Here is a 72,089-nt window from a genome sequence, read left to right as displayed (position 1 = left end):
TGGTGCCTGGAATATTTTAGATACTTATCTGTTTACTCAATGAATGAACAAAAATATTTTTTTAAAAAGTTTGAGGAAGACCAAATTAGAACCAGAAACTCAGATTTGGGAGGACGCCCATGCATTTCCTCATTTCACAAGGGGAACTGAAGCCCAGAGGAGGGAAGCCACTCAGCTAAGGATTTAGAGCTTGTGAAGTGGCAGCAAGCCTCAGACTCAATTCCACTAAGTCAATTCTGTGGCCACCTCCAAGTCCAGTTCTCTGTGGCAGCTGTTGCAACGTCTACGGCTTGGGTAACCTTCCTCTTCTTTGGTCTCCCCACCCAGGAGGTAGATTTCAGCTTCAGCAAATAAGCCAACTAAAATCTGTGGAGCTGCCATAAAATCAACTTGTGAAAGGAGAAATGCTTGTGACCATCTGTTTGGAAAATTGCCTTTGTATGTAACTGGAAGGCATGATTGTGTGTGTGTAAGAAGCATGAGCCCCTCTATGCCCATATTTTACATTTCCCTTCATTCTTTGTATTGCTTTCAAGTCAAAGGGAAACTAAAAGAGAACCTCTTGCCCTCAGCTGCATATATGAAAATGAACAAAGTTGTGGCAGTTGTGTGTTTTCAATAATGGATCCGTGTTGCCTCCCTTTGTCGGAAATGAAGGGAGATGCCTGGCTGCCAGATTGAAGGGAAGAGGCAGTGGGTGGGGGTGGGGGATCCTAATTTAGTGGTTTTACCTTTCCCACATCGCACAACTATCTATTTAAGCATAACCAACTGATAGAAGAATCAATTCTGAGCCTAACCATCTCACTTTATTAAAGCGTTTTTTAAAAAAATATTTTCCATCACCACAGCTTGATAAAGAAAAATATTCACAGAGCCGAGTATGTTTTGAAGAGAATATCTGTAAAATTGGGTCAGCAGATAAGTTACACGTCGGCAAGCAAGATGATATACTGCCCTGGTCTGGTCGGAGCTTCACACCAGCAGGGAGTAGCTTTGTTTCCATATAGTGCACTTCAACTTGTGCCTTTGGACGGCGATCCTTCCACACTGCCCAGGCCCCAGAGCGGGTGAGGGGTGCCAGGGCTTCTTCACGGCGTGAACCTACTCCACCTTGGGGCTGAGACAACCTGCGGTCCCAGGAGTGGCCAGTAGAGGCCGCTGTGGCCCCAAGAACGAGCGGAATTGCACCAACTGGCGGTGGGGGCATCTTCTAGGAATAATGGTCACACACACCGACTGTTCTCGAATTCTAGTGCAGAATTTTAAAAACACTTATGAATTAACAATGATGAAAGACTGAGCAGATGAAACGCAGGTCCCAGATCCCCTGGGGATGTTTTTTAACTGTTTTTCTAATTCATTTTCCCCTCTCTAGGACTGGGTCTCATTTCTATCTCTCCAGATGCAGCCTTTATATATGGTGAAGAAAATTCTCCAAAAATGAAGTGTTGCAGCTGCAGCCTATAGTATTTATCCCCAAATACTTTAGCAAAACAGGATATTACTCTGTATTCTCCATTAACAAGTACTGGTGGCAGGTGCCAAGCACCTAGTGGGCTGCAGTAATAGGGCTGCGGGATAAAATCCGGACGTCCAGATAAGTAATGAATTTCAGATGAACAATGAGTAGTTGGTTACTATAAGCAATGATGTGTTGTTTCCTGGAAATTCCAATTTAACTGGATGTCCTGCATTTTGATTTGCAAACTCTGGCCATCCTACCCAAGGGGTGACTCTGGTTAGGTAGCAGTGAGCTGCCCTGAGGGAACTAAGACTCCGGTGCTCAGGGCTGAAACCGAGCACAGACAGTTCTAATGCCATGTTGGTGGCAGTAAGTACCATATGTTCAGGCAGAGAACAAATGGGCTCTCCGACCTGCCTAGTGATAAGAGGTCTCAGAGGAAGGGATTTGTTCACTGAGAAGCGGCACTTAGAGGTAATGTTCTACTTTTCTGTTTTTGGTTATCACCCTCCACCTGACACCTGCACAGGCACACAAACTTCAGAGGACTTGATTTCCAAACTCACTGAATTCAAGCAATGGTAACCTGTGTCTTGGCCTTGGGAGACCCTGCACACACATGCTGTATTGATAAAGGCCTTGTCCCTGGTGTGGTCACCATAGGACCCACAGTGGGAATGGGGCTGCAGGGGGAAACAGCAGTAGATTTAACTCTGGGCAGCCAGAGAAGGAGGTGAAAGCAGCAAGGGCCATTTTAAATATGGGACTCCTGAAGTCCCTGAGGTCCAACACATAAATGTTCATTTCCTCTGACTCTTCACAAAGCTTTCCCATCTGGTTGGAGATCTCCAGGAATCAGTGGGGATGTTCAGCCCTGGAATTTCCATTTTCTGGTTTGGTAAATAAACCAGATTTCCTGAGGAGTCCCCAATCTCTGGTCCCTTCATATGGGTCTACTTGGATCTCCAGGAAGTGCAGAAGAAATCCTTGCGGGGGGGGGGATCTGGAAGAGCCCACACAGAATGAGGTTGACCCCATTCTGCTACCTGAGGGCTGGATGACCTTGTGTAAACCAGTTCCCCTCTCTGGGCCTGTTTGCTCAGGAGAATGCGTACCCTCAGTGAGTGGGTACTGAACATGCTACATCTTGGCAGGATCTAGTGTCAGCCCATGTGTCTTCTCTTTTTCCAAACTTTATGAGGTCAGGGAGAAAGTGGGACCCACTTGAAAATGATCAATCTGCACATCCCAGGCCACCATTGCTGGAGTAGAAACATTTAAGAGGGAAGTGGATCTCTGATTAGGAGTTCTGAAAAAAAGCAGCTATTTAACAGGATTATTACTCTGTAAGTATCAAAGTCTATGGCAATTAGTTGGCATATTTCCTTATTGTCTGCCTAGGCTGTGAGCACCTGGTGGTTAGGGAATATGTTCCCATCTTTGCCCTGCCCCTGCCCCTTACCAGGTCTGTTACTCATGGGGGTGACCTGGGACAAATTTCCCTGGTCATGGGTCTCCCCATCTAGGATCTATCCTTCTTTGCTCTCATACTCTAGAGTCCTGTGAAAGGCCAGCTTTACTCTTCATGGGAGCTGTGTTCAATATACAATCATAAATTTATTTTCTTTCTAGTTCTCTCTAGAACTAGACTTGGATGAGTTTAACTTCAAACCTAACTCACGTTTCCTGAGTTTGTTGGGCTGGCAGGGTCCCAGACTGGCATGGTACTGGGCCAGATTCTGGTTTGAAGGCCACTTTCAGAGTAGAGTGAACCAAGACTAAGGGAGGCTACCTGAAAGAAGGGGTGGGTACAGGAGGTTACTGTGTTACTGTGCAGGTCATCATTTCCAGAGGAGAGACCCTGATCTGGATAGCTGGCCCAGCCCTGGCACTCACTCATACACAGCCTAGAAGATTTCTTCAAAGGGTCCTGTGCTGTAGAAAATGTCACCTGCCTCATTTCCTCGCACAGCCAGTATTTAGACCTGCCACATTTCTCTCACATTACCTGGCTTCATAGCACCCACCACTTTGAACATGTATGGATGACCCATGGACATGTACAACAGAGTGGGAATTGACTGTGGGAGAGGGGGGTGGGCATGGGATGGATGGAGAGGAGTAAAGGGGGCCAAATTGAGACAACTGTAATAGAATAAACATGATTTAAAATTTTAAAATTAAAAAATAAAAAAGCTAGAACTTTTAATTAAATACCCTATTTCTTGAATAATCCATTTAATCAAGATTGTACTGACAGATGCCATGTCAGGCTTATCTCTATATCTTTCCATCTCATTAAGAATGTCATATTTTCCAGGAGGCCTTTACTGTCTCTTCTGGATAGGTCAGGTCCCATATTATATTCTCTCAAAAAAATCTTTTTTTTTCCTTCAGACTATTTCCCAACTCCCTGAAGGAAAGAACCGTATCTTTGTTTACTATTGCTACCCCAGTGCCTAGCACAGTATGTGAAACATAGCAGGTGCTTAATAAATACGTGACCAAAAGTTAAGATATTTGACCAAAAGTCAAAGGCAGAAAAGCTTTATTGAAATTTATAACAAATTGATGAATGCTATAAAATAAATTAGTGTGACCCAACCTAGGATCAGAAAATACCTTTGGGAGGGAGGTCCAAGATGGCTGCAGAGTAGCTTGAAGCTCCGTCCACTTGCTTCCAGCACTAGACCAGTCTTGCAGCTAAACCACAGAGCAATCAACTTGAAAATCCAGTTGAGTTTGTGTGAGTGAGTGTGTGCACAGGTGAGCGTGCAAGTGTTTGGGCGCTCAGGAACAGGTGGTCTGGGCTCTCCAGGCAGAGTGGCTGTGGCTGTTGCTGCCCAGCCTGGCATTTCTAGATGCACAGGTTTGGAGTATGTGCCATTTTGTGAAATTCACAAAATCCTCCTTGGGACAAAGCCACTGGAGTAGCTAGGCTTTGGTGTTTGGCTTTGCCTCTGTGTCCTCCCCTCCTGGGCAGCCATGTGCTCTGCCACTGGGATCCAGGGTCTGGGGCTGTGGTATTTGCTGGGGAGGGGAGGTTGCCCCCTACACTGACCATATGCTGCTGGAACCATGAACCAAAGTCTGATGGAGGAGGCTGCAGATCACTGAGGAGCCGAGAGCATCAGGGGTGGAGAGAGGTGGCCAGGGCAACACTGGCTGTGAAGGCCATAGCAGGAGTGCAGCAGGGGGAGCCCAAGGCTGAGACTCATTGGATGGAGTGGTGTGAATGCCCTGCCATTGTACTGTATTATAGTTTTGCTGCTGGACTCTTCCCTACTTTCCCCCACTCCAACAGGATATTTTGAGACATACAGGACATATTCTATTGATTTGGGAGAGAGAGAGAGGCGTCAGTGTGCAAGAGAGACATTGATAGGTTGCATCCTGTCTGTGCCCTGACTAGGGATCCAACCCACACCTAGAAGCCCTCTCAAGGCAGAGGCAGACATGCTAGTGGTTGAGCCCCTTACTTAGCCATATAGAGGAGAGTTCTCACCAAAAAATGGGCCATTAACAAGCCAGAGCCAAACACAACAGGAGCATCCACATAACCCACACAAGGGCCATTTCTAGAGCATCGAAATCAGGAAATCAAGGAATCTGCACTGTGTGGGCTCTCTCTGCTGGAAAGATACAAAGACCACTGAAGACAAACCCACCATCTTCTTTCTCTTCTGTGAAGGGGTAAAAACAGGTTTTCTGCTTGCTGCTACACACCTGCGGCTGTGGATTTCTGGGGCCTTGATATACCTAAGCTCCACAGCAGACATCTTTCTTGAGAAAAGCTAGCCTTTTCCAGGGGAAAATCAATTATCTTACCCTGCAGGATACTGCTCCCCCTACATTCTGGAATTCCCCTTGTCATACCCTCTGAAATCCTGTTCATTAAGCCCTGCACCATTTCTTGTTCTTTATTCAGTTTTGCTCCATCTTGGGGTTTTGTTTTGTTTGGGTAAAAAAATTCTTTTCTCCCATCCTGCATGATAACCCTTGCTGAGGAGAAAGTAACATAAACTGACTTAGGGGTTGTCAGAGACTGGCTATAGGGCACAGCTAATCCATACACTATCCTGGGAAACAGACTGGTTCTTGCCATGGGAAATGCAGGAATCACAGCCACCAGTTTCCAGAAAAGCTCTAAGAAATAGTCAGGTCTGAGACTAGTCTAAGATTGACACCAGGCCAACAAGCAGAGAGAAGTGGAGGCAGATCCTGTGGTGACTTGGGACGCTTGCTGACACACCCCTAGACCCACTGCTGTTAAAAGCCAGGCTTGCAGAGTAGCTTGGCCCACCCTGGGAGCAGCCACCCAGAGAAATCAGCCACAAACTTTGGATCACTTATAGTTTCAAAAAGGCAGCTGAGGGCCAGATGTGGACAGCATCTGATATTGGCTTACACCAGACTCAGACATCAGAGTGGTATCCAAAAGGAGAAACCAGCAGGGAAAATCTAAACTCTGCTGAGACTAATCCACTTTGTTTGGTTTCCATTATTTTTTCTATTTTTATTTTTCATAGCCTTTTAAAAATCATTTTAAATCTATTTTTATCTTTTTAAAGTTTTTGGTGCTCTAATTTTTTTCATATATCCTATTCTACTCTTATCTTTGAATACTCTATTGTTCCCTTCTTCTCTCCCTTTATTATTTTTGTTACTATTTCTGTGTTCCTTTTCCCCATTTTCTTCTTTCAATTCATTACTACTATCAGTCTTTTTCCCTTTCTCCTCTCATAATCACTTTTCTTTCCTTTAGTCTTCTCATATTCTTTTCACTTTTCACCTTTCTCTATTATTCCATTTTCATTTTACGTTTTTATTATTCTTTGTTCTCTTGTTGTTGATATTGCTGTTGTGGTTGTGGGATCTCCAGATAAATAGATAAATTAAATTGAGGCAAGAAATTCATCAGGCATAGAGTTCAAACTATGGTTATAAAGATGCTCAAGGAAATTAGTGAGAACTACAAGGAACTTAATGGGAACTACATAAATACTGTGAATAAGAATCAGTCGGAAAGGAAAATGCAATAACTAAAATGAAGAACACACTAGAAAGAATTAAAAGCAAGCTAGACAAGAGTTTAGGCCAAGATGGAGGGGTAAGTAGTTTGGTTTGCCTCCTTGCACAACCAAAAGAAGGTAAACACCAAATTTAAAAACAAAAACAAGAACTGCTAGGAAATCAAACTGTATGGAAGTCCGACAACCAAGGAGTTGAAGAAACATTCATCCAGACCAGTAGGAAGGGTGGAGATGTGCAGCTGGGATGGAGAGGATGCATGGCAACATGGTGGCTGGTGATCTCACATTTGTGTGCAGATAAACGAGGAGGATCAACTGGACAGCGAGACAGACCACACAAACCAGGGTTCCAGCGTGGGAAAAGAAAACCTCAAAACCTCTGGAGGTAAAGACCTGTGGGGGTTGTGGCAGTGGTAGAAACTCCCAGCCTCACAGGAATGTTTGTTGGAGAGACCCAGAGGGTCGTAGAATGTATACAAACCCACCTACCCAGGAATCAGCACCAGAAGGGCCCAATATGCTTGTGGGTAGTGGGAGAAATAACTGAAAGGCAGCCAACAGCCAAGCAAGTGGCATTGTTCCCTCTCTGACCTCTCACCCACATACAGCACTACAGTGCAGTGATGTGAGTTGCCCCACCCTGGTGAATACGTAAGGTTCTTCCTCTCACAATTTAACAGTTGTGCTGAGACAAAGAAATATGAGCCAAATGAAATAATATATCAAAACTCCAGAAAATGAACTAAGTGATGAGAAGATAGCCAACCTATCAGATGCAGAGTTCAAAACTCTGATAATCAGGATGCTCACAGAAATGGTTGAGTATGGTCACAAAATAGAGGAAAAATGAAAGCTATGCAAAGTGAAATAAAGAAAAATATACAGGGAATCAAGCCATAGTTTGAACTCTATGTCTGATGAATTTCTTGCCTCAATTTAATTTAGCTCTTTATCTGGAGATTCCACACCCACAACAGCACTATCAACAGTGAAGGAAAGGAAATCAGAACTCTAATCAATGATTTGGAGCAAAAGGAAGAAATAAACTGAGCCAGAGCAGAATGAAGAAACAAGAATTCAAACGAAAATGAGGATCAGGAACCTCTGGGACAACTTTAAACATTCCAACAGCTGAGTCATAGGCGTGCAAGAAAGAGAAGAGGAAGAGTGAGAAATTGAAAACTTATTTGAACAAATAATGGAGAACTTTTTCAGTCTGGCAAAGGAAATAGACTTCAAGGAAGTCCAGGAAGCTCAGAAAGTCCCAAAGAAATTGAACACAAGGAAGCACACTCCAAGACACATCATAATTACATTACCCAAGATTGAAGATAAGAGAATCTTAAAAGCAGCAAGAGAAAAGGAGACAGTTATCTATAAAGGAGTTTCGATAAGATATCAGCTAATTTCTCAAAGGAAACCTTACAGGCAAGAAGGGGCTGGAAAGAAGTATTCAAAGTAATGAAAGACAAGGACAAGGACCTACATCCAAGATGACTCTATTCAGCAAAGCTATCATTTAGGATGGAAGGGCTGATAAAGTGCTTCCCAGATAAGGTAAAGTTAAAGGAGTTCATCATCACCAAGCCTTTATTATATGAAATATTAAAGGGACTTAAGCTAAGAAAAAGAAGATCAAAACTATTAGCAGTGAAATGGCAACAAACTCACAACTATCAGTAACTGAACCCCCCCCCCAAAAAAAAACAAACCCTAAGCAAAGAACAAGAAAAGGAACAGAATCACAGAAATGGAAATCACATGGAGGGCTATCAGTGTGGAGGGGGAGGAGGGAGAATGGGAGAAAAGGTACAGGGAATAAGAAGCATAAATACTAGGTACAAAATGGAGAGGGGGAGGTGAAGAATAGCATAGGAAATGGAGAAGCCAAAGAACTTATATGTATGACCCATGGACATGAACTAAGTGGGGTGGATGCTGGTGGGAAGGAGGTGCCAAGTGAAGGTGAATAAAAGGGAGAAAATATGGGGCAACTGTAAGAGCATAATTAATAAAATATACATAAAATAATAGCAAGCTAGATGAAACAGAAGATCAAATCAGCAAGTTGGAAGACACAGTAGGAAAAACCATTCAGGCACAAGAACAAAATGAAAAAAAAGACTCAAAAAAGAACAAGGATAGTATAAGCAAGCTTTGGGAGAACATGAAACATAACAGTATTTGCATAATAGAGACACCAGAAGGAAAAAAAAAGAGCAAGAGATAGAAAACTTGTTTGAAAAGATAATGACAGAAAATTTCCCTAACTTGGTGAGAGAAAAAGTCACACAAGCCTAGGAAGCAGAGAGGGTCTAAATCAAGATGAACCCAAAGAGGGCCACTCCAGGACACATTGCAATCAAAATAGCAAAATTTAAAGACAGAGAGAGAATCTTAAAAGCAGGAAGGGACCTCTGACAAGGCTGTCAGCTGGTTTCTCAACAAAAATACTACAAGCCAGAAGGGACTGGCATGAAATATTTCAAGTAATGAAAAGCAAGGGCCTGCAGCCAAGATCACTCTATCCAGCAAGGCTATATTTTAAAATTGAAGGAGAAATAAAGAGCTTACCAGACAAAAGAAAACTAAAAGACTGCATCTCCACCAAGACAACATTGCAAGAGATACAAAAGGGACTGCTTCAAGAAGAATGAGAGAGAGAGAGAGAGATGGATACAGGTACAAAGGGAAAAATGGCAATGAATAAGTACCTGCCAATAATAACTTTAAATGGAAATGGATTAAATGCTGAATCAACAGACATAGGTTACCTGAATGGATAAGAAAACACATCCTGAGAACAGAAGATGGTGGAGGAGTGAATAGGAGTCACGCTGACCTCCTCCCAAGACCAAACTGGAATTGTGACTAAATAGTGGAGAAATCACCTGGAAAACAATGGAACAATAGAGTGAGAGGAACCTTGGAGCCACAGACAGACAGTGGAATCAACTTTCACATAACCTAATGGGTGAAAAGTGCAGTGGAGGCTCAAGAGGGTGGGCTGGGTGCCCACGGGCACCAGCACCAGAGGGACATTGAAACGGCCAGTTGGATCCCCCTGAGAAAAAAAGTGTCTGAATCATAAACAGGGATCCCCAGACTATGGCATCTGAAACCAAAAAAACAGACAAAACACAACTGCGAAAAGCTTACGGGCACTCTCTGCCAGAGACAGGCGGATGGAGACAAAAAGAGGCATTTAAAGGGCCAATGCAAAAATTTGCAGTGGCAAACGTCTTCCTTGATCTCTGGGTAGAGGACGCAGCAGAGTAGGCTGGTGGCTGAGGAAAAATTGGTGAGGAAAACTTTGTGAAGAGAACAGAGACTGGCCAGTGGCGCCCCGGTGATAACTCACCTCCCATTCTGCAGCTACCAACTTGCTCAGGCATAAGTGAATCGATAAAACTGCCTTCTGCACGCTCCACCCAGAGCTTGCATGTGCGTGGGCTGGGGTGCTAAGTGCAGAGTGGCCAGAAGAAATAGAGGACCCCTGGCAAAAGGGGACACAGAGCTGCCTAGACACCTTTGAGGAGACACTGGAGAAAGAGGTGTTGGGGAAAGAACTGGAGGAGCAGCTGGGGATTCCGGGAGCTAACTCCTTACCCATTCCATAGTCTCTGTTTTGTGCAGGCAGACCACGCCCCAAAGAGGCAGCAGTGGGAAAGGAAATAATAGCCCTGCCCTCAGGAAGGTCCATACCTGACAGGAATGGCGTGCTGGCCTTGGTGCTGAGTGCAGAGCTGCCTGCAGAGATAGTAGACTCCTGGCTAAAGGGGACAAAGAGATGCCTAAAGACTCTTGAGGAGAGACTGGAGGCGGAGGCATTGGGGAGAGAATTAGGGAGTAGCTGGGGGATGGGATCCCGGTGATGACTCCTTCACAGTCCACAATCTCTATCATACTCAGGTGGACCACTCCCCTGAGTGACAGCAGCCTATAAGGACAAGATAGTCCCGCCATCAGGATACACTGCTCCGCCCTGTGGTGACTACGACTGACAGATGAGGACAGAGTGACCAGATTGACAATTGCAGGAGACAGACACAGACACTAGATTACAGGAAGGCTCAAACAAATGGACCAAGGTCAGACAGAGTCAACAGCTGACATCATCAGAGGCAGACACAGAAAGAAAATTAAATAAATAAATAAATAAATAAATAAATAAACAAACAAACAAACTAACTAACTCACCTACTACCATAGAAGTTGAATCCACAAAGTCAGGAAATCTAGATGGATCAACTGAAGCAGAAGCAAAAGAAAAAAACAAGCTCTCAAAAATAATGGGGAGGAAAAGTAGTTCATCCCAAATGAAGAGAAAAGAGAAATCACCACAGAGAGACCTAATGAAATAGAGGCAAGTGAACTATCAGATATTGAATTCAAAACAATGGCTCTAAGGAAGCTCAATGAGCTCAGCCAGCTCAAAGAGAACTATGAGAAACTGCAGGGAAAATATCAGGATCTTTAGGCAAACTATATCAACAGGTAAAGGACATAGAAACTATCAAGAAGACACAAGAGGATATGAAGAATACCATTTCCGAATTGAAGAACAGAGTAGAAGGAATAAAAAGCACACTAGATAAAGCAAAGGATCGAATCAGCGAGCTGGAGGATAAGGTAGAAAGAAGCTCCCAGAAAGAACAAGAAATGGAAAAAAGATACAAAAAGAATGAAGAGTCATTTAGGGAAATGCAGGACAACATGAAATTCAATAATATCCACATAATAGGGATACAAGAAGGAGAAGAAGAGAAGCAAGAGATAGAGAACCTCCTAAAAAAAGTAATGATGGAAAATTTCCCTAATTTGAGGAGTGAAAGGCTCTCATGGATCCAGGAGGCACAGAGGGCCCCATTCAAGAGGGACCCATGGAGGCCCACTCCAAGACACACCATCATTAAAATGGCAACTATCAAAGACAGAGAATCCTTAAGGCAGCAAGGGAGAAGGAGAAAGTAACATACAAGGGGGCCCCAATACACCTAGGAGCTGACTTCTCAACAGAAACACTACAAGCCAGAAGGGAATGGCAACAAATATTCCAAGCCATGAAAAACAAGGGCCTAGGCCAAGGCTGCTCTCTCCAGCTATGCTCTCCATTAAAATAGAAGGGGAAATATGGAGTTTCCCAGACAACAGAAGACTAAAAGAATACATCTCTACCAAATGAGCACTCGAAGATATGCTAAGGGGACTGGTTTAAGCAGATGAAGGAAAAGAATGAGAGAGAGAGAGGAACACAGGTACAAAGAGAAAAGATGAGTAAGTTTCTATCAGTAATATCTCTGAATAGGAATGGACTAAATGCCCCAATCAAAAGACACAGGGTAGCTGAATGGATAAGAAAACATGACCCACACATATGCTGCCTCCAAGAGACCCACCTCAGAGCAAGAGACCTACACAGATGGAAAGTAAAGGGATGGAAAAAAATATTCCAAGCAAATGGGCATGAGAAAAAGGCCGGGGTTGCCATACCTGTATCAGACAAAGTAGATTTTAAAACAAAGACCATAAAGAGAGACCCAGAGGGGCACTTTATAATACTTAAAGGAAGAATCTATCAGGAAGACATCAACATCGTAAACTTATATGCCCCCAATATAGGAGCCCCCAAGTTTATAAGGAAATTGTTGGATGACTTCAAAAAAGATATAGACAGCAATACACTGATAGTAGGGGATTTCAACACCCCACTATCAAAAATGAACAGATCTTCCACACAAAACATTAATAAATATATTGTGGCGCTGAATGACACACTGAATCAAAGAGACTTAACTGACATATATAGAACCTTACATCCCAAACAGGAAAACTACACATTCTTTTCAAATGCTCATGGCAGTTTTTCAAAAATAGAGCACATGATAGGGCACAAAGCAAACCTCAGCAAATTCAGGAAAATTGAAATAATACCAAACTTTTTCTCAGACCACAAGGCCTTGAAACTAGAAATCAGCCTCAAAGAGAAACTTCAAAAACTTGCAAATTCATGGAGACTGAACAGTAGCCTATTAAACAATGACTGGGTCAATAATGAGATAAGAGAGGAAATCAAAAAATTTCTGGAAACAAATGAAAATGTACAGAAAACAGTCGAAAACCTATGGGACACAGCAAAGGCAGTCCTGAGAGGGAAGTTCATAGGAATACAGGCTTACCTAAAAACGATAGAAGCATTTCAAAACAAAGACCTAACACTAAAACTTCAAGAACTGGAGAAACAACAACAAATAAATCCCAGAGCAAGGAGAAGGAAGGAAATAGTCAGGATCAGAGCAGAACTGAATGACAGACACAAAAAAACAATTCAGAGGATGAACCAATCCAGAAGCTGGTTCTTTGAAAAGATAAATAAAATTGACAAGCCTTTAAGCAGACTCATCAAGAGAAAAACGGAGAGGACCCAAATTAATAATATCAGAAATGAAAGGGGAGAAATAACAACTGATACCACAGAAATACAAATGATCATCAGAAACTACTATGAACAATTATATGCCAAGAAATTTGAAAATCTTGGTGAAATGGACAAATTTTAGAAAAGTATAATCTTCCAACACTGAAGGAGGAAGAAAGAGAAAGCTTGAACAGACCGATAACAGGTGGGGAAATTGAAGCAGTCATCAAGAAACTCCCAGCACACAAAAGCCCAGGGCCGGACAGTTTCACAGGAGAATTTTACAAAAATTATAAGGAAGATCTAACCCCTGTCCTTCTCAGACTATTCCAAAAAATCCAAGAGGAGGGAAGACTCCCAGACTCTTTTTATGAGGCCAGCATCTCCCTGATCCCAAAACCAGATAAAGACCCTACACAGAAAGAAAACTACAGGCCAATTTCGCTGATGAACATAGATGCTAAAATCCTCAACATAATATTGGCAAACAGCATCCAGCAATACATTCAAAAGATTATCTACCACGATCAAGTGGGATTCATCCCAGGCATGCAGTGATGGTTCAATATACGCAAATCAGTAACTGTGATACATCACATAGATAAAAGAAAAGTCAAAAACCACATGAACATCTAGATAGATGCAGAAAAAGCATTTGAGAAGGTACAGCACCCATTTATGATCAAAACGCTGAGCAAAATGGGAACAAATGGTGCATTCCTCAATGTAATAAAGGCCATATATGAAAAACCTACAGACAATATCATACTCAACGGGCAAAAATAGAAAGCTTTCCCACTAAGATCGGGAACACGACAAGGATGTCCGCTCTCACCACTTATTTTCAACATCGTATTGGAAGTCCTAGCCACAGTGGTCAGACAAGAGAAAGAGATAAAAGACATCGAAATAGGAAAGGAGGAAGTAAAGCTATCATTGTTTGCAGATGACATGATAGTGTACATAGAGAACCCTGTAGACTCTACGAAAAAACTCCTCAACCTAATAAGTGAATTTGGCAAAACAGCAGGATACAAAGTCAACATTCAGAAATCAAAGGCATTTTTGTACACCAGCAATGCAATAGAAGAAGAAGAAATCAGAGAAAAAATACCATTCGATATAGCAACAAGAAAAATAAAGTACCTAGGCATAAATTTAACCAAAGATATAAAAGACCTATATGCAGAAAACAATACATCATTGAAGAATGAAATTAAGGAAGACACAAATAAATGGAAGCATATACCGTGCTCATAGATTGGAAGAATTAATATCATCAAAATGTCCATACTACCCAAAGCAATTTATAGATTCAACGCAATCCCTATTAAGATACCAGTGACGTATTTCACAGATATAGAACAGATATTTCAAAAATTTATATGGAACCATAAACGACCCCGAATATCTTCAGCAGTTTTGAGAATGAAAAACAAAGTAGAAGGGATCACAATACCGGACATGAAACTCTATACAAAGCCACTATACTCAAAAAATCTGGTACTGGCAGAAGAACAGACCCATAGACCAGTGGAATAGAATAGAAAGCCCAGAAATAAGCCCAGGTCTCTATGGGCATCTAATATTTGACAAAAGGGTCAGAAGCATAAACTGGAGCAATAATAGCCTCTTCAACAAATGGTGTTGGGAGAGCTGGAAGGGTACATGCCAAAAATTGGAATTGGATCATCAGCTGACACCATACACAAAAATAAACTCAAGATGGATAAAAGACTTAAATAGAAGTCGCAACACCAGCAAAGTCCTAGAGGAGAACATTGGCAGGAAACTCTCAGATATCCCATGCAGCAATTTTTTCACCAATATATCTCCTAAAGCAAGGGACATAAAAGAAAGATTAAACAAGTGGGACCTCATCAAAATAAGAAGCTTTTGCACAGCAAAAGAAAACATCAGCAAAATGAAAAGGGAGCCAACCTTATGGGAAAATATATTCGCTAATGATACATCAGATAGAGGTTTGATCTCCAATATATGTAAAAAACTCACTTGACTCCACTCCCAGGAGACAAGCGATCCAATCAAAAAAAGGGGAAAGGACCTGGGCCGACGCTTTTCCAAGGAGAAGTTACAGAGGGCCCAGAAGCATTTGAAAGGTGCTCAGCATCACTATACGTCAGAGAAATGCACATCAAAAGCACACTGAGGTACTACCTCTCACCGGTCAGAATGGCCATCATAAACATATCCACAAACAACAGGTGCTGGCGAGGCTGTGGCGAAAAGGGAACCCTAGTCCACTGTTGGTGGGAATGCAGACTGGTGCAGCCATTGTGGAAAGCAGTGTGGAGTTTCCTCAAAAAGCTGAAAATGGAACTGCCTTTTGATCCAGTGATTCCCCTGCTGAGACTATACCCTAAGAATCCCAAAACGCCAATTCAAAAGAACCTATGCACCCCAATATTCACAGCAGCACAATTTTCAATAGCCAAGTGTTGGAAGCAACCTAAATGCCCATCAGTAGACAATTGGACCAAAAAACTATCCTACATTTACACAATGGAATACTATGCAGCAGAAAGAAAAAAAAAAAAACTACTAAACTTTGCGACAGCATGGATGTAACTCGCGAGCATTATGCTAAGTGAAATAAGCCAGGGGGCGATAGACAAATACCATATTATCTGACTTATAAGTGGAATCTAACCAACAATACAAAGATGCAAGGAAAATAAGACCTGCGACACTGAAAGGAAAAGAAACCAACAGAGACAAGACGGAACGAGGGAGGTGGGCGGGGACAAGGAAGGGAAGGGAAAGTCAAGGAACATATAGCAAGTACTCATGGAGAAAACCAAAGTGGAAGAGCTGAGTGAGGGGCAAGGGAAAGTGGTGGGGGGGTAGGCAGAGACAGATGTATTTGAAAAAATAAATTAAAATTAAAAAAAAAAAGAAAGTAAACTTTAAGAATTAGTTTTGGTAAAACCATCCCAAATTGGAATCAGCCAGGTGATCTGAAGGGGAAAGAATTTTTTTTCTAAATGGCTTTCTTCTTTTAGGTGTTCAGTGGAACTGGTACTACTATTCATTTCACACATCACAAATTTACATCTTCAAAAGATGGAAGGTGTCTATATCTCAGGACAATGTAGTGTAAAATATGTGGACATCAGTCCAATGGAGCAGCAGTAATCACGGAGAAAACTGCAATCTGCTGGGCTTGACCATCATTAGGCTTCAGTGCCCATAGCCTAACTTTGGGCCATCTTCAACTTTCTTTGAATCATATAACATAAAAGCCCACCCAGCATGTTTCCTGAATTAGGCTGCCAGTAAAACAAGAAACTTGTTTCCACAGAAATTTGACAATAAAGCCATTGTGTTTCACTGGATCGAGATATACCTGGGGGAGCTCAATTTTCCACTGTGGTGTAACACCTTCAATGGGCCTTCCTTTCCAGCTGAGGCACACTGAGATGGGAGTCAGCATTTTGGAGGAATTTCTTGAGGGCTTTTCTCATAGTCCTCTTTCAATGAGTGCATTCATGGACAAGTCATTTATCCTGCCTTCCACCTAGGCTGATGAAAATATTACTTTGACTTATGGCTTGAGAATTTCCTCAGTAAGTTGGGGATTCCACGTGAGTCCCAATCCTAACTTTCTTCATGGAAAGGTTTTCATTGTTTATAGTCTGTGAAGTTTGGATAGCAGCCAATGCTAAAAGCCAAGAAAAAGGTTTTCTCTGTGGGATTTTGCCTGAATCTACCACCATGATAAATACATGATGTTATTTTCAGTATTTGACTTTATGCAATAAATGCTTTCACTGCCTGAGAGGTCATGTGTGTAGTTTTCAAGTTCATACTTTGTCCTCTGCTGTTAATTGGCAATCATGGTTTTATTTAATTATGATGAGATTAATGCAAACTCTTTTAGATTCCTAATATATCACATGGTCAAGAAAACTGTACATTTTTGGATTGAGAAAAACTAGGCTTCTACAAGGTCTCTGCTAATTCCTGGAAGATGAGCCAATTATACTAAGACTTGGCAGTATAAAAAAGACAAACTTATCTGTGAGGTGAGGAATTGGTAGCAAATAATGAAAGAATCATTTTCCTCTGAGGATAGCTGTCTCTTTGGATTGTAACTGAGAGATGTGATAAAATCTTTTCTGACAATCTTTAGGATTAACAGAAATAGTCCTGCCAGGTATGGTTTAAGCGTTGAATTGTTGCAATTTAGGGGATGCAATAATGCCATCTAGGCACCTAGGTGCCATCTAGGGGTGGTGATTCATGGTGGGTAGGGTTTATCAAGAACAGCCTCTTAGTTGGGTCACCACATGCTACATAAATGGTTTTTAAAGAGTAACTATTGTTGATTTATTATAAAGATGCAACTCAGAAATAGGCAAAAAGAAGAGATGACTAGGGCAAGGTATTGTGTGGGGAAGGATTAGCACCAAGTATCCATGCCTCTTCAAGTACCTTCAAGCACCTTCATGTGTTCACCAACTGTAAAGGTAGAAAAGTGATTTTTAAAACTTTCTTGAGTCATGGGCCACTTTGGGAATCTGAAAAAATCTATGGTTTACTTCATACTCCCACATGCTCATATGCACACACACACATTTATACATGTAATTTGACAGAGTTTATAGAACTCCTAAGACCTACCCTGAAAGACCATGTACTCAAGATTAAAAACTCCAGTTCTGCAGTTTTGTTCTCAGTCTTGAACTGTGTCAGGGTGCCAGAAGTGAGGATAGACTCATGCTATACAATGACTTATAAAGCAAAAAGTAAAAAAATCTACAACAGGGTTTCCCTGTTTTCAGTAGCCAGAATACTTTTATGTCTTTGCTGTGTCCAGAGACCTGGGAAGCAGAATCATTGAGCCAAATATTGCTTGAAGAGGTGAGTGGCTTGTGGTGGGCTTTTCCACTTTAGCACTGAGGGAGCTCTGTGGTCTGTCCATGTCCTAGAGCAAAGATCATATTCTTAGTGACCCCAGATCCAGGATTTTTCTCCCTGAGATTACACATGATGACTTGTACATATTTGAATTTGATTTCCCATGTTGGTTAGCACCTTTGGTTGACTCATTCTTTCTTTAGATTTTTACCTATTTTTTGGAGCCCTGCAGGCATGTCTGTCTTTGCTGATTATAACATGCATATATCTTAGCTTATAGCCCATGTGTACGAAGGGTCTGTTAGACCCGGGGATGAATCCAATCCATGCCATGGTTTTAACTGCTTTAAACTGTCCTAAGAGATCACAAGAAAAATAGAAGGAGCTCCTGGAAATTTGATGTGATTTGTGGTAGTCATGTTTCCTTTGTGTCTACCCTAGGCCTACACTAGAGTTGTACTTGAAACAGGAGAGCACAGCATCCTTGTATAATCAGGGAGGTTGTATTTGCCTCAAGTGACTGATTCACAGGGTATACACACATATTTTAATTTTGTGTGTTCATGCCACAAACCATATAGGGTGGGACAAAAGTAGGTTTACCGTTGTGAGTATGTAAAATGCAGAGTATTTTCTTATTATTTATTAATTATTGTATTATTTTTCATAAAATTACTTTTGCCTCACCCTGTATTCTCAGCCACTTTACCAAAAGTCCATCTGTGCAATGTGTCTTATGAAATTTCATATTTGGAGATCCAAGATGGCCTACAGAATGGAATAGTTGAGAGCCAACTTAGGGGGAGTCCTTGGACTATTGAAACATTGATATTTGGGGATTCTCTGACATCCAAAACTCTTCACTGATATGTAACCTAAGGTGGTAGAAGGAAACCTTATTACACAAATATAAATACTTTGTTGGCCTTTTCTGAACCCTAATGGGGCAGGGTTGTTTTCAAATGCAAAGGCACCTGGGAGAATTTGTGTAATAGTGATGGAACCCCCAGGTCAGGCTTTTATTCAGCAGCAGGTAAGTCAGACATCTGGAAAGATGATAAGTATCTTAAAACACTTATTATCTCCCTGTTAAAAGTTTGACAGCTGAGCTGAGACCAAATATTTCTAACAATAAGAGGAAAATGTTGCAAACTAATGACTGGTCCTGGAAAGAAAGGAGGGCACAGAGCATTCCCTTGGACACTGTCTTGTATTTTCATTCTTTGGACTAACTTATGACACTTCATAAATGTCAGTCATTTCAAATAAAATTTGTTTGTGTTGGGCAAACCATTTCCAGAATGTTATATGAACTACCTGGCAAGCTAGTGAGACAATGAAGACTATTCCACATTGAAATAAGGAGGGAAATGAGTTTTTATCTTAACTGATTATTTCTTTGCTACCTGTAATGTTGCACACTTATTAAAAAGCTAGTGTCACATTTCCTTCAGTTTGGAGAATTTAAATTGAAACTTCTTATTTGGGTTGCTATCTGATGTGCTGTTAACAGTCTCAGAGAGAAAGAGGTCTTTAATATTTCTCTCTTAATATTTTTTCCAAGAAGCTTTTTGTAGAGCACTGAAGTGGCAACTCTCAAAAACACATTGTGATGACTTACAAGATCTTGGGTAATATGTACAGTTTGAGGCTGATATTTCATTTCTACCAACTACTTTCTTCTGTTGAGGAGAAGTAGAAAATCAATAAATATGGCATATTTATATGCAAAATGCTTATCTCTGATACGTAGGGAGCCATGAGGTTAAAAAATTATTGGACTTATGGTATGTCAAAAAGAAGATTCTAAATATGTACTGAGAAGTAATAATGATGATGATGTTGACAGTTATTTACTAAACATTTGCCATCTTCTGGCTACTGTGCCAAGCGCTTTATGTCTATTTTCTTATTGTCATCTTATAATAACCCTGAGAAATTATTGCTATTACTATGAAACTTACAGATGAAAAAGAATTGGTGCTCAGAGACAGGCCTATGGCACAGAACTAGTAGTACCCAGGACTTGAAAATGAGTGATAAACAGGAAAAATCACTAATAATTACTATTGATCTTATCAAAATAATAATCACATTTTACATTTGAAAAACATCGTTCAGTGTTTTTTGATATTTCTTTTTTCAATTTTCAAATCATGTTTATTCTATTACAGTTGTCTCAATTATGCCCCTTTTACCCTCCTCCAGCCAACAAACCCCCGCCCCCTACTCCCACAGTCAATTCCCACTCTGTTGTCCATGTCCGTGGGTCATTCATACATGTTCTTTGTCAAGTCGCTTCCCCTTCTTTCCATCATTGTCCCCTTTCCCCATCCCCACTGATCCCTTTCAGTCTGCTCCATGTTTCCATGCCTGTGGTTTATTTTGTTTGTTAGTTTATTTTGTTGAATACATTCCACTTATAGTTGAGATCATATGGTATTTGTCTTTCACCAACTGGCTTATTTCACTTAGCATAATATTCATCAGTTCCATCCATGGTATCGCAAAAGGTAGGATTTTCATCTTTCTTTCTTTCTTTTTTTCCTCTATTTTATTTTATTATTTATTTATTTTTAAAAATTTATTTATTTTTTAAATACATTTGTCTCTGCCTCCCCACCACCACTTTCCCTTGCCCCCTACTTCCTTCCCTCCCTCAGCTCTTCCCCTTTGGTTTTGTCCATGAGTCCTTGCTATATGTTCCTTGACTTTCCCTTCCCTTCCTTTTCCCTGCCCCCCGCCCCCTCCTTCCCTCTTGTCTCTGTTGATTTCTTTTCCTTTCAGTTGCTGGTCATATTTTCCTTGCATCTTCGTATTGTGGGTTAGGTTCCGCTTATAGGTGAGATCATATGGTATTTGTCTTTCGCCCCCTGGCTTATTTCGCTTAGCATGATGCTCTCCAGTTCCATCCATGCTGTTGCGAAGTTTAGTAGTTCTTTTTTTCTTTCTGCTGTGTAGTATTCCATTGTGTATATGTACCATGACTTTTTTTTTTTTTTTTTTTTTTTTTTTTTTTCTCAATCCACTTCTTTCTAAATTTGGAGTTATTGTGAGAATTCTTTTTTTTTTTTTTTTTATTTTTTTATTAATTTATTTACTTTTTAAATACATTTGTCTCTGCCTTCCCCCCCCCTTTCCCTTGCCCCCTCCCACCTTCCCTCCCTCAGCTCTTCCCCTTTGGTTTTGTCCATGAGTCCTTGCTATATGTTCCTTGACTTTCCCCTTCCCTTCCCTTTCCCTGCCCCCCCTTCCCTCTTGTCTCTGTTGATTTCTTTTCCTTTCAGTGTTGCTGGCCATATTTGCCTTGCTTCTTTGCATTGTTGGTTAGGTTCCGCTTATAGGTGAGATCATATGGTATTTGTCTTTCGCCCCCTGGCTTATTTCGCTTAGCATGATGCTCTCCAGTTCCATCCATACTGTTGCGAAGTTTAGTACTTCTTTTTTTCTTTCTGCTACGTAGTATTCCATTGTGTATATGTACCATAATTTTTTGATCCAATCATCTACTGATGGGCATTTAGGTTGCTTCCAACACTTGGCTATTGTAAATTGTGCTGCTATGAACATTGGGGTGCATAGGTTCTTTTGTATTGGCGTTTTGGTGTTCTCAGGGTATAGTCCCAGCAGGGGAATCGCTGGATCAAAAGGCAGTTCCATTTTCAGCTTTCTGAGGAAATTCCACACTGCTTTCCATAGTGGCTGCACCAGTCTGCATTCCCACCAACAGTGGACTAGAGTTCCCTTTTCTCCACAGCCTCGCCAGCACCTGTTGTTTGTGGATCTGTTTATGATGGCCATTCTGACCGGTGTGAGGTGGTACCTCATGGTGGTTTTGATCTGCATTTCTCTAATGGCTAGTGATGCAGAGCATCCTTTCAAATGCCTCTGGGCCCTCTGTATCTCCTCCTTAGAAAAGCATCTGCCCAGGTCCTTTGCCCATTTTTTGATTGGATCGTTTGTCTTCTTGGAGTCAAGTCGAGTGAGTTCTTTGTATATCTTGGAGATCAAACCTCTATCTGATGTATCATTAGCAAATATATTTTCCCAAATGGTTGGCTCCCTTTTCATTTTGCTGATGTTTTCTTTAGCCGTGCAGAAGCTTCTTATTTTGATGAGGTCCCACTTGTTTATTCTTTCCTTTATGTCCCTTGCTTTAGGAGACATATCAGTGAAAAAATTGCTGCGTGGGATATCTGAGAGTTTCCTGCCAATGTTCTCCTCTAGGACTTTGATGGTGTTGCGACTTATATTTAAGTCTTTTATCCATCTTGAGTTTATTTTTGTGTATGGTGTCAGCTGATGATCCAATTTCAATTTTTTGCATGTAGCCATCCAGCTCTCCCAACACCATTTGTTGAAGAGGCTGTTATTGCTCCATTTTATGCTTCTGCCCCCTTTGTCAAATATTAGATGTCCATAGAGACCTGGGCTTATTTCTGGGCTTTCTATTCTGTTCCACTGGTCTATGGGTCTGTTCTTGTGCCAGTACCAGATTGTTTTGAGTATAGTGGCTTTGTAGTAGAGTTTGATGTCCGGTATTGTGATCCCTCCTACTTTGTGTTTCTTTCTCAAAATTGCTGCAGCTATTCGAGGTCGTTTATGGTTCCATATAAATTTTTGAAATGTCTGTTCTATTTCTGTGAAATACGTCATTGGTATCTTAATAGGGATTGCGTTGAATCTATAAATTGCTTTTGGTAGTATGGACATTTTAAGGATATTAATTCTTCCAATCCATGAGCACGGTATATGCTTCCATTTATTTGTGTCTTCCTTAATTTCTTTTTTCAATGTTGTATAGTTTTCTGCATACAGGTCTTTTGTGTCTTTGGTTAAATTTATCCCTAGGTACTTTATCTTTTTTCGTGCTATATCGAATGGTATATTTTTTCTGATTTCTTCTTCTTCTATTGCATTGCTGGTGTACAAAAACGCCTTTGATTTCTGAATGTTGACTTTGTATCCTGCTGTTTTGCCAAATTCACTTATTAGGTTGAGGAGTTTTTTGGTAGAGTCTACAGGGTTCTCTATGTACACTATCATGTCATCTGCAAACAATGATAGTTTTACTTCCTCCTTTCCTATTTGGATGCCTTTTATCTCTTTCTCTTGTCTGACCGCTGTGGCTAGGACTTCCAATACGATGTTGAAAAGAAGCGGTGAGAGCGGACATCCTTGGCGTGTTCCCGATCTTAGTGGGAAAGCTTTCAGTTTTTGCCCGTTGAGTATGATATTGGCTGTAGGTTTTTCATATATGGCCTTTATTACGTTGAGGAATGCCCCATTGATTCCCATTTTGCTGAGTGTTTTGATCATAAATGGGTGCTGTACCTTGTCAAATGCTTTTTCTGCATCTATCGAGATGATCATGTGGTTTTTGTCTTTTCTTTGATTTATGTGGTGTATCACGTTTACTGATTTGCGTATATTGAACCATCCCTGCATCCCTGGGATGAATCCCACTTGATCGTGATGGATAATCTTTTGAATGTATTGCTGGATGCGGTTTGCCAATATTTTGTTGAGGATTTTAGCATCTATGTTCATCAGCGAAATTGGCCTGTAGTTTTCTTTCTTTGTAGGGTCTTTATCTGGTTTGGGGATCAGGGTGATGCTGGCCTCATAGAAGGAGTCTGGCAGTCTTCCCTCCTCTTGGATTTTTTGGAATAGTCTGAGAAGGACAGGGGTTAGCTCTTCCTTAAATGTTTTGTAAAATTCTCCTGGGAAACCGTCTGGCCCTGGACTTTTGTGTGCTGGGAGTTTCTTGATGACTGCTTCAATTTCCCCAACTGTTATCGGTCTGTTCAAGCTTTCTGTTTCTTCCTCCTTCAGTGTTGGAAGATTATACTTTTCTAAAAATTTGTCCATTTCATCCAGATTTTCAAATTTCTTGGCATATAATTGTTCATAATAGTTTCTGATGATCATTTGTATTTCTGTGGTATCAGTTGTTATTTCTCCTCTTTCATTTCTGATATTATTAATTTGGGTCCTCTCCCTTTTATTCTTGATGAGTCTGCTTAAAGGTTTGTCCACTTTATGAATCTTTTCAAAGAACCAGCTTCTGGATTGGTTGATCCTCTGAATTGTTCTTTTTGTCTCTATGTCATTCAGTTCTGCTCTAATCTTGACTATTTCCTTCCTTCTACTTGCTCTGGGATTTATTTGTTGTTGTTTCTCCAGTTCTTCAAGTTGTAGTGTTAGGTCTTTTATTTGAAATGTTTCTATCTTTTTAAGGTAAGCCTGTATTGCTATGAACTTCCCTCTCAGGACCGCCTTTGCTGTGTCCCATAGGTTTTGGACAGTTGTCTGTTCATTTTCATTTGTTTCCAGAAATTTTTTGATTTCTTCTCTTATCTCATTATTGACCCATTCATTGTTTAAAAGTGTACTGTTCAGTCTCCATGAGTTTCCAAGTTTTTGAAGTTTCTCTTTGAGTTTGATTTCGAGTTTCAAGGCCTTGTGGTCTGAGAAAAAGTTTGGTATTATTTCAATTTTCCTGAATTTACTGAGGCTTGCTTTGTGTCCTATCATGTGGTCTATCTTTGAAAAACTGCCATGAGCATTTGAAAAGAATGTGTATTTTTCTTCTTTGGGATGTAAGATTCTATATATGTCAGTTAAGTCTCTTTGATTCAGTGTTTCATTCAGCTCCACGATATGTTTATTAATGTTTTGTTTGGAAGATCTGTCCATTTTGGACAGTGGGGTGTTGAAATCCCCTACTATCAGTGTGTTGCTATCTATATCTTTTTTGAAGTCATCCAACAATTTCCTTATAAACTTGGGGGCTCCTATATTGGGAGCATATAAGTTTACAATATTGATGTCTTCTTGATAGATTCTTCCTTTAAGTATGATAAAGTGCCCCTCTGGGTCTCTCTTTTTGGCCTTTGCTTTGAAATCGACTTTGTCTGATACAAGTATGGCAACGCCACCCTTTTTCTCATGTCCATTTGCTTGGAATATTATTTTCCATCCCTTTACTTTCAATCTGTGTAGGTCTTTTGCTCTGAGGTGGGTCTCTTGTAGGCAGCATATGTGTGGGTCATGTTTTCTTATCCACTCAGCTACCCTGTGTCTTTTGATTGGGGCATTTAGTCCATTCACATTGAGAGATATTACTGATAGAAACTTACTCATCTTTTCTCTTTGTACTTGTGTTCCTCTCCGTCTCATTCTTTTCCTTCATCTGCTTAAACCAGTCCCCTTAGCATATCTTGGAGTGCTGGTTTGGTAGAGATGTATTCTTTTAGCTTTCTTTTGTCTGGGAAACTCCGTATTTCTCCTTCTATTTTAATGGAGAGCCTAGCTGGGTAGAGCAGCCTTGGCTGTAGGCCCTTGCTTTTCATGGCTTGGAATATTTGTTGCCATTCCCTTCTGGCTTGGAGTGTTTCTGTTGAGAAGTCAGCTCCTAGGCGTATCGGGGCCCCCTTGTATGTTACTTTCTCCTTCTCCCTTGCTGCCTTGAGGATTCTCTCTTTGTCTTTGACATTTGCCATTTTAATGATGATGTGTCTTGGAGTGGACCTCCTTGGGTCCTTCTTGAGTGGGGTCCTCTGTGCCTCCTGGATCCATGAGAGCCTTTCTCTCCTCAAATTAGGGAAATTTTCCATCATTACTTTTTCGAGGAGGTTCTCTATCCCTTGCTCCTCTTCTTCTCCTTCTGGTATCCCTATTATACGGATATTATTGCGTTTCAGGTTGTCCTGCATTTCCCTAAATGCTTCTTCATTCTTTTTGAGCCGTTTTTCCATTTCTTGCTCTTTCTGGGAGCTTTTTTCTACCTTATCCTCCATCTCACTGATTCGATCCTCAGCTTCATCCAGCCTGCTTTGGATTCCTTCTACTGTGTTCTTCAATTCAGAAATGGTATTCTTCATATCCTCTTGTGTCTTCTTGATAGTTTCTATGTCCTTTTCCAGGCTGATATAGTTTGCTGTAAGATCCTGATAGTTTCTCTGCAGTTTCTCATAGTTCTCTTTGAGCTGGCTGAGCTCATTGAGCTTCCTTAGAACCATTGTTTTAAATTCCATATCTGATAGTTCCCTTGCCTCTATTTCATTGAGCTCTCTCTGTGGGGAGTCCCCTTTTCCACTCATTTGGGGAGAACTTCTTTTTCTTCCCATTTTTGTGAGAGTCTGTTAAGTATTTTTGTCCTTTACTTTTCTTTCTGGGCTTGCCTCTGATGATGTCAGTTGTTGACCCTATAGGGCCTTGGGTTGTTTGTTTGAGCCTTTCAGGAGTCTAATGCCTGTGTCTGACTCCTGCTTGGAACAGCTCTGTGACCCCTTCGGTCAGGGCTGGGCTATTTTTTGGGATCTCTCTGCGCTCTCAGGAGAGCTCCTTGAGCGCGTTCCCAGCGCGGCAGGGTCCCCCACCTGCCTGGGCTCGCATGTGTTTGCCCCAGACCAGAGGGCTTATTCGCGACCTCCCGTGCTCATCTGACCTCCCTGGCACGCGAGCTTCGCGGCACTGGTCAGTTTAGAGTCTTCTATTGTGTGTTTTCCCCGCTTTTGGCTCTTTGGGTGCGTTGCTTGCCCTCGCCAAATGGGGACTATGGAAATGGGAGGAAATCAGCTCTCCGGTTAATCCTGTTTCTGGTCTCTCCTCCAGGGACTCTGGGCAGCTCTACTTATTTTGTGGGCCGCTCTGCAATCGCGGCGGGCGGGTCAATTTACGCCTGCCCTTGCCCCTCTGTGCAATCCCTCGCAGGCCGTATGGGTGCCAGTCTGTGTGAGGCCTTGCCGGCAGGTGCAAGCGTTTGCCAGCCCGGGTGGGTCACACACACGCTCGCCAACCCTCGCCAGTCACTCGGCGCAAGTGTGCGCGCCTGCTCTGGGTGTTTTGGGGGTGTCTATGTTTGCTTTTCGGCTTTTGGCTCTTTGGGGGTGTGGCCTCTTCCCCGCGCAATGGAGACTTCGGCAAGGAGAAGGAGTCAGGACTCCCCGGTTCCTCCTCCCGTTCTTTCCCCAATGCCTCCGTTTCTAGTCTCCCCTCAGGGGCCTCTGGGCAGTTCTGTGACCCCTTCGGCTGAGGATCCAACCCCTTTGCGGACTGCGTTTCAATCGCAGGCAGTCTGGTTCATGCGCGCCCCGCTTCTGCCTCTTTGGGGTCGCGCCTTTCCAGCCCACAATGGAGACTACCGAACGGGGAGGGAGTCGGGACTCCCCGGTTCCTCCTCCCGTTCTTTCCCCAAAGCCACTGTCTCCAGTCTCTCCTCAAGGCTCTCCCAGACAGTCTGCACTCAGCCCCGCAGGTCACAGGCGCACAAGCTGTGTGCGGAGCGCACAAAAGGCAGGTTAATTGATTCCCTTATGCCTGAGCGAGATGGTAGCTGCAGAGTGGGAAGTGCGTTATCACCCGGGCTCCACCGGCCGCAGAGTCAGTTCTCTTCACAAAGTTTTCCTCACCAGTCTTTTCCCAGGCACCAGCCCACCCTGCTGCCGCCTGTACCCAGCGATCAAGGAGGGTGGCTGCCGCTGCAACTTTTGCGTTTGCCCTTTAAATGTCTTTTTGCATCCCCAGCCACTTGTCTCTGGCAGAGAGTGCCCCTAAGCTTTTTGTGGTTGCGTTTTGTCTGTATTTTCTCGGCTTTAGCGGCTGTAGTTTAGGGGTTCCTGTTTATGATTCAGACCCCGTTCTTCCCGGGGGGACGCTAACTGGCTGTTTCAATGTCCCTCTGGTGCCAGTGCCCGTGCGCACCCAGCCCACCCTCTCGAGCCTCCACCGCAATTCTCACCCGTTGGGATGTGTGAGAGTCGAATCCGCTGTCCGCGGCACCAAGGCTCCTCTCCCACTATCGCTCCACTGCTTTCCAGGTGATTACTCGATTATTTAGTTGCAATTCCAGTTTGGTTTTGAGAGGAGGTCAGTGTGACTCCCTTTCACTCCTCCGCCATCTTTTCTAATCTCCTCTGTACCATGACTTTTTGATCCAATCATCTACTGATGGGCATTTAAGTTGCTTCCAACACTTGGCTATTGTAAATTGTGCAGCTATGAACATTGGGATGCATAGGTTCTTTTGTATTGGCATTTTGGTGTTCCTAGGGTATAGTCCCAGCAGGGGAAACACTGGATCAAAAGGCAGTTCCATTTTAATATTTTTGAGGAAATTCCACACTGCTTTCCATAGTGGCTGAACCCGTCTACATTCCCACCAACAGTGGACTAGGGTTCCCTTTTCTCCACAGCCTCGCCACCACCTGTTGTTTGTGGATCTGTTTATGATGGCCATTCTGACCGTTGTGAGGTGGTACCTCATGGTGGTTTTGATCTGCATTTCTCTGATGGCTAGTGATGCTGAGCATCCTTTCAAATGCCCCTGGGCCCTCTGCATATCCTCCTTGGAAAAGCATCTGCCCAGGTCCTTCGCCCATTTTTTGATTGGATCATTTGTCTTCTTGGAGTGGAGTCGAGTGAGTTCTTTATATATCTTGGAGGTCAAACCTCTATCTGATGTATCATTAGCGAATATATTTTCCCATAGGGTTGGCTCCCTTTTCATTTTGCTGATGTTTTCTTTAGCAGTGCAGAAGCTTCTTATTTTGATGAGGTCCCACTTGTTTATTCTTTCTTTATGTCCCTTGCTTTAGGAGACATATTGGTGAAAAAATTGCTGCGTGGGATATCAGAGAGTTTCCTGCCAATGTTGTCCTCTAGGACTTTGCTGGTGTTGCGACTTCTATTTAAGTCTTTTATCCATCTTGAGTTTATTTTTGTGTATGGTGTCAGCTGATAATCCAATTTCAATTTTTGGCATGTAGCCATCCAGCTCTCCCAACACCATTTGTTGAAGAGGCTATTATTGCTCCTGTTTATGCTTCTGCCCCATTTGTCAAATGTTAGATGTCTATAGAGACCTGGGCTTATTTCTGGGCTTTCTATTCTGTTCCACTGGTCTATGGGTCTGTTCTTGTGCCAGTACCAGATTGTTTTGAGTATAGTGGCTTGGTAATAGAGTTTGATGTCTGGTATTGTGATCCCTCCTACTTTGTGTTTCTTTCTCAAAATTGCTGAGGCTATTTGGGGTCGTTTAAGGTTCCATATAAATTTTTGAAATGTCTGTTCTATTTCTGTGAAATACGTCATTGGTATCTTAATAGGGATTGCGTTGAATCTAATAATTGCTTTGGGTAGTATGGACATTTTGATGATATTAATTCTTCCAGTCCATGAGCACAGTATATGCTTCCATTTATTTGTGTCTTCCTTCATTTCTTTTTTCAATGTTGTATAGTTTTCTGCATACAGGTCTTTTATATCTTTGGTTAAATTTATGCCTAGGTACTTTATTTTCTTGTTGATATATTGAAAGGTATTTTTTCTCTGATTTCTTCTTCTTCTATTGCATTGCTGGTGTATAAAAATGCCTTTGATTTCTGAATGTTGACTTTGTATCCTGCTGTTTTGCCAAATTCCTTATTAGGTTGAGGAGTTTTTTGGTAGAGTCTACAGGGTTCTCTATGTACACTATCATGTCATCTGCAAACAATGATAGCTTTACTTCCTCCTTTCCTATTTGGATGCCTTTTATCTCTTTCTCTTGTCTCACCGCTGTGGCTAGGACTTCCAATAGGCTGTTGAAAATAAGTGGTGAGAGCGGACATCCTTGTCGTGTTCCCAATCTTAATGGGAAAGCTTTCACTTTTTGCCCGTTGACTATGATATTGACTGTAGGTTTTTCATATATGGCTTTTATTATGTTGAGGAATCCTCCATTTATTCCCATTTTGCTGAGTGTTTTGATCATAATGAGTGCTGTACCTTATCAAATGCTTTTTCTGCGTCTCTCAAGATGATCATGTGATTTTTGTCTTTTCTTTTATTTATGTGATGTATCACAGTTACTGATTTTCGTATATTGAACCATCCCTGCATCCCTGGGATGAATCCCACTTGATCGTGGTAGATAATCTTTTGATTGTATTGCTGGATGCTGTTTGCCAATATTTTGTTGAGGGTTTTAGCATCTATGTTCATCAGCGAAATTGGCCTGTAGTTTTCTTTCTTTGTAGGGTCTTTATGTGGTTTGGGGAACAGTGTGATGTTGGCCTCATAGAAAGAGTCTGGGTGTCTTCCCTCCTCTTCAATTTTTGGAATAGTCTGAGAAGGACAGGGGTTAGTTCTTCCTTAAATGTTTTGTAAAATTCTCCTGTGAAACACTCCGGCCCTAGACTTTTGTGTTCTGGGAGTTTCTTGATGACTGCTTCAGTTTCCCCAGCTGTTATCGGTCTGTTCAGGCTTTCTGTTTCTTCCTCCTTCAGTGTTGGAAGATTATACTTTTCTAAAAATTTGTCCATTTCATCAAGGTTTTCAAATTTCTTGGCATATAATTGTTCATAGTAGTTTCTGATGATCCTTTGTATTTCTGTGGTATCAGTTGTTATTTATCCTCTTTCATTTCTGATATTACTAATTTGGGTCCTCTCCCTTTTTTTATTGATGAGTCTGCTTAAAGGCTTGTCAATTTTATTTATCTTTTCAAGAACTAGCTTCTGGATTGGTTGGTCCTTTGAATTGTCCTTTTTGTCTCTATGTCATTCAGTTCTGCTCCAATCTTGACTATTTCCTTCTTTCTACTTGCTCTGGGATTTATTTATTGCTGTTTCTCCAGTTCTTGAAGTTGCAGTGATAGGTCTTTTATTTGAAATGTTTCTATCTTTTTTAGGTAAGCCTGTATTGCTATGAACTTCCCTCTCAGGACCATCTTTGCTGTGTCCCTTTGGTTTTGGACTGCTGTCTGTTCATTTTCATTTGTTTCCAGAAATTTTTTGATTTCTTCTCTTATCTCATTATTGACCCAGTCATTGTTTAATAGTCTTCTGTTCAGTCTTCATGAGTTTGCAAATTTTTGAAGTTTTTCTTTGAGGTTGATTTCGAGTTTCAAGGCCTTGTGGTCCAAGAAAATGTTTTGTATTATTTCAGTTTTCCTGAATTTTCTGAGTTTTGCTTTGAGTCCTATCATGTGGTCTATCTTTGAAAAACTGCCATGAGCATTTGAAAAGAATGTGTATTTTTCTTCTTTGGGATGTAAGATTCTAAATATGTCAGTTAAGTCTCTTTGATTCAGTGTGTCATTCAGCGCCACAATATATTTATTAATGTTTTGTTTGGAAGATCTGTCCATTTTTGACAGTGGGGTGTTGAAATCCCCTACTATCAGTGTGTTGCTGTCTATATCTTTTTTGAAGTCATCCTACAATTTCCTTATTAACTTGGGGGCTCCTATATTGGAGGCATATAAGTTTATGATGTTGATGTATTCCTGAAAGATTCTTCCTTTAAGTATTATAAAGTGTCCCTCTGGGTCTCTCTTTTTGGCCTTTGTTTTGAAATCTCCTTTGTCTGATACAAGTATGCCAACCCTGGCCTTTTTCTCTTACCCATTTGCTTGGAATATTTTTTTCCATCCCTTTGCTTTCAATCTGTGTAGGTCTCTTGCTCTGAGGTGGGTCTCTTGTAGGCAGCATATGTGTGGGTCATGTTTTCTTATCCATTCAGCTACCCTGTGTCTTTTGATTGGGGCATTAATGCTTTCATTTTGAGAGATATTACTGATAGAAACTTACTCATCTTTTCTCTTTGTACCTGTGTTCCTCTCTCTCTCATTCTTTTCCTTCATCTGTTTAAACCAGTCCCCTTAGCATATCTTGGAGTGCTGGTTTGGTAGAGATGTATTCTTTTAGTCTTCTCTTGTCTGGAAAACTACGTATTTCCCCTTGTGGTTTAATGGAGAACCTAGCTGGGTAGAGCAGCCTTGGCTGTAGGCCCTTGCTTTTCATGGCTTGGAATATTTGTTTCCATTCCCTTCTGGCTTGTAGTGTTTCTGTTGAGAAGTCAGCTCGCAGGCGTAGCGGGCCCCCTTGTATGTGACTGTCTCCTTCTCCCTTTCTGCCTTGAGGATTCTCTCTTTGTCTTTGACATTTGCCATTTTAATGATGATGTGTCTTGGAGTGGTCCTCTTGGAATCCCTCTTGAGTGGGGTCCTCTGTGCCTCCTGGATCCGTGATAGCCTTTCTCTCCTCAAATTAGAGAAATTTTCCATCATTACTTTTTCGAGCAGGTTCTCTATCTCTTGCTCCTCTTCTTCTCCTTCTGGTGTCCCTATTATATGGATATTATTGCGTTTCAGGTTGTCCTGCATTTCCCTAAATGCCTCTTCATTCTTTTCAAGTCGTTTTTCCATTTCTTGTTTTTTCTGGGAGCTTCTTTCTACCTTTTCCTCCATCTCACTGATTTGATCCTCGGCTTTATCCAGCCTGCTGTGGATTCCTTCTACTGTGTTCTTCAATTCAGAAATGGTATTCTTCATATCCTCTTGTCTCCTCTTGATAGTTTCTATGTCTTTTTCCAGCCTGATATATTTTGCTGTAAGTCCTGATAGTTTCTCTGCAGTTTCTCATAATTATATTTGTGCTGGCTGAGCTCATTGAGCTTCCTTAGAACCATTGTTTTGAATTCAGTATCTGATAGTTCCCTTGCCTCTATTTCATTTAGCTCTGTCTTTGGGGAGTCCCCTTTTACACTCATTTGGGGGGAACTTCTTTTTCTTCCTATTTCTGTGAGAGTTTGTAAACTAATTTATTTATGTATTTATTTTTGCTTCTGCTTCAATTGGGCCATCTAGATTTCCTGACTTTGTGGATTAAACTTCTATGGTAATAGGCAGGTCTTTTTATTTATTTATGTATTTATTTAGTTTTTCCTTTTCTTTCTTGCCCTGCCTCTGATGATATCTGTTGTTGACCCTATTTGACCTTGGGTTGTTTGTTTGAGCCTTCCAGGAGTCTACTGTCTGTGTCTGACTCCTGTTTTAGGTAATTCTGTGACTGCTTCAGCCTGGGATCGACTATTTCTTTGGCTCGTTCTGCACTCTCACCTCGGCTCCTTGAGTGTGCTCCCTGGCCTGGCAAGATCACCCACCCATCTGGGCTCGTGCATGCTTGCCCCAGCCCCGGGGTCTTATTCGTGACCTTGCGAATTCATCCGGCCTCCCAGGCTGGTGGACACCCCGGCACTGCTCAGTTTAGGGTGTTCTGTTGTGTGCTCTCCCCCCTTTTTGCTCTTTGGAGGCATTGCCTGCCCTTGCCAAATGGAGACTATGGAAAAGGAGGAAGTCAGCTCTAGGACTCTCTGGTTAATCTTGTCTCTAGTCTCTCCTCCAGGGACTCTGGGCAACTCTGTGACCCCTTCGGTCTGGGATCCACTATTTCTGAGGACTGCTCTGTACTCGCAGGCCTGCGCGGGTCTATTTACACCTGCCCTCGCTGGTCTGGTCACTCCCTCGCAGGTCCCATTGGTGCCAACCTGTGGGAGGCCTTTCCAGCCCGTGCGGGTCCACACACATGCTCTCCAACCCTCGCTGGCCATTCGGTGCAAGTGTGCGTGCCTGCAGTGGGTTGTTTTGGGCTGTCTATATTGTGTGCTTTTCGGCTTTTAGCTCTTTGGGGGTGTGGCCTCTTCCCGCACAATGGAGACTAGGGAAAGGAGAAGGAGTCGGGAGTCCCTGGTTCCTCCTCCCGTTCTTTCCCCAACACCTCTGTCTCCAGTCTTTCCTCAGGGGTCTCTGTGCAGTTCTGTGACCCCTTTGGCCAAGGATCCACTATTTGTGCAGACTGCATTTCAATCGCGGGCAGTCTGGTTCTTGTGCGCCCCACTTCTGCCTCTTTGGGGGCGCGCCTTGCCTGCCCAAAATGAAGACTATGGAATGTGGAGGGAGTCGAGACTCCTCAGTTCTTCCTCCCTTTCTTTCCCCAACACCTGTGTCTCCAGTCTCTCCTCAAGGCTCTCAATGCAGCTGTGTGAGCCCTTTGGCCAGGTATCATCTATTTCTCCCAGCCAGTCTGCACTTAGCCCCCCAGCTCATAGGTGTACAAGCTGTGTGCGAAGTGCACGAAACGCAGGTTAATTGATGCCCTTATGCCTGAGCGAGATGGTAGCTGCAGAGTGGGAGGTGCATTATCACCTGGGCTCCACCGGCCGCCCTCTCAGTTCTCTTCACAAAGTTTTCCTCACCAATCTTTTCCCAGGAACCAGCCCATTCTGCTGCCCCCTCTTCCCAGAGATCAAGGAGGGTGGCTACCACTGCAATTTTTGCATTGGTCTTTTAATTGTCTCTTTGCATCCCCAGCCACCTGTCTCTGGTAGAGAGCGCCCCTAATCTTTTAGGGGTTGTGTTTTGTCTGTATTTTCTTGGTTTTAGCTGCTTTAGTTTAGAGGTCCCTGTTTATGATTCAGACCCCATTCTTCTCGGGGGGAGCTAACTGGCCGTTTCAATGTCCCTCTTGTGCTGGTGCCTTTGGGCACCCAGCCCACCCTCTCAAGCCTCCACCGCACTTCTCACCCGTTGGGATGTGTGAGAGTTGTATCTACTGTCTGTCCGTGGCTCCAATGCTCCTCTCCCACTATCGTTCCGTTGTTTTCCAAGTGATTTCTCCACTATTTAGTCGCAATTCCAGTTTGGTCTTGGGAGGACAAGGTCAGCGTGACTTCCATTCACTCCTCTGCCATCTTCCTTTTAATGATATTATTTATTTTTAAAATGTCAGTTATAGAATATTAAACAATTTCAAACCACTGTAAATTCTCAGCAATTAAAACAACATGATACTAGCACAGAATTAATCAAGTAGATCAATGAAATAAAGTGAGCATTATAGAAACAGACAAATATATCTAAAAATGTAATATATGATTATGTTGATATTTCAAATCAATGGTTAAAATAAGTCTTATTCAACAAAGAAGGTGCAAGGATCACTATTACTTGAAATAGAACAAATATAGACCACTATTTCACACATTATAGAAGAAATATGCAGGTGAGTTAAAAATCAATATGTAGAATCTACGGAGTTTTAAGTGAAAAGTCAAACTATTATTTTTATTACCCTGAAATAAAATATTCAAACCCAGAAGCTATAAAGTAAGATATTCACAATATGACTATATTAAACACTTAAGACTATGTAGTAATATACATATAAAAAGAATTAAAGGATGAGTAATATAATAAGAAAGAATTTGCAAAACATCTAAAACAGGGTTAATAGTGTTTTTTTGAGGAAAAAATTCTGCAAATATTTAATCAAAAATGGATAAAGAATGCCAAAATGTCATTTAAAGCTTTTTAAAAATAATAGAAATAGGCAAGAAATATAAAAAAACAGGTTTGGTTTCAACAAAAATAAAGGATCATCTAAAGGAACAATTAAAATAACATCATTGTCACAATCATATTAATAAGTATTAAAAATATTGGTTATATTAAGTATTGGCAAATTTGAACAGAACTGGATATTCATAGACTCCTTTTCTTCATTGTATTAAAGCAGTCCCTTTAGCATATTTTGCAGTGCTGCTTTGGTGGAGGTGTATTCTTTTAGACTTCTTTTGTCTGAGAAGCTCCTTATTTAACCTTCCATTTTAATTGAGAGCCTTGCTAGGTAGAGCAGTCTTGGTTGAAGGCCTTTGCTTTTCATGACTTGGAATATTTCTTGCCATTCCCTTCAGGCTTGTAGTGTTTCTGTTGAGAAGTCATCTGCTAGCTGTATCAGGGCTCCCTTGTATGATACTGCCTCTTTCTCCCTTGCTGCCTTTATGATTCTCTGTTTGTATTTGATATTTGCCATTTTAATGATGATGTGCCTTGGAGAGGCCTCATTGCGTTCCTCTTGAGTGGGGTCCTCTGTGCTTCCTGGACTTGTGTGACTTTTTCTGTCCTCCAATTAAGGAAGTTTTCCATCATTACTATTTCAAATAGGTTCTCTGTCCCTTGCTCCTCTTCTTCTCCTTCTGGTATCCCTATTATATGGATATTATTATGTTTCAGTTTGTCCTGCATTTACCTCAATGCCTTTTCATTCTTTTTTAGTCTTTTTTCATTTTCTTGCTCTTTCTGGGAGATTTTTTCTACCTTCTCCTCCAGCTCACTGATTTGATCTCTGCTTCATCTAGCCTGCTTTTGATTTCTTCTGTTGTGTTCTTCAGTTCAGAAGTTTTATTAATTTCCTCTTTCCTCTTGTTGATTGTTTCTGTGTCCTTTTTAATGTTGATATAGTTTGCAATAAGTTCCTCATAGTTTCCCTGTGTTTTTTTGTAATTCTCTCTGAGCTCACTGAGCTCAGTGAGCTTCCTTAAGATCATTGTTTGGAACTCCATATCTGATAGTTGACTAGCCTCTTATTTCATTTAGTTCTCATTGTGGGGACTCCTCCTTTCCCTTCGAGTAGAGGTTATTTCTTTGTCTTTCCATGATTTGTGAGACTCTTCTTATTTGCCTCTTCTTCTTAAGTTCATTTGTCTTGGTGTCCTGACTTTGTGGTGTGAACTTCTGTGGTAGGAAACCACTGTTTTTCCTTTCTGGATCTGCCTCTGATGATGTCAGATGTTGACCCTGTCTGACCTTAGGCAGCATGTTCGAGACTTCCAGGAATCTACTGTCTGTGGCTGTCTACTTCAGTTGTTAGTCTAGTCACTCTGCACTTAGCAGGCCAGTTTACACACCAAAGGGCAGGGTAGAGTCTTTCCTGTGGGTTGGGTCATTGGGTCCTCTCACGCTGCTGAAGCTCAAGGGAGTGGTCTGCCTGAGCCAGATTGTTGCTGCCACATTGAGGAGGAGTCAGCACTGGGATTCCGCTGTCTACTCTCTCCGATCTATTCCCAAAGCCTCTGTGTCCAGTCTCTCCTCAAGCGTCTCTAGAGCACTCTGTGCCCCTTTAGCCAGGGATCTACTATCTGTGGATGCCACTCTGTACTCAGCAGTCAGGCTTTAGCACTACTGGGCCAGAGCTGAGTCCCTCCTTGCGGTGTGGCTACCATGTCCTCTCATGCTGTTACTGCTCAGGGGAATGGTCTTCCTGAGCAAGATGACTGTTGCCACATGTGGAAGGAATCAGAACTGGGTTCTTGACTGCCACTCTCTGTTCTCTCCCCAAAGCCTCCCTTCGCGGTCTCCCCTCTGGCGTCTCCAACCCACCCTTCCCCCAAGTTTGCTGGAGACCAGGGTAAGTGGCTGCAAATAAAAATTTCATGTGTTGGCCCTTTAAACAGCTCTTTGTGTCTCTAGCCACCTGTCTCTAGCAGAGATTATTCCTGCTGCTTTTTGAAGCTGGCTATTTTTTGTGTACTTTTGGGGCTCTGGTGCTGTAGGCTGGAGATCCCTGCTTATGTTTTAGACCCTGCTCTTCTCAGGAGGATCCAACTGGACATTTCAGTGTCCTTCTGGTGCTGCCACCCATGGGCACCCTTCCCGCCTTCTTGAGTCTCTACTGCACTCCTCTACCAGTTAGGTTGTGCTAAAGCTGATTCTTCTGTCTGTTTGAAGTTATACGGCTTCTCTCTCACCATTGTTCAGTTATTTGTTCCAGGCGATTTCTCCACAATTTTGTTTTAATTCCATATTGGTCCTTGGAGGTCAATGTGGATTCTATTCACTCCTCCACCATCTTGATTCCTCAATCCTGGGGTTTTAATTGACCACAACTTGGTATTATGTGATATGAAGCTGACGAAAATGTGAATGTGATCAGAGCTGCAATGATTAAAACAGATGGTCTAAAAAGATGTAATGGACACAAAGTATTCTCTGTTTTGATCTCTAAAAGGATGATATTTGAGCTTATGAGCCTTCTGAGATATGGGAACCATGAATTTTGAGGTCAGTTTGAAGAAACTGTGTATGGATGATTCAGGTAGTTGAAAGAAGGCTCAGTAGGGTTGGATGGGAGATATGAAAATTATGTTCATGTGATGAAGGAGAAGAACTAGATTTACAAGCTATTTTGAAAGATGGAAATAACAGCAATGCAGGTGCAAGGGATAGGAAGTATAATGTAGTAGAACATTCATTGGTCTTAGAGTGAAGAGATATAGACGTTGGTCGTGTTTGTGCCTCTATCATGAGAATTCTGTGGTTAGTTGGAGTCAGTGGAGGCAAACGTGTACCAAGGTGGGGAGGCAAGTTTAAGTTCTTTACAGAGAGCTGTAGACAAAATCCAAGCCCCAGTTTGAAAGTCCAAAAGCAGACAAGAGTCACAAGGTTATTAGATCAGAAGCATATCAGAAATAAGTGGATCAAGTGGGTCATGGGAAATTGGTGAAAACATGCATAGGTGATTGCTGCTTGCCTTGATGTGTGTGAGGACCCTGGCGGATGCATCAGTTTAGAGGGCTAGGTCAAGTCATTATCTAGCCATGTGATCTTGGCTACCTTTCCTCCTGTACCATTCAGGAGCTTCAGCTGGGAAGTAAGGGAGTTGAAGTGATAACCCCATTTGTTTTATTAATTACAAGAATGAAATATTTGGTGTTATATTAGAATAAAACTTTCTACCAGTTAGTGCTGTCCATTCATGAAGCTGGCAACCTTCATAAGTAGAGGAAGCTCCAGGTCTATTGTCAGGACAAGGATGCCTAGATTCTGTGCTTTGATGTTTTATAAGCAACAGCTCATCTACAAAGAGTGTTCCCCTTAAGTAGAACTTTCCAGTGGCATGAGCCCTTTGGCACTTGGTTGGCTTCTCCCAGTAAGTGGAGCTTTTTCAGGAATCGTATGTTCTTTATTTTGCCACAGACAGAAGTAATATAAACACTCTTCAGATTTTCGCTGCTGATATGGTTTTGTTGTTGATTTTGTCTTCTCTTTGGAAAATATCAATGGCTGAAACATTTGGCTATATGAAGTTTTTGCATGTATCAAAAACACCATCTGTTATAATCTAAGAGACCCATACTGCATGCAATTTATAATATAAGCCAGTGTTGCAGCTGTATGTAGCAGGGGAAACTGATAAAACCACAACTTCCTCTGTTGGAATAACATGGTTAATAGGACATTTGTGGTTTGTCTGAGCTTTTATGTTCCTCATTGAAAGATCTTTTATTTTGGCTGTTGTAGAGATATGGCTGCTTATTTGCTTAGAAAATTTGCCTTAAAGAAAATAAGTAGCTTCTTTTTAGGGTGGTTTGGTACACATTCTGGAGGATGTTCAACCTCGGGAATATCTCAAAAGGTGCAAGGAAAATTCCTGGGCCAGGAAAGTTTAGGTCTAAGCAAAAAATATATGACTTTCTGTCTGTGTCTACCATCAACATCTTACAGAGGGACCCCACAGGGTCTCTTAGGTGGCAAACTCTTCATCTCCCCACCTTGCCATAGTGACCTTTTGGCCTTCATGTTGCATATTCAGGAGAAAAATAAAGCTCAGAGGTGAAGTGACCCACCCTGCATCATTAGGGACACAATTGCAACTGGAGCACACCAGTTTAGTCTCTTTCCCTCTGTTCTGCTGCATCTTTCTTTTACTATTGTTCTGCTGCACCAACCCTTTCAACTCTTGGCTTATGGGAGGCTGTAAGGACATACCGAGGAATAGGTTTTTGAGGGCTTTATAAAGCATGCAAGATCCACACATGTACTAAGGATGAGTGTGCATGTGGGGATGATAGAATAAACCTTCCTATGAATTGATGTCCATTGGTGAGTTCTAGCTTCTGGCTGCCTTCTCAACATTATAGGATATTGCTCCTATATAAATGTTTCCTAGTTCTTGCAGACATGACTGTACAGGCAAATAGCCATGGGTACTCCTTAAAAGCAGAAATTGTGTGCTCCTTTGTTCCTGTGTCCCCATTGCCAATTTCTGTGCCCTGCTGCTTGTGTGGCCAAGAAGTTCTATTAGACAAACAGGCAATGGGGGTTAGGAGGGCCTACTTTGTGCCAGGTCTTTTGCTAGCTAGAGACTAAGGATACAACTAAACAAGATTGAAACATTGTCACCCCTCATGAAGTGGACAGTCTTGTTGGAGAAATGCACTTTAAATAAATGAAAAGACAATGATGTGAATCCAAGCTATGGTGAGTGCTTAGAATGAAATGAATTTGCATGACTGACGAGAGTTGTGGATGAAGCAACTAGTCAAAACTTGGTGCTCCCATCTCTCAGAAGAGATGACAAAAAAGATGAGACATAAAGGATGAGAAGGAAACAGCTATTCAAAAAGTTGGGTAAAAGCACTTTAGCAAAGGAACAACATGTGTTGTATTATACTCCCATGCCCAGAAATGTTCCCGCTGTAGAAAGCTGTGCTAAGAGGGAGTGAATATATGCCCTTGACTTTAAGGGAGAGACAAGGGCCCATGATACAGGATTCAGTGTTAAATGCTCAGTAACCTGCAGGCATGGATAATATGGGCTATCAATAGAGCCTTACTACATGCTGCTTCATATGCACATTGCCCTGTGGTCTTTGAGGTCCCAGCTCAAATGAGGCCAAGGTCATCTACATGGGTAAATATCTTCCATTAGTTATCTAAACAGCATTGTACTTGGTGCTTCTCAATGGTCCTTCTATCCCTAAGACTATTAAAAACCTCAAGGGTCACTTAGACTCACTTTGTTCTGCAACCCTTTATAATATCTCCATACTTGATTCCAGGTAGGGCAAAAATCATCTAACCACCTAATTGAGCAATATATATCAACAACAAAAGCATGTTCAGAAATTTCACTTTTGGAAAATGTAGTGTAAGAAAAAGAATTAAAAGTATTTATGTGCACATTGAAGAGTTTTCCAAGTGTGAAATTTGGAAGTAATACAATGGCTAACAAGAAAACTTTGGACAATTTAAAAATGGTAGTAATAATAGTATCAGCTAACATGTACTAAGTATTTACCAGTGGCACTGTGCTAAATGCTTTATGGCATTATCTCATTAAGCCTCAAAACATCTGTGTTGATGGGTATTATGCTATTGTCATAGTTTATAGAGGAGGAGATTAATGCTCAGAGGTTGAAGCGCTTGTGTCAAACCACAAAACCTGTACATAGTAGAGTTGCAATTTCAACCCAGTTCCATTTGACCCCAAAGCCCATGCTTTTAACCATTAATAGTTCAATTTTTGCCTCTGTCCTATCACATGGTTCTTAAAATGATGGTTGTGATATGTAAAGATGATTACAGTTGTACATGAAAAAAGGATATGAAATGATCAATTTGATTAGATTATAACCATGTAAAACAAGCAGCGCTTATTTGTAACCAAAAAGACAGAAAGAAACATAACAATGTTAACAATGGTCATTTCAGGATGGAAACTCAATTGTCTTTTTACACTTCTTTGTATTTCCAAATTTTCTATAATGAAGATTTATGGCTCATAAATAGAAATTCTGCTAATGAACTTCTCATCGAACATGAAAACACCAAAGAAAACCTCCATCTTTTCCTACCGAAGTGGCCTCCATTCCATTTGTCTTGGACCTATAGACTGTAAGCTTCATTTATTTATAGTAAACATGAATGAGGAAGAGAAATGAAGGAAGCATTACAACTGTTTTCCTTCAAGTCTGAGCAGGAGGAAGTGATTACTTCTTCATGCAGTCTTGTAAGAAGAGAGTTTAGTGACAAATAATACTACAGATTTTCAGTTAGATGGAAAAAAATATTGTTTCTTTTGCTTTGCATCTACCTCCTTTCTCCAATTAGCACCTGAAGAGTTGATAGTTTACGTTAAGATGTGTGATTATTTAGATTTGGCAGATTAAATCATGTAACTCTAGACCTTACTGGAAAAGGAAGTTTCCTTTGATTAGTGGAAGAAAGCCCTCAGTCTGTGCAATGATTTACAGAATGAAAATGAAAGTCAGATGGGCAGTTTCTTTGATTCTTTTGATCCTTATGCAAACATCCAATACCTATTTCGGAACTTTTAACACTCACTCTGTAGGTAGCAAAGGCTGCATTGTTGCTGTGGATCATAAATGAGCAGGTATATGGCTGGTCATGATTTGAGTGACCACATTTATTTTGATCAAATATTTGCTTTTCTGTGGTTGATTTCTTATTAAATGGTGTTTCAGAAACTCCACTATGCAATATCATTATTTATATTTTGTAGTTTATTTAACTTTTTTCAATGTCAGAACATATGTGCATCTGTGTGTGTGTATACATATATATTAGTTAAGAGGGCATTTTATGTCTAAGAAGAAACATCATTCTATGGTCCTAGTCAAGATTTTTCCCCTATAAAATGCTATTTTCAGCCATATTTACAAGAGGTACTTTAAAGGTTCGAATAGTCCTGGTCCTGGAAAAAGAAAGGTAATTTATTGTCTAGAGCAAAAGGCAGATGAGTTTAAAGATATTGAATCACGTAGGACCAGGATGTCAAGACACGACTTTCTGGAGTACCTGGATTTTGGTATTTTAACCTTTTTGTTTGAAATACTGACTCAGTGTAGAAGCTGTCTTTGTGAACTGGGTCTTCTTTATGATGGCAGAAACATAATTTTCCTAATGATAGGATGCTGACAGGTTTTCTGTGGAATGGCAGAATGGACTTTCATCAGCCAGGACATTAGTGTCGGGAGAGGGAGGGGGTGTCTTTGGGTCACCTGAATAACGAGAGCTTTGCTCAGGGCTAATCAAGAGTCTCTAAGGCCAGGACTGGACTTACAAGCTTCTGGTTATGTCCATTGCAATTGCAGGATGATGGTACTGAATGCTTGTTGGGCCCTCTGCTTGTGACATCCACCCCCAATTTTACCTGGCTCAGCAAAGACAGGGGGCTTTTCTTGTGTTCCCATAGCCCCTGAGCTTGCTTTAGCCTTTTCATGACCAGTCTGGAAGGTCCCTATTGACATTATCTGCTGTAGTCCCTCAACTGAGACACTGAAGCCAAGAAGCAGATGCATTTCCCCAAAATAGAACACACAGAGTCACTCTGGCTGAGTGGCTTACTTGGTTGAAGCATTGTCTGGTACACCAAAAGGTGGCAAGTTGATCCCTGGTCAGGGCACATACCTAGGCTGCAGGTTCAATCCTGGGTTGGAACATGTATGGGAGGTAATTGATATATGTTTATATCTCACGTTGAGTTTTCTCTCTCTTCCCCCACCCTTCCACACTCTGAATATCAATAAATACATCCTCAGGTAAGGATTAAAAATACACACACACACACACACACAAACACAAGTCTATGGAAGAGCTGAGACTGAGCCTCCCAAACTTGTTTCCATTCTAGATATGTGTGCTGTTGCAATTAATAAGCTATGCGTGGGGCATGGTCAGGCAGCTTCTGGAGGGCCAGTACTTGTGGCCAGTGTTTTTATTTCCCTCCAGGGGCCTTCCCACATTCTGGCTAGTGAGGACGGTGAGTGGATAGGCTTCAAGTACATGTTCCTTTTACTCACAACATTTAGTCCCTGCAATGGGGCTTTAGAGGCCTTGGAAAGTACAAAAAATTTGTTCCCTTTTCAGTCTCACTCATCTACCCACACAGTCTGCAGCCTGATAACTGGTCTCCTAATTGACCTGGTATTTCTTCACTCAGCATCCTTGGGCATTTCATGTCCACTTCTAGTGGTACTCTTGCAGCGGGGGGGCTCCCATGTGAATGCTGTGTTACTCTCTTACTGCTTTATTCCAACCTCAAGTTATATTTTTGAGAGAAGAAGTGCAAGAGACCTCAAGAATCACCTTAATCTCAAGAAAACTTCCCCCCTACCTTGTATTCTTCCTCAGCAGCAGATTTTACAACGATTCTTTTTTTAAACTTTTTTTTTTTTTTTTTTTTTACTATTTTTGGCCATACTTTCAAGTAAGTCCAGAATTCTCTGGTAAGAGGTAAAGGTAGTTGTGTAATTACACATTTAGTTTGTGATTTATTTTATTTTTTAAATATATTATATTGATTATGTTATTATAGTCGTCCCATTTTTTCCCTCCCCTTTATTCCATTGCACGCTGTACCACCCCACCCCTAGGATTCCCCACCTCTTTAGTTCATGTCCATTGGTTGTACATGTAAGTTCTTTGGGTTCTCCATTTCCTATGCTATTCTTAACCTCCCCTTGCTGCCTATTTTGTACCTAAGATTTATGTTGTTTATTCCCTGTATCTTTTCTCCCCATTCTTCCCTCTCCCCTTCCTCTCTGTTTTACTGTTCATAGTTCTTGATCTTCTTCTGAGATAAGTCCCTTTAATGTTTCATATAATAAGGGCTTGGTGATGATGAACTCCTTTAACTTTAACTTTTATGGCAGTTTTGGTTATTTTTTGTTTCTAAATTTGTTGTTGTGTTCCTTCTGGTTGTGCGGGGAGGCAAAGTGTATCTACCTATGCCTCCATTTTGGTTGGCAGACTATTTTCTGATTTAAATTTCTCCTTTCAGGTTCTCCTCTCTTTTGTGATTTTTTTTTCTTATTCAAGTCTAACCTTCTTAGTGCTATTTTTTGTCAGTAGACATTTTGGAAATGAAGAATTTCAAATGATTGGCTGGTTAGAAAGTGCACATGCAAAGCAATAGGGGAGTCTACCTGAGTCATGACTGACATATTTTCCCCTTTACTAATTTTACACCCACACTTTGTGATTGACAATGTTAATATTCTTGTGCTTGTTCCATTTCCTTGTGCAAATTGGCTGTGAGTTTGTGTGATATGTTGGCTGTGCTCCGGACTAGGGGAACCAGGTTTTCATCTCCAATGCTTTCCTTATGTTTAAGGCCTCAATGGTTCCTGTGTATAGTGAGGGGAGCATGACTGTCCCCTGTGTGACCAGAGGAAGCAACTGTGAGTAGCAGAATAATTTCAAAAGTAAAAGAGACACTCAAAATGGTTGTCACCTGATTTAACAGCAATAACAAAACTGCATTCAAGTGAAGATTCTGTGATTATATAGCCTAGCTGTGAACACAGATTCACAGTAGCAAAGAGGATGATTTCATAGAGTTCTGGAATGTTATCAGTGGAAGGATCCGTAACTGGTAATTTGGACAATAAAAATTATCAGGCATCTCACACATGGCTAGGTACTGTTCTAGGGGCTTGGAATGCAGTGAAAAACAAATATCTTCTGGTCCAGTTCCCTTTCTTGTGCTATAGGCACCTCAGTTTCCCCAAAGACAGGAGAGGACTTGCTTAATGTTACACAGTAAGTCCATGGCAGGGTTAGGCTAGAACGCAGAGCACCTGGCACCAGGCTGTTACTGAACGTGGTCCCACTGCAGGGAGCCCCAGATGCTATTACCAGAACAATGCCCCCCTTTACCCATGGTCCCTCTGTTCTAGGTTCGTTCACCTGTTGCCCTGAAAAGTTATGACTTTTGATGGCAGAATTTGGTGAAAAAGAAAGGAAGTATTTATTCAAAAGTTATACAGGTTTTGATTAATGGCTAAATGTCACCCTTAAATCTCAAAATCCCTTTAAAACACATACTATTTAAAACATCCACCAGAATTCAATATGGCAGAGGAGGGTGTGGAAGTCACACCGAACTCCTCCCAGGAACAATCAGGAATTACAACTGAATTGTGGAGAAATCACCTGGAAAACAACTGAACAATAGTGAGAGAAGAGCCTTAAAACCTGGGACAGACAGAGGAACCGGCTTTGGCACAACCTAACTGGTAAGGAGTGAGGTAGAGGCTCGAGAAGGTGGAAATGGTGCCCACAGGTGGCAGCACCAGAGGGATATTGAAATGGCCAGTTGGGTCCTCCTGAGAGGATCAGGGTCTAAACCATAAGCTGGGGCCTCCAGTCTACAGCACCAGAAGTCAAAAAGTAGAGATAACAGCCAGTTGTGAAAGTGGCAGTGTGCTTTCTGCCAGAGACAAGCAGCTGGAGACACAAGGAGCCATTTAAAGGGCCAACACAAAAACTTGTAGTGGAAGCCATGTACCCTGGGCTCCTGTGGAGTTGGGGGCAGAGTAAGCTGGAGCCACCTGAGGAGAGACTGGAGAAGGAGACTTTAGGGAAAGAACTGAGAAAGTGGCCAGTAAGGTACCAGTGCTGACTCCCCTCCCATTCTGCAGCTACCAGCTTACTCATGCAGACCACTCTCCTGAGCAGTAGCAATATGAAAGGACACAATAGCCCTGCCTGCAGGAGGCTTGGCCCCAGCCTGGTGTTGTGCAGGCTAAGTGCTGAGTACAGAGCAGTAGTCATAGATAGTAGATACCTGGATAAAGGGGATGCAGAGTGGTCTAGAGATGCTTGAGGAGATATGGCAATGGAGGTGTTTAGGAGAGAACTGAAGGAGTATCTGGGGAGGATCACAGTGCTGACTCCGCCACCATTCTGCAGTTTCCATCTTGCTCAGGCACTCCACTCCTCTGAGAGGCAGCAGTATGAAAGGAAACAATAGCCCCGCCCACAGGAGTGATGATGCACTTCCGTGACTGCTGAGGGAAGAGTGACCAGATTAACATTTGGAGGAGACAGACACAGACAATAGATTCCAGGAAGTCTCTTAAAAACTGCCTAAGGTCAGACGGGGTCAACAGCTGACACCATCAGAGTCATATCCAGAAACAAAGAAAGAAAAAAAAAATAAGCAGTCTCCTACCATAGAAGTTCACATCGCAAAGTCAGGAAGTCAAGGCAGAACAATTTAGGAAGCAGAAGCAAAAAAAAAAGAGTCTCACAAATAATAGGAAGAAAAGAAACACCACCCAATTGAAGGGAAAGGAAGAATCCTTACAAAGAGGTCTAAATGAAATAGAGGCAAGTAAACAATCAGATATTGAGTTCAAAACAATGGTTCTAAGGGAGCTCAGTAAGCTCAGTAAACTCAGAGAGAATTACAAAAAACTGCAGAGAAACTACGGGGGACTTAATGCAAACTATATCACCATGGAAAAAGACATGGAAGCTATCAATAAAAGGCAGGAGGAAATGAAGAATACAATACCGGAATAGAAGAACATAGTAGAAGGAATCAACATCAGGCTTAATGAAGCAGAGGGTCTAATCAGTGAGCTGGAAGATAAGGTAGGAAAAAACTCCCAGAAAGAGCAAGAAATGGAAAAAAGACTAAAAAACAATGAAGAGGCTTTGAGGCATTTGCAGGACAATGTGAAGCGTAATATTATGCATATAATTGGGATACAAGAAGGAGAAAAGGAACAAGGGATAAAGAACCTTTTTGAAAAAGTAATGATGGAAAACTTCCTTATTTAGAGGAGAAAAAAAGTAACACAAGTTCAGGAAGCACAGAGAGTCTCATTCAAGATGAAACCAATGAGACCCATCCAATACACATCCTCATTAAAATGGCAAATATTGAAGACAAGAAAGTATCCTAAATGCAGAAAGGGAGAAACAGGTAGTAATATTGATGGGAGCCCTGGTATGGCTAGCAGGGAACTTCTGAATAAAAAGACTACAAGCCAGAAGGGAATGCCAAGAAATATTCCAAGTAATGAAAAAAAAAGGTCCTGCACACAAGACTGCTCTACCCAGCAAGGCTCTCAATTAAAATGGAAGAAAAAGTAAATAGTTTCCCAGACCAAAGAAGGTTAAAAGAATACATCTCCACCAAACCAGCACTACAACATATGCTAAAGGGACTGGTTTAAGCAGATGAACAAAATGAGTGAGAAAGAGAGGGAAAAAATGAACAAGTACCTATGAAAAATAACTTTAAATGTAAGTGGACAAAATACCCCAATCAAGAGACACAGAATAACTGAATGGGTAAGAAAACATGACCCACACATATGCCACCTACAAGAGACCCACCTCAGAACAAAAGACCTATACAGATTGAAAGTAAAGGGATGGAAAAAAAATATTCCAGGCAAATGGGCAAGAGAAGAAAGCAGGGGTAGCAATAGTTATATCAGATAAAATAGATTTCAAAACAAAGGCCATAGAAAGAGACCCAGAAGGGCACATTATAATACATAAAGGAAGAATCTATCAAGAAGACATAAACATTGTAAACTTATGTGCACCAACATAGCACCACCCAAATATATAAGGAAAATCTTGGAAGATTTCAAGAAAGATATAGACAGCAACACATTGATAGTAGGGGATTTTAACATTCCACTGTCAAAAATGGACAGATATTCCAAACAAAACATTAACAAGGCTATTGTGGAGCTGAATGATGCACTGAATAAAATGGACTTAACTGACATATATAGAAACTTACATCCCAAAGAAGCAAAATACACATACTTTTCAAATGTGCATGGAACTTTTTCAAAAATAGGCCACATGATAGGGCACAAAGCAAACCTCAGAAAATTCAGGAAAATTGAAATAATACCAAACTTTTTCTCAGACCACAAGGACTTGAAGCTAGAAATCAACCTTGAAGATAAACTTCAAACACATGAAAACTCATGGAGACTGAACAGTAGACAATTAAACAATAAATGGGTCAATAAGGAGATAAGAGAAGAAATCAAAAATATTCTGGAAACAAATGAAGATGAACATAAAACAGTCCAAAGCCTATGGGACACAGCAAAGGCGGTCCTGAGAGAGAAGTTCATGGCAATACACGTTTACCTAAAGAAGATAGAAACATTTCAAATAAAAGACCTAACACTACAACTTCAAGACTGGAGAAACAACAACAAATAAATGCCAGAGCAAGGAGAAGGAAGGAAATAGTCAAGATTAGAGCAGAATTGAACGGCATAGAGATGAAAAGAGCAATTCAAAGGATCAACGAATCCAGGAACTGGTTCTTTGAAAAGATAAGTAATATGAGAAGCCTTTAAGCAGGCTCATCAAGAAAAAAAGGGAGAGGACCCAAATAAATAATGTCAGAAATGAAAGAGGAGAAATAACAACTGATACCGCAGAAACACAAAGGATTATCAGAAACAACTATGAACAATAATATGCCAAGAAATTTGAAAACCTTGATGAAATGGAAAAATTTCTAGAAGAGTATAATCTTCCAACACTGAAGGAGGAAGAAAGAGAAAGCTTGAACAGACAAACGACAGCTGGGGAATTTGAAGCAGTAATCAAGAAACTCCAGGCACACAAAAGCCCTGGGACGGACAGTTTCATAGGAGAATTTTACAAAATATTTAAGGAAGAGCTAACCCCTGTCCTTCTCAGACTATGCCAAAAATTCCAAGAGGAGGGAAGACTCCCAGACTCTTTTCATGAGGCCAGCATCACCCTAATCTCAAAACCAGATAAAGACCCTACAAAGAAAGAAAACTACAGGCCAATTTCGCTGATGAACATAGATGCTAAAATTCTCAACAAAATATTGGCAAACCCCATCCAGCAATACATTAAAAAGATTTTCCAGCACAATCAAGTGGGATTCATCCCCTGGATGCAGGGATGGTTCAATATACACAAATCAGTAAACATAATACATCACATGAACAAAAGGAATGACAGAAACACATGATCATCTCGATATATGCAGAAAAAACATTTGAGAAGGTACAGCACTCATTTATGATCAAAGCTCTCAGCAAAATGCGAATAAATGGGGCATTCTTCAATATAATAAAGGCTATATATGAAAAACCTACAGCCACCATCGTACTCAACGGGCAAAAACTAAAAGCTTTCCCAATAAGATCAGGAACACAACAAGGATGTCTGCTTTCACCACTTCTATTTAACATGGTATTGGATGTCCTAGCCACAGTGGTCAGACAAGAAAAAGAAAGAAAAGGCATCCAAATAGGAAAGGAGGAAGTAAAACTATCATTTTTTGCAGATGACATGATAGTGTACATAGAAAACCCTGTAGACTCCACCAAAAAACTCCTCAACTAATACGTGAATTTGGCAAAACAGCAGGATACAAAGTCAATATTCAGAAATAAAAGGCATTTGTGAACACCGGCAATGAAATAGAAGAAGAAGAAATCACACACACACACAAAAAAATACCATTCGATATAGCAACAGGAAAAATAAAGTACCTAGGAAGAAATTTAACCAAGGAGGTAAAAGACCTGTATGCAGAAACCTATACAAGATTGAAGAAAGAAATTAAGGAAGGCACAAATAAATGAAAGCATTTACCATGCTCATGGATTGGAAGAATTAATATCTTCAAAATGTCCATATTACTCAAAGCAGTTTATAGATTCAATGCAATCCCTATTAAGATACCAATGACGTATTTCACAGAAATAGAAGAGACATTTCAAAAATGTATATGGAACCATAATGACCCCGAATCACCGCAGCAATTTTGAGAAAGAGAAGCAAAGTAGGATGGATCACAATACCGAACAGCAAACTGTACTACAAAGCCACCATACTCAAAACAATCTGGTACTGGCACAAGAACAGATCCATAGACCAGTGGAACAGAATAGAAAGCCCAGAAATATACCCTGGTCTATATCAGCAACTAATATTTGACAAAGAAGGCAGACGCATAAAGTGGAGTAATGATAGCCTCTTCAACAAATGCTGTTGGGAGAGCTGGACAGCTACATGCCAAAAATTGAAATTTGATCATCAGCAGACACCATACACAAATATAAACTCAAGATGCATAGAAGACTTAATATTTTAAGTCGCAGCACCATAAAAGTCCTAGAGGAGAACATTGGCAGGAAACTCTCGGATATCTCATGCTGCAATATTTTCATTGGTATGTCCCCTAGAACGAAGGACATAAAGGAAAAAGTAAATAAATAAAACTTCATCAAAATAAGAAGCTTCTGCCTGGCTAAGAATGCATCAACAACATGAAAAAGGAACCAATCGTATTGGAAAATATTTTTGGCAATGATACTTCAGATAGGGGTTTGATCACCAAAATATATAAAGAAGTCATAGGACTCCAGTCCAAGAAGACAAACAATCCAATAAAAAAAATGGGCAAAGAACCTGAGCAGACACTTCTCAAGGAGGACATTCACAGGGCCCAGAGATGCATGATAGGATACTCATCATCACTAGTTATCAGACAAATGCTAATTAGAACCACTATGAGATACCACTTCACACCAGTCAGAATGGCCATCATAAGTAAATCAACAAACAACGGGTGCTGGTGAAGTTGTGGAGAAAAGAGAACCCTCGGACATTGTTGGTGGGAATGCAGACTGGTGCAGCTATTGTGGAAAACAGCTTGGAATTTCTTCAATAAGCTAAAATTGGAGCTTTCTTTTGATCCATCAATCCCACTGCTGGGATTATACTTAAAAAATCTGAAAACGCCAATTCAAAAGCACCTATGCACCCCAATGTTCATAGCAGCACAATTTGCAATAGCCATGTGTAGGAAGCATCCTAAGTGCTCATCAGTAAATGAGTGAATGAAAAAAATTATGGTACATTTACAGAATGGAATACTATAGAGCAGAAAGAAAGAAAGAGTTACTACCCTTTGCGACAGCATGGATGGAACTAGAGAGCATTATGCTAAGTGAAGGAAGCCAGGCAGTGAAAGACAAACACCATGTGATCTCACTTATAAGTGGAACTTAATCAGCAAATGAAGCAGGCAAGAAAAATATGACCAGCAGCATTGAAAGAAAGAAGAAATCGATGGGGACGTTAGGGAGGGTGGGAGGAGGGTAATGGGGATTGGAAGAGGAAGGGTCAGATCAAGGAACTGGTGTGAAGGACACGTGTAGTAAGCCATGGTGGGGAAGGATTGAGTTAGGGAGGTGGGGGTCATTGGGGCAAGGCAAAGTGTTGGGGGGTAAATGGAGAGAAATATATTTGAATTATTGAAATAAAATGAAAAAAGAAAAAATAATGTAAAAAACATTTAAAAATAAAAGTTTTACCTTTAAAAAATAAAATCTTTTTAAACTTAAAATAAAATAAAATACCCACCAACACACACAGTCCTGCCTCCCCCCCTTTGTCCAGTTAGGGCAGTCTGGCCAGTCATGGGTACTATCCTTCAGAAGAAAAAGGACAGTAGTCCGGAGCTCAGTTAAGCAGGCCTCTTGCTGTCCCCAGCACCATCTGCTGCGTTGCCACGATCTCCAGTTCTTAATTCAGAACTACGTGCCACCTTCTCATGGTCCACCAGCAAGAGTCCTTTCTCCCCTTTCCTTCTCATGTGGTCTTCACATTGTTCCCTCATGGTGTGGAGCAAACCATCTCTGAGCTCTCATGCACACACGCTGTAACCAGGGGGAGCTGCCTGCATGGCTGCTACATCTTGCTTTCCTGCTTCCTAAGAGACGTGGTCAAGGGTGCCCCAACTCTGCTCCCAAAAGCTCATGGTCAAAAGCCTCTAGCATGGCTGCTGCTCCTGGGTCCCAACCCTGGAGAGAATACTCCACAGCAACCCTTTTTCCAACTCCTTTGGCAGGTGCTGCAACTGGGGGAGCTCCCTTCCCAGTTACATACTTGGTTCAAGTTATACCAATCTTCCTAGTTTGCTGATATGCAAAATAACCATCTTTGCATATAAAGTATGAAGCTATCCTGCTGTTACTGACATGCAAAATGACTCTCAATGGTCCTGCTCCAGATCTCCAGTCCCTCATGGCAACCCTCCCCGGGGGTGGGGGTGGGAGAATATCCTATATTTTTCATGAACACCCCAATTTCTGGACTCCATTACAAATTCTCTTTGGGGGCCTAGCTGCACCATGTTACAAGGCAGCTGCTTTATATGTCTCAGCTCTGCTCTTATTCCTGATTTTACAATACTATAGCATTGGTTAGAGTCCCCCAAGTGACTTGAGCAAATGGCCAAAACTGGGGTGGGTAATATCTTAAGAGGAGAGACCAATAAAAGACTCTGTCAAGACTAGGGCTATGTAGCTCAGTGACAGCCAACAAAAATATTTTTCTGTGCTTTCATTAACTACAGTTCGGCTTAGTGGTCAAATCCCCTTTGAGGCACCTGGCCTGTTAATGCCCAATATCCCCAGGGCTTTGCACATGGAAAATGCTCAGTAAGTTTGGGCAGAATTGTGCTGAGTTAGTGAGAGGAGCACTGTAGAAGATGATAGAATCGATGGAAGGAGCTGGTGACTGAGTTTCTGAACCAAGAACTTGTGCCCTGATGGCAGGTGGCTTCTGTGGCCTAGTTCCAGAAAGCTGTCACTTGTCACCACTCCCACTTATACTTGCTGAGTTGTCCCAGGAAGGGATCTGCCTTGTCACATCAGTTACTGAGCTGAAAGTTATGGGAATTATGAAGCCTGCAACATTAGTACGTCTTTCTCTTTCTAGAGATGAGTGCCAGTCACTGTGATGGGCAGCAAGACAATGATCATTATTAATTAATTCTTAGTTGTCATCTCAGAGACTTTGTGGAACTTAGAAGATTGAGTCAGGTTGTAAGATTCCTCCTTTAAGGATACCACAACATTATTTAGAGGTAATGCAACACCCTTAATTATGAAAGTCTGCTGAGAGCTTTTCATGTTTGCCTCTGCTGCAGGTATAGGCTTGCTGAGAATTCACATTATGGTACTTTACAGAGTACTTTCTCCTTGCATGATGCTCCTTGCAAAACCTCTGTGGTCACCAGTGGTGTGTGCTCAGTGAGCTCTCCCTGGGTCTGTTGTCTCTGTTAAACAAAGCTTACTGCCTTGATTTTACTGCCTTCTGTATCTTTTCCTGTCTCTTGCTTTATATCTGTTTGACCTCCTTCTCCTCATTCATCCCTTGGGCAACAATAAATGGGCTGATGGACACCCCCAGAAGCAACCTTATTTTTCCTCCTCTACCCTTTCTCTCCTTTCCCTCTTTTCCATTTTATGTTTAACACTTGCTTGGTTTACAGCTTATAAAATATCATTTTGTTGAATCACGGTTTAACTTAAGATGACTGTCAAGCTGAAACTATTTCATTGTGTTAGGAGTCAGTAAAATATAAATAAAATTTATTCTAAGAATGGAATAACACAACACGTTCTAGTTCAGTCTTCTTGATTTTTCTTTTAATGACATCGTCAATCTCCAAGTATAATATTTCTCCTGAGAATTCACAGCTAGTTGCTTTTGAGGGGTTCAATGGGACGCTTTGCCCATGAGCTGGTATCAGCTGAACCCTCTAGTCCCATGTAGTAATACCTTTGTATTATCTGATTTTGCTAATTTTCATCTACTCTATCCAGCTTCAGGTGTTAACAATTCAATAGTTGACAAACTGATTCAATGCCCATTATTAACTGCCTTCCATTTGCTCTGGGAATACTGAAACTATCAAGATGTGGTTCTTGCCCCCTGAGAACTTATGGCCTGTCTAAAGGGATGACAGACAAGTATAGTCTATTATACTATAATGTCTCCAATTCTCTGGCAGATGTGTGAAGTGTTACTGTCAGAACAAAGATGAGTTGATAATTATGCCCTGACAAGAGGAAGGCTGCTAAGTATAGCTGTTCAAGTTATATACTTATACTTATTTGGCACAGGGGTGCCAAATTTATGGAAATCATCCACACTGTAGGCATCAAAAACATGTTTTTTTATTAGAATACTTTTCTAGCAGATGGAATAATATGTCTTGAGGAAGGGGCAGATTTTTCTAATTGTCACTAAAGTATTGCATGGGTTAATAAGTGTACCTGGGCAGTCATATGATTGGAAAGGCTTGGAGAGGAAATGGCCTTGCATCTGGACTTTGCAGGGGTCATAGGAATTGGCTGACCAGCCAAAGGACGTTCTAAGCAGTGGAAACATGAGCTGTGACAGAAGCAGGAAATCACAATGGTGTGCCTGTGAAGTAAAGAGTGGCTGGGTGTGGCTGTTGCAGAGTACACATGGTAGAGCATTGTGGGCCATTGTCTGGTTACATAGTGTGAAGTTAGATCATGAAGAGCCTGGTCTATTATGATAGGAGTTTGGACTTTATATTAAATATATTATAATGCTATCAAAGGTTTTGTGTTGATCTCTTTTAAAAATAATATTTTACAATTTATACCCTAACTGGTTCTAAAAACATTTAAGGTAGGAGATAACTACACCAGCTTTGTTACTACCAGTGGAAGTCAAAAACCATTGAAGGCAGAATTCTTGAAATCCTACAGAGGCCAGAAAGATAATGAGTGAGTATAGTAAGTAAGTTGGATTTATGAAAATAGACTGTGACGTGAAGAGCAAATGCCCCATGGAACAGGCCAGCCATACTCAGCTCCAGCTCACTGTTGCCAAGAGGGACTGTAGGCCAAGTGTGTAGACCAAAATTTTTATGAGAAACTAGAAACTTGCATGTTAATGTACAAATCTAAATTTTGAATGTTGGCAAGTAATTCAGATTTTTAAAATCACTACATGCCATAAAAAGCAGGTCTGCAGACTAAAGTTGGTAAACAGGCCACTGGTTTGCAATCTCTGATAATAAGGGAAGGAATAGAAAATTCTAGGAAACTGAAATTGTTACTGAATAATGGACCTGTTGGGGTGGGGTGCCCAGATACTATTACCGAAACATTGCCCCGCACCTTTTCCTGGGTCCCTGAGTTTAGGTCCTTTGCCCACTGCCCTTGATTATGGCTCTCAATGGCAGAGTTTGGTGAAAAGGAAAGGAACTATTTATTTAAAAGTTATACAAGTTTGTAATAATGGCTAAATGTCACTGTTAAAATATCAAAATCCCTTTAAAGCAACCACCAACACACAGTCCTGCCTTCCCTGCCTTTGTCCAGTTAGTCCAGTTAGTTCAGTCAGTTCAGTCAGGGGTACCGTCCTTCAGAAGAAAAAGAAGAGAAGTCCGGGGCTCGGCTAGGCAGGCCCCTCAGTTTTCAGCAACATCCACTGTGTCGCCATGATCTCCAGCTCTTAATTTAGAACCATGTAGCACCTTCTCATGGCCCACTAGCAAGAGTCTTTTCTCCCCTTTTCTGCCCATGTGGTCTTCACATTGTTCCCCTGAGTCTGTGTCCCTTTGCTCTCTCACAGTCCCTGTCTCCCCTTCCCAGTTACATCCTGCTTCCTAAAACATGTGGTTGAAAGGCCTCTAGCAAGGCTGCCGCACGTAAGTTTTAAACCCCTGAGCGAATTCTCCCTGCAACCCCATCTCTGACTCCTTCAGCAGGTGCTATAACCAGGGGAGCTGCTTCCCAGTTCCCTATTGGGTTAAAGTTATACAAACCTTCCTGGTTACCCTTGTTGATATGTAAAATATCCATCTCTGCATATGAAGTATTAAGCTATCCTCCTGTTATTGACATGCAAAATGCTCTCAATGGCCCTGCTCCCTGTCTCCCATCCCCCATGGCAGCCTGTCTTGTGGGGGAGGTGAGAATGTTCTATATTTTCCTTGGACACCCCAATTTCTGGACTCTGTTACAAATCCCCTTTGGGGGCCCTAGCTGTGTCCTATTACAAATTCCCCCTTTCAGACATCCCACTTTATAATTTTATAAAGGACAATGGCCGAAGGCCTCAACTTCTTGTAGCTGCTTCCTGCTGGACATGGCTGCCGTCCTATGTACTCTTTTGTATGAGGGTCCCTAAAAGAGTAGGGGCTGGCATAGAGGGTGGCTTTCCTGTGAGGGGAAGGACCCTGCAGAGTCCAGGTTAGTTGACTGTTACCGGGGAGTGTGCCAGGCTCAATATCCAAAAGCTGGCATTACTGAACAGTTGGCATCCTTGTCATATTCTGGAGGTGACAGATTTGGCAAGAGGGTTAGCGGGCACAATGAAGCCATAACAACTAAAGGACAAAAGCAGGGACCAATTTTTCAATGTCCAACATTAGGAGAACAAGTTATCTGGAGGAATGTGTGCATGCTACACCTGTCCAAAGCCCTTTTTATACTCTACTTAGTTAGGGCTGAGGGGAATACTTTTGGACTTCCCTCCTTTAAGATTTATGGGTCATTTTTGTCCAAGCCATTAGGGCAAGAAAAGGGAAAATCAGTTTCAAAGTGAAGCCCACAGGCCGCCCCAACATTTTACCAACCCAACCACTTAGTTCAGCCAAACTGTTGAGCCTCAGGGAGTGATAATGAAGATGGGCTCATTAAGTGAAGCCTACATTGCAACCAATCACTCAGGTAATGAGGTCATAGGTATACAGCCTATGAGAACAGAAAGAAGAACACACATGTTAATTCACACAGCAACCCACAAGCCAGTCTCCGTGCCTGTGAGACTGTCTTTTGTGGAGACATCCATCTGTCAGGCCTTTGCTGAAATGACATTTAACAGTGGCAATTTGACAGGTCCTTTGCACATGTAAATTGAACATCTTTGGTGATATTAAAAACCCAGTTTCAAATTCCAAATGAAAACACACTTTCAAGACAGTTAGCTGCAGTATTCCAATATCCAATATTGAGCATTGTGATTTTCTTTGAACCATGATTTTTCTCCTTCAGATCACAGTCATTGTCATTAAAGGGACACCAAGAGCAGCCATGGATCATCCATGATCTTTAGGTCTGCTTTGCTGGAACTCACACAGGGAACCTTTAGATTGACCTTTTAGTTTGCCCTTCAGGGCACAGAAGCTGAGCCACATACCTGCCATCTGGCTTTGCCTGTACCAGTTGTTTCTCTCAAGTCCTCAAGACCTCCATTGTGCCTGCAGGTTCCTTTTTAGCCATCTTTCAGGAAAGCAACCTTCTTTCCTTCCCTGGAAAGATTGCCACAAACCACACAACAGACCAAGGTAACAGGCTCTTTTTCTTGTGGGCTTTCATCAGCTTTGCTATTCAATCCCAGTTCCTCAGAGCTTTCTGGTGACATCCAGAACCCAGGCATGCCTCCTTCAGGCATGACATTCCAGTCAAAATATTGCTTAACAAAACCACCATTAATGACTAGACTTATTGGTTTTATGCAAAGGAATCTTATGTCATCACTCCTTGAGAATGCCAGATTCTGGAGAGATCAGGTAGAGAGAAAAATACAAAGCATGAAGGAAAATCCTTGTCCTTCTGTTATTCACTAAGATTTCATTTCCATGCCTTATACTTTCCCTTGCTTAATTTCCTACATAGTGTGAAGTTTTAACTTTCCCTAGGAAACCTCAATTTCTTTTTTAGAGCAGATACAGAGCAAAATTCAAAACACAGACAGAGTTCCAGAAGAACAATATACAGGCAGAGGCAGTTTCTTGTACCAGTGCATCCACTGGTCTGGCAGAGACATGCCCTTTCAGGCCCAGTCTCTTGGCAGAGACATACTCCTTTGCCTCAGGCTGAAATACTCACCAGTCCTGAATGACCCTTCCTGGGTCTCAGGTGGCAAAGGCATTATCCCCAAAGAGTTACAGGTGACATTTCCTAGGTCTTCAGATACAGAGCATTTCAGATCCGAAACAGCAAAATTCAGACCATATTCCCATAATATCAGAAAACAAGTAGTTGAGGTTTCCTTTCCTTCAGGTTTAAAACTTTCACAACCTTCACACATATTTTTACCCATTCATATTTGACCATAATTCACTCTTAACCCATGTTCCTTTCCACAATGGGAAGACTATACTTCAACTCAGTACTTAAACTCAGTATCTGGCAGCTAAAAGTCCCTAGCTTTACAAACACATGCATAAAGTAACAGAAACATTGTCACTCAGTACCTGGGTTCATTGTCTTTCTCCAGAAGAGAAATTTCAAACCTTCTTCCAGAGTGCAGGTCCAGCTTTCCCTTTCAGCATCAGCCATGGCAGCAGGGTCTACGTCTCCCTTAGGTGGTGCCCTTTTATCCATGTGTGATGAATCCAGGACTTAATCCCCATCAGCTTCAGGGAAGAATGCATTGTCAATAGGACATCATACGGACCAGTCCATTGTTCAGAGAGCTGCTGTTCAGGGTCTTGAGTCTTCCAGGTTTTCAGCCCTGGCTGGAACAGGTTCACAGGCTCGTCAGATGGTAGATAGGCCTGCAATGAGCACACCTGTGCAATATGGCTAGTGTTTGCCTTAAATTCTGTACATATTGCTTAATTCTTCCCTCGTTCTACAAATCTAGAGGGGGTGTTCCTAAAACAGAGATTTGGAGGGGTTTCCCATAAACTATTTCAAAAGTGCTCAATTTGAGTCCACTTCTGGGTTCCACTTCTGGGTTCCACCCTGATTCAGAGAAAAGCAATGGGGAGTGCCTGGTCCCATTTTAAATATGTTTCCTGGTATATTCTTGCCAGGATCTTCTTCTTCTTTTTTTTTTTATTAATTTATTTTTTTTAATACATTTGTCTCTCCCTACCCCCCCACCACTTTCCCTTGCCTCGTCCCTGCTTCCCTCAACTCTTCCCCTTTGGTTTTGTCCATGAGTCCTTGCTATATGTTCCTTGACTTTCCCCTTCCCTTCCTTTACCCCTGCCCCCCTCCCTCCTTCCCTCTTGTCTCTATTGGTTTCTTTTCCTTTCAGTGTTGCTGGTCTTACTTTCCTTGCATCTTTGGATTGTTGGTTAGGTTCCACTTATAGGTAAGATTGTATGGTATTTGTCTTTCGCCCCCTGGCTTATTACGCTTAGCATAATGCTCTCCAGTTCCATCCATGCTGTCGTGAAGTTTAGTAGTTCTTTTTTTCTTTCTGCTGCGTAGTATTCCATTGTGTAAATGTACCATAGTTTTTTGATCCAGTCATCTACTGATGGGCATTTAAGTTGCTTCCAACACTTGGCTATTGTAAATTGTGCTGCTGTGAACATTGGGGTGCATAGGTTCTTTTGAATTGGTGTTTGGGGATTCTTAGGGTATAGTTCCAGCAGGGGAATCACTGGATCAAAAGGCAGTTCCATTTTCAGCTTTTTGAGGAAATTCCACACAGCTTTCCACAATGGCTGTACCAGTCTGCATTCCCACCAACAGTGGACTAGTGTTCCCTTTTCTCCCCAGCCTCGCCAGCACCTGTTGTTTGTGGATCTGTTTATGATGGCCATTCTGACCGGTGTGAGACCGGTGTGGTACCTCATGGTGGTTTTGATCTGCATTTCTCTGATGGCTAGTGATGCAGAGCATCCTTTCAAATGCCTCTGGGCCCTCTGTATCTCCTCCTTGGGAAAGCATCTGCCCAGGTCCTTTGCCCATTTTTTGATTGGATCGTTTGTCTTCTTGGAGTGGAGTCAAGTGAGTTCTTTATATATCTTGGAGATCAAACCTCTATCTGATGTATCATTAGCAAATATATTTTCCCATAGGGTTGGCTCCCTTTTCATTTTGCTGATGTTTTCTTTAGCCGTGCAGAAGCTTCTTATTTTGATGAGGTCCCACTTGTTTATTCTTTCCTTTATGTCCCTTGCTTTAGGAGCCATATCGGTGAAAAAATTGCTGCATGGGATATCTGAGAGTTTCCTGCCAATGTTGATGATCTCTTTATAGCCTATTTCATCAATTTATGCTCTTATCCTTAGTATATCACTTGTTCTACTTTCTTTAGGCTTCCTCTGTTTTCCTTATTAAGCTTTTAAAGTTGATCACTTATCTCACATATTTTCAATACCTCTTGGTAGCTAATGTTTTGAAAACTCTAAATTTATCTCTATATACAAATATCTCTATGGCCCACAAATGTCACATGTAGTACTTTTCTTATCCTTCATATGTATTATTACTGACATTAAAATTGTTTCATTGAAATATGAGTTATCAAAACAAGAGTTTCATTGTTGCTGTTTTTACTATATAATTTCTAATTTAATTTTATAGAAATTAGAGAACATAATCTTCTGGTATTAACTCACTGAAATTTGTTGAGTTCTTTAGAAATATAGTACATATTTTATTTTCTTATTTTTTCTTTATTTTTCAATTGCACTAGCATTCAACATCATTTTATATTAGTTTCAGGTATAGAACATAGTGGTTAGACATTTATATAATTTACAAAGTGCTTCCCCTGATAATTCTGGTACCCACCTGGCATCATACATAATTATTACAAATTATTGACTATATTTCCTATGCTGTACTTTACATCCTTGTCACTATTTTGAACTACTACTTTGTACTTCTTAATCCCTTTACCCAGCCCTCCAACCCCCTCCCACCTGTCAACCATCAGTCTGCTCTCTGTTTTTATGAGCCTGTTTTTGTTTTGTTTTAGAACATAGTGATTTTTGTAAATGCTTGAAACTACTTGAAAAATAATGCATATTCTCTATTTTGGGGCACAAATTTATTGTTCAAACTTTTATTTTTTTTTTCGTCTTTTATTTTTTATTTTTTTTATTTTTTTATTTTTTTAATTAATTTATTTACTTTTTAAATACATTTGTCTCTGCCTTCCCCCCACCACTTTCCCTTGCCCCCTCCCACCTTCCCTCCCTCAGCTCTTCCCCTTTGGTTTTGTCCATGAGTCCTTGCTATATGTTCCTTGACTTTCCCCTTCCCTTCCCTTTCCCTGCCCCCCTCTTCCCGCTTGTCTCTGTTGATTTCTTTTCCTTTCAGTGTTGCTGGTCATATTTTCCTTGCTTCTTTGCATTGTTGGTTAGGTTCCGCTTATAGGTGAGATCATATGGTATTTGTCTTTCGCCCCCTGGCTTATTTCGCTTAGCATGATGCTCTCCAGTTCCATCCATGCTGTCGCAAAGTTTAGTACTTCTTTTTTTCTTTCTGCTGCGTAGTATTCCATTGTGTATATGTACCATAATTTTTTGATCCAATCATCTACTGATGGGCATTTAGGTTGCTTCCAACACTTGGCTATTGTAAATTGTGCTGCTATGAACATTGGGGTGCATAGGTTCTTTTGTATTGACGTTTTGGTGTTCTCAGGGTATAGTCCCAGCAGGGGAATCACTGGATCAAAAGGCAGTTCCATTTTCAGCTTTCTGAGGAAATTCCACACTGCTTTCCATAGTGGCTGCACCAGTCTGCATTCCCACCAACAGTGGACTAGAGTTCCCTTTTCTCCACAGCCTCGCCAGCACCTGTTGTTTGTGGATCTGTTTATGATGGCCATTCTGACCGGTGTGAGACCGGTGTGGTACCTCATGGTGGTTTTGATCTGCATTTCTCTGATGGCTAGTGATGCAGAGCATCCTTTCAAATGCCTCTGGGCCCTCTGTATCTCCTCCTTAGAAAAGCATCTGCCCAGGTCCTTTGCCCATTTTTTGATTGGATCGTTTGTCTTCTTGGAGTAAAGTCGAGTGAGTTCTTTGTATATCTTGGAGATCAAACCTCTATCTGATGTATCATTAGCAAATATATTTTCCCAAATGGTTGGCTCCCTTTTCATTTTGCTGATGTTTTCTTTAGCCGTGCAGAAGCTTCTTATTTTGATGAGGTCCCACTTGTTTATTCTTTCCTTTATGTCCCTTGCTTTAGGAGACATATCAGTGAAAAAATCGCTGCGTGGGATATCTGAGAGTTTCCTGCCAATGTTCTCCTCCAGGACTTTGCTGGTGTTGCGACTTATATTTAAGTCTTTTATCCATCTTGAGTTTATTTTTGTGTATGGAGTCAGCTGATGATCCAATTTCAATTTTTTGCATGTAGCCATCCAGCTCTCCCAACACCATTTGTTGAAGAGGCTGTTATTGCCCCATTTTATGCTTCTGCCCCCTTTGTCGAATATTAGATGTCCATAGAGACCTGGGCTTATTTCTGGGCTTTCTATTCTGTTCCACTGGTCTATGGGTCTGTTCTTGTGCCAGTACCAGATTGTTTTCAGTATGGTGGCTTTGTAGTAGAGTTTGATGTCCGGTATTGTGATCCCTCCTACTTTGTGTTTCTTTCTCAAAATTGCTGCGGCTATTTGAGGTCGTTTATGGTTCCATATAAATTTTTGAAATGTCTGTACTATTTCTGTGAAATACGTCATTGGTATCTTAATAGGGATTGCATTGAATCTATAAATTGCTTTGGGTAGTATGGACATTTTAAGGATATTAATTCTTCCAATCCATGTGCACGATATATGCTTCCATTTATTTGTGTCTTCCTTAATTTCTTTTTTCAATGTTGTATAGTTTTCTGCATACAGGTCTTTTGTGTCTTTGGTTAAATTTATCCCTAGGTACTTTATCTTTTTTCGTGCTATATCGAATGGTATATTTTTCCTGATTTTTTCTTCTTCTATTGCATTGCTGGTGTACAAAAACGCCTTTGATTTCTGAATGTTGACTTTGTATCCTGCTGTTTTGCCAAATTCACTTATTAGGTTGAGGAGTTTTTTGGTAGAGTCTACAGGGTTCTCTATGTACACTATCATGTCATCTGCAAACAATGATAGTTTTACTTCCTCCTTTCCTATTTGGATGCCTTTTATCTCTTTCTCTTGTCTGACCGCTGTGGCTAGGACTTCCAATACGATGTTGAAAAGAAGCGGTGAGAGCGGACATCCTTGGCGTGTTCCCGATCTTAGTGGGAAAGCTTTCAGTTTTTGCCCGTTGAGTATGATATTGGCTGTAGGTTTTTCATATATGGCCTTTATTACATTGAGGAATGCCCCATTGATTCCCATTTTGCTGAGTGTTTTGATCATAAATGGGTGCTGTACCTTGTCAAATGCTTTTTCTGCATCTATCGAGATGATCATGTGGTTTTTGTCTTTTCTTTGATTTATGTGGTGTATCACGTTTACTGATTTGCGTATATTGAACCATCCCTGCATCCCTGGGATGAATCCCACTTGATCGTGATGGATAATCTTTTGAATATTGCTGGATGCGGTTTGCCAATAATTTGTTGAGGATTTTAGCATCTATGTTCATCAGCGAAATTGGCCTGTAGTTTTCTTTCTGTGTAGGGTCTTTATCTGGTTTTGGGATCAGGGTGATGCTGGCCTCATAGAAGGAGTCTGGCAGTCTTCCCTCCTCTTGGATTTTTTGGAATAGCCTGAGAAGGACAGGGGTTAGCTCTTCCTTAAATGTTTTGTAAAATTCTCCTGGGAAACCGTCTGGCCCTGGACTTTTGTGTGCTGGGAGTTTCTTGATTACTGCTTCAATTTCCCCAGCTGTTATCGGTCTGTTCAAGCTTTCTGTTTCTTCCTCCTTCAGTGTTGGAAGATTATACTTTTCTAAAAATTTGTCCATTTCATCAAGATTTTCAAATTTCTTGGCATATAATTGTTCATAATAGTTTCTGATGATCCTTTGTATTTCTGTGGTATCAGTTGTTATTTCTCCTCTTTCATTTCTGATATTATTAATTTGGGTCCTCTCCCTTTTTTTCTTGATGAGTCTGCTTAAAGGTTTGTCAACTTTATGAATCTTTTCAAAGAACCAGCTTCTGGATTGGTTGATCCTCTGAATTGTTCTTTTTGTCTCTATGTCATTCAGTTCTGCTCTAATCTTGACTCTTTCCTTCCTTCTACTTGCTCTGGGATTTATTTGTTGTTGTTTCTCCAGTTCTTCAAGTTGTAGTGTTAGGTCTTTTATTTGAAATGTTTCTATCTTTTTAAGGTAAGCCTGTATTGCTATGAACTTCCCTTTCAGGACTGCCTTTGCTGTGTCCCATAGGTTTTGGACAGTTGTCTGTTCATTTTCATTTGTTTCCAGAAATTTTTTGATTTCTTCTCTTATCTCATTATTGACCCATTCATTGTTTAATAGTGTACTGTTCAGTCTCCATGAGTTTCCAAGTTTTTGAAGTTTCTCTTTGAGTTTGATTTCGAGTTTCAAGGCCTTGTGGTCTGAGAAAAAGTTTGGTATTATTACAATTTTCCTGAATTTACTGAGGCTTGCTTTGTGTCCTATCATGTGGTCTATCTTTGAAAAACTTCCATGAGCATTTGAAAAGAATGTGTATTTTTCTTCTTTGGGATGTAAGATTCTAAATATGTCAGTTAAGTCTCTTTGATTCAGTGTTTCATTCAGCGCCACGATATGTTTATTAATGTTTTGTTTGGAAGATCTGTCCATTTTTGACAGTGGGGTGTTGAAATCCCCTACTATCAGTGTGTTGCTATCTATATCTTTTTTGAAGTCATCCAACAATTTCCTTATAAACTTGGGGGCTCCTATATTGGGAGCATATAAGTTTACAATGTTGATGTCTTCTTGATAGATTCTTCCTTTAAGTATGATAAAGTGCCCCTCTGGGTCTCTCTTTATGGCCTTTGCTTTGAAATCTACTTTGTCTGATACAAGTATGGCAACGCCAGCCTTTTTCTCATGTCCATTTGCTTGGAATATTATTTTCCGTCCCTTTACTTTCAATCTGTGTAGGTCTTTTGCTCTGAGGTGGGTCTCTTGTAGGCAGCATATGTGTGGGTCATGTTTTCTTATCCATTCAGCTACCCTGTGTCTTTTGATTGGGGCATTTAGTCCATTCACATTGAGAGATATTACTGATAGAAACTTACTCATCTTTTCTCTTTGTACTTGTGTTCCTCTCTGTCTCATTCTTTTCCTTCATCTGCTTAAACCAGTCCCCTTAGCATATCTTGGAGTGCTGGTTTGGTAGAGATGTATTCTTTTAGCTTTCTTTTGTCTGGGAAACTCCATATTTCTCCTTCTATTTTAATGGAGAGCCTAGCTGGGTAGAGCAGCCTTGGCTGTAGACCCTTGCTTTTCATGGCTTGGAATATTTGTTGCCATTCCCTTCTGGCTTGTAGTGTTTCTGTTGAGAAGTCAGCTCCTAGGCATATTGGGTTCCCCTTGTATGTTACTTTCTCCTTCTCCCTTGCTGCCTTGAGGATTCTCTCTTTGTCTTTGACATTTTCCATTGTAATGATGATGTGTCTTGGAGTGGACCTCCTTGGGTCCTTCTTGAGTGGGGTCCTCTGTGCCTCCTGGATCCATGAGAGCCTTTCTCTCCTCAAATTAGGGAAATGTTCCATCATTACTTTTTCGAGGAGGTTCTCTATTCCTTGCTCCTCTTCTTCTCCTTCTGGTATCCCTATTATACGGATATTATTGCGTTTCAGGTTGTCCTGCATTTCCCTAAATGCTTCTTCATTCTTTTTGAGCCGTTTTTCCATTTCTTGTTCTTTCTGGGAGCTTTTTTCTACCTTGTCTTCCATCTCACTGATTCGATCCTCAGCTTCATCCAGCCTGCTTTGGATTCCTTCTACTGTGTTCTTCAATTCAGAAATGGTATTCTTCATATCCTCTTGTGTCTTCTTGATAGTTTCTATGTCCTTTTCCAGGCTGATATAGTTTGCTGTAAGATCCTGATAGTTTCTCTGCAGTTTCTCATAGTTCTCTTTGAGCTGGCTGAGCTCATTGAGCTTCCTTAGAACCATTGTTTTAAATTCCATATCTGATAGTTCCCTTACCTCTATTTCATTGAACTCTCTCTGTGGGGAGTCCCCTTTTACACTCATTTGGGGGGAACTTCTTTTTCTTCCCATTTTTGTGAGAGTCTGTTAAGTATTTTTGTCCTTTACTTTTCTTTCTGGGCTTGCCTCTGATGATGTCAGTTGTTGACCCTATAGGGCCTTGGGTTGTTTGTTTGAGCCTTTCAGGAGTCTAAGGCCTGTGTCTGACTCCTGCTTGGAGCAGCTCTGTGACCCCTTCGATCATGGCTGGGCTATTTTTTGGGATCTCTCTGCGCTCTCACGAGAGCTCCTTGAGCGCGTTCCCAGCGCGGCAGGGTCCCCCACCTGCCTGGGCTCGCATGTGCTTGCCCCATACCAGGGGGCTTATTCGCGACCTCGCGTGCTCATCTGGCCTCCCTGGCACGCGAGCTTCGCGGCACTGGTCAGTTTAGGGTCTTCTATTGTGTGTTTTCCCCGCTTTTGGCTCTTTGGGTGTGTTGCTTGCCCTCGCCAAATGGGGACTACGGAAATGGGAGGAAATCAGCTCTAGGACTCTCTGGTTAATCCTGTTTCTGGTCTCTCCTCCAGGGACTCTGGGCAGCTCTACTTATTTTGTGGGCCGCTCCGCAATCGCGGCGGGTAGGTCAATTTATGCCTGCCCTTGCCCCTCTGTGCAATCCCTCGCAGGCCGTATGGGTGCCAGTCTGTGTGAGGCCTTGCTGGCAGGTGCAAGCGTTCGCCAGCCCGTGTGGGTCACACACACGCTCGCCAACCCTCGCCAGTCACTCGGCGCAAGTGTGCGCGCCTGCTCTGGGTGTTTTGGGGGTGTCTATGTTTGCTTTTCGGCTTTTGGCTCTTTGGGGATGTGGCCTCTTCCCTCGCAATGGAGACTTCGGCAAGGGGAAGGAGTCAGGACTCCCCGGTTCCTCCTCCCGTTCTTTCCCCAATGCCTCCGTTTCTAGTCTCCCCTCAGGGGCCTCTGGGCAGTTCTGTGACCCCTTTGGCCGAGGATACAACCCCTGTGCGGACTGCGTTTCAATCGCAGGCAGTCTGGTTCATGCGCGTCCCGCTTCTGCCTCTTTGGGGTCGCCCCTTTCCAGCCCACAATGGAGACTACGGAACGGGGAGGGAGTCGGGACTGCCCGGTTCCTCCTCCCGTTCTTTCACCAAGGCCTCTGTCTCCAGTCTCTCCTCAAGGCTCTCCCAGCCAGTCTGAACTCAGCCCCTAGCTCACACGCGTACAAGCTGTGTGCGGAGCGCACAAAAGGCAGGTTAATTGATTCCCTTATGCCTGAGCGAGGTGGTAGCTGCAGAGTGGGAAGTGCGTTATCACCCGGGCTCCACAGGCCTCAGTGTCAGTTCTCTTCACAAAGTTTTCCTCACCAGTCTTTTCCCAGGCACCAGCCCACCCTGCTGCCGCCTGTACCCAGCGATCAAGGAGGGTGGCTGCCGCTGCAACTTTTGCGTTTGCCCTTTAAATGTCTCTTTGCCTCCCCAGCCACCTGTCTCTGGCAGAGAGCGCCCCTAAGCTTTTTGGGGTTGCGTTTTGTCTGTATTTTCTCGGCTTTAGCTGCTGTAGTTTAGGGGTTTCTGTTTATGATTCAGACCCCGTTCTTCTCGGGGGGAGCTAACTGGCCGTTTCAATGTCCCTCTGGTGCTAGTGCCCGTGGGCACCCAGCCCACCCTCTCGAGCCTCCACCGCAATTCTCACCGGTTGGGATGTGTGAGAGTCGAATCCACTGTCCGCGGCACCAAGGCTCCTCTCCCACTATTGCTCCACTGCTTTCCAGGTGATTACTCCATTATTTAGTTGCAATTCCAGTTTGGTTTTGGGAGTAGGTCAGTGTGACTCCCTTTCACTCCTCCGCCATCTTTTTCGGATCTTCTTTATGGTATGATTCTTTTCTCAGTCTTTCCCATGAATTGAGGTCTCCAAGATGCATACAATGTCCATTGTATTTGCAATGCCTGTGCAAACTTCTGAGAGATCTCTGAAGTGAACGAAGGTCCATTGTCACTCTAAATGCTTTAGGGAAGTCCAAATCTAGGAATTATTTATTTAAGTAAAAGTTTTGCCACCTCAGTTGCCTTTTCAGTCCTAGTGGGGTATGCCTCTACCCATCCAGAAATGGTATCCATAAAAACCAATAAAAATCTGAAATTCCCCCTGGTTTTAGGCATTTGTGTGAAGTCCACCTGCCAGTCCTCAAAATGGATCCTTTTATATTGTACTACCTTCTCCATGGGGACATGCTTTGTCTTAGGGTTGTTATTGGCACATATATTACAGGCTTGGCTAATCCTCTGGACAGTCCTTTGCAAGTATGGGCCTTTTAAATGAGGCCTAATGAAGTCCATTAAAGCATCTCTTCCATGGTGAGTCCCTTCATATAGATGTTTCAGGATGGTATACACTACAGCCTCAGGGAGTAAAATCATACCATGGACATTGACTTGCCACACAGAATTGGGGTCTGTGTTATTGAATCCCCATTCATGGGCCCATTCCTCATCCCATCCTGTGTAATGAAGTTTAAACTCTGACAAGTCCAGATGGGGGACAAAAACCCCAAGGCGTGGCAGCTCCTTGGCTACCTGTTTTGCCGCTTTATCAGCAATTTGGTTTCCCTGACTTATTTGGGAGCTATCCCTCTGGTATTCCCTGGGAAGTGCATTATTTCAACCTGATCAGGTACATTCACTACCTTTAGCAATTGTAAAATTTCCTCTGCATCCTTAACATCCTTGTTCCCCAATATTAAGAGTTCTCTCTCTCTCCATATTCCTCCATGGGCATGGACGACCATGAAGGCATATCTGGAGTCTGTATATGTGTTATCTTTCTTTCCTTGGGACAATATTAAGGCTCTTGTGAGGTCTATTAGTTCAGCCTTTTGTTCTGAGTTTCCTGGTACAAAGGCTTGGGTTTCTATTACCTCATCTGTGGTGCTCACTGCTGGCCATTGTCCATGAAGTTGCTCCCATCTGTATACAGCTCCCAGTCTGGTGCTGCCAGCAGCTAGTTCAGCAGATCTGGCCTGCTGGAATAAACTTAGTCAATAATGTCCAAGAACTCATGCTCAAGGGCTGAGTCTCCCTTCATATCTGGTGGTTGGGTAGCTGGGTTCAGGGTTGTGGTGGTCTGCAGGGCAACATTTGGGTTGTCCAGAAAAATGTCCTGATATTTCCCCATAAGCCCTGCTATCAGCCAATGTCCTCCTCACTGTTCTAATAGAGTCAGAACCTGATGCGGTACGAATACTGTAGTAGGCTGTCCCAAAGTAAACCTCTCAGCTTCCTGTAGGATGTCACAGGTAGCTTCTACTGCTCGGAGACATGGTGACCCTCCTTTTGTTGTGTGATCCCACTTCCTTGAGGGATAGGCTATGGGTCTGGGTATATTTCTGAGAGTTTGGGCTAGCGCCCCTAGTCCAACCCCCTGGAATTCATGAGAATAAAATTTGAAAGGCTTCTGTAAGTCAGGCAGTCCTAGTGCAGAAACCAAAACCAGCTTTTCCTTCAGTGTAATAAATGCTACCTGACAATCCCTGTCCATTCAAAGGGCTCAGAGTCCAAAACTTTCAAGGAATTGTACAGTGGCTTTCCTATAAAGCCTAAAGTTTGGAATCCAAATTTGACAAAGCCCTGTCATTCCTAAGAACCTACAAAGCTTCCTTCAATTTTCTGGGATTTTTAGAGTAGCAATGGCTTGCGTTTTATCTGCCATCAAACTCCTGATGCCCTGTTTTAGTTGAAATCCCAGATATGCCATTTTCTGTTTGCAATTTGGGCCTTATGTGATGACATTTTATATCCCCTTTTTGCCAAGTGATTTAGGACTGTGATGGTGTTGTGCAAACAGTCCTCATAGTTGCTGCTGGAGATTAATAGGTCATCCACATACTGCAGAAGAATTCCCAATCTCAACTAAACATCCCTTAAGTCTTCTTCCAGCACTTCTCTGAATATAGTTGGGGAGTTATTAAATCCTTGTGACAGCATAGTCCAGCAGTATTGGAGCATGTCTTTAGTCTCTGGGTTCTGCCATTCAAATGCAAACAGTTGCTGAGACTGCTCATCTATTGGGATGCAGAAAAAGGCATCCTTCAAGTCCAGGACTGAAAACCATTTGCTATCCCCAGGCACCATAGTTAACAAGGTTTAAGGGTTAGGCACAGTAGGGTGAATGTCCTGATCAATGTCATTTATGGCCCTGAGATCCTGTACAAACCAATACTCACTAGAGTGTGGTTTTTTGACTGGCAAAATGGGAGTGTTGTAGGGTGACCAGCATGGTCGAATTAATCTTGATTTTAAGAACCTTTGCAACACTGGCTGGATGCCCTCTAAAGCCTCCTTCTTGAGGGGATACTGCTGCTTTCATGGTACCCGTGCCCCTTCTTTTAGATTTATCTTTGTGGGTTGCATGTTAACTGCTTTACCTGGAGTTCCATCAGCTCAAATAGTTCAGTCAACCTGTTTGCAGATCTCAGGTGGGAAGGGTTCACTCCTGGGGCCTTCTGGACAGGTAAGGAAGACATGCAACCAGAGAGCATTTCCCAGTGGGACTTCCACACACAATTGTTATCTCTTGGAGGAAAGGGTTATTTGTGCATGCAGTTTACAAAGCAAACCTTGGTCCAACAATGGAATGGGATAATCTGGCATATAGAGAAAACTATGCATAAGCTTTTGATCCCAAAACTGGCATTCTAGAGTTTCAGGATTGTCTGTTTTTGTAGCTGGCCAGTCACTCCAGTAACTGTCACTTCATTCAAACCTTTCCCAGTTAATTGTGTGTCCAACACTGAGTACGTAGCTCCTGTATATACAAGGAAATCAATTGGCTTGTTCTCCACAGTCACCTGTACCCAGGGCTCCTTTGGGGAAATGGTGATAGGTTGGGAGTTGTTCAGTGGAGCCTCTGGGCCTCCTCATTCATCATCAGCCTCCATTCTCTGTTTTAACATTGCTTGGTCTGGATTCTCACTGCTATTTTCTCTTTTGTGATTTGGACACTCATTCCTCCAAAGACCTTCCTCCTTGCAATAGGCACATTGATTGATGCCTGTTGGGTCTTTCCTCTTCTTTTTAGGGTGCTTCTTGCAACAGGCACAGTAACGGGCACTTAATGAGTCTTCTTTATCTGCCTTAGAGTCCTGCCTCTTCTTTTGGTCCCCTGGGGGCTGTTTCTAAAAACACAGTGGCCCTTTTTGCTTTCCCAGTTTTCTGGGCATTGTAGACTTTAAATACTATGTCCACCAGCTAGGAGGGGCTCATTCCCAGTACCTCATCTACACACTGGAATTTGCTTCTGATATCTGGGGCACTCTGCCCAATAAAAGCCATGTTTATTGTTCTTACATTTTCTGGTGTCTCTGGGTCAGCATCAGTGTATTTCCTATAAGCCTGATAGATCCTCTCTAAAAATTCAGAAGGATCCTCATCCAGCTTCTGTTGAAGAGTCTGTATCAAATTCAAACTCTTCTGCTTGGGTACTTCTTTTGTAATCCCTTCCAATATGTGCCTTCTTTAGTTTCAAAGAGATTAGGCCCCCATTATTATTCAGGTCCCAGTTAGGGTACACCTAAGGAATTGCCTCTTCAGGGCCAAGGGTCCCCTGGCAATCTTCCTCGTGGAGGTTCTGGGACTCTTGTTCAGCCCTACTTAGAACCAGCTATCTCTCATCTGCTATTAGCAAAATACCTAAGAAAGCCTTTACATCTGCCCAGTTTGTGTGGTGAGTGACAAAAACGGGGGTGATGAGATCTGACATTTTCTGAGGGTCATCCCCATAGGAGGGGTTGGAACTCCTCCAATTCAGTAAGTCAGAAGTAGAGAACAGAGTATGGGCCCAATAGTAGCCAGTGGGCTGGCCTTTTTAATTTACTCTGCCTATAGGATATGGCCTCAAAGGGCATTAGCTTGCCTCAACTTTGGAGGCCCCCTGGTTATAGCTGGTGCCCTGACAAGTTTGGGGAGGGGGTCGGGTGAGACACATTCCTCTTCAGGTGGAGCTGGAGCAGTTGGCTTTGCAGTCTCCACTTCAAGGGTACTTCCCAGAAGAGGTAATACTGAGGAGGCCCCTATAACCTGTGGTGGGGGTGGAGCTGTGGTGGCCCCCACTACCTGTAGATGGGGGGTGATGTAGAGATTCCTCCCATCTGCAAAGCTGTGGTGGCCCCTGCCACTTGCGAGGGCAGTGGTGTCATAACGACCCCTCCTACCTTCAAAGGAGGCATCAGGGTGGACTCCAACTGTGGAGGGGGCAGTGATGTGGGGACCCCCCACCTGGTGAGGGGGTGGTGCCATGGCAGTCCCCACCCCCTGAGGGGATGATGGGGCCATAGAGACTCCTCCCACCTGTAGAAAGGACAGTGACATGGCAACCCCCCAACCTATGGAGGTAGTGGGGTCCATAGAGACTCCTCCTACCTGGGAAATTCTGTACCCTGGGATGAGAGC

This window comes from Pteronotus mesoamericanus, unplaced genomic scaffold, assembly GCF_021234165.1.
Source record: "Pteronotus mesoamericanus isolate MK-2021 breed Mesoamerican mustached bat unplaced genomic scaffold, CSHL_Meso_final scaffold_12, whole genome shotgun sequence".
Lineage (NCBI taxonomy): Eukaryota > Metazoa > Chordata > Mammalia > Chiroptera > Mormoopidae > Pteronotus > Pteronotus mesoamericanus.
The sequence above is the reverse complement of the archived record's forward strand: the minus strand, read 5'-3'. Positions refer to the sequence as shown.